At 41.3% G+C, this 66,705-nt stretch overlaps 2 protein-coding genes across 2 annotated transcripts; one reads left to right on the forward strand and one right to left on the reverse strand.

Annotated features, from left to right (window-relative positions):
• The first annotated feature begins 6,104 nt into the window (after window positions 1-6,104).
• Window positions 6,105-14,868, forward strand: TAF9B (TATA-box binding protein associated factor 9b). The gene is given in 8 exon segments (XM_033201816.1): window positions 6,105-6,230; window positions 6,870-6,918; window positions 6,921-6,954; window positions 7,725-7,860; window positions 7,939-8,073; window positions 8,830-8,905; window positions 11,194-11,304; window positions 12,856-14,868. Coding segments are annotated over 8 exon segments (756 nt in total). The 5' UTR covers window positions 6,105-6,179; the 3' UTR covers window positions 13,020-14,868.
• A 3,472-nt stretch (window positions 14,869-18,340) lies between these two features.
• Window positions 18,341-40,389, reverse strand: PGK1 (phosphoglycerate kinase 1). Its single transcript, XM_033201815.1, has 11 exons — window positions 40,024-40,389; window positions 34,148-34,196; window positions 30,494-30,651; window positions 30,233-30,377; window positions 26,990-27,093; window positions 26,237-26,356; window positions 21,671-21,785; window positions 21,246-21,425; window positions 19,559-19,736; window positions 19,182-19,280; window positions 18,341-18,821 (listed from the first exon to the last, which is right to left on the reverse strand). The coding sequence occupies exons 1-11, from the start codon at window positions 40,086-40,088 to the stop codon at window positions 18,781-18,783; spliced, it is 1,254 nt and encodes a 417-aa protein (XP_033057706.1). The 5' UTR covers window positions 40,089-40,389; the 3' UTR covers window positions 18,341-18,780.
• Between the last annotated feature and the right edge of the window lie 26,316 nt (window positions 40,390-66,705).

A 66,705-nucleotide genomic window follows, 5' to 3' on the forward strand; every position in this document is an offset into this window, starting at 1 on the left:
AAATGCTGACGAGGGTGTGGAAAAAAGAGAGTCTCCTACACTGTTGGTGGGATTGTAAATTATTAATACTCAGCCACTATAAAGAAGAGTTTGGAGGTTCCTCAAAAAAACAAAAATATAGCTACCATGTAATCCAGCAATCCAACTGCTGGGTATACCCAAAAGAAAGAAAATCCGTATACCAAAGAGATGTCTGCACTCCCATGTTTACTGTAGCACTCTTCACAATAGCCATCATTTGGAAGCAATCTAAGTGTCCATCAACAGATGAATGGATAAAGAAAATGTGGTACCAAAACAAGGATGCCCTTTCTCACCACTCCTATTCAACATAGTATTGGATTCCTGGCCAAAACAATCAGGCAAAAGAAACAAAGGGCATCGAAATAGGAAGAGAGGACGTAAAACTGTCCCTGTTTGCAGATGACATGATTCTGTGTCTAGAAAATCCATAGTCTCAGTCCAAAAGCTCCTTTAGCTGATAAACAACTTCAGCAAAGTTTCAGGATACAAAAATCAATGGACAAAAATCACTAGCATTTCTATACACCAACAACAGTGAAGAGCCACATTAGGAATACGATGTCATTCACAATTGCCACAAAAAGAATAAAATACCTAGGAATATAGCTAACCAGTGAGTTGAAAGATCTCTACAATCAGAACTCCAAAACACTGCTCAAAGAAATCTGAGATGATACAAACAAATGGAAAAACATTCCATGCTCATGGATAGGAAGAATCAATATTGTTTAAATGGCCATATTGCCCAAAGTAATTTACAGATTCAATGCTATTCCTATCAAACCACCAATGATATTCTTCACAGAACTAGAAAAAAATTTTCTTTTTTTTTTTTTGAGACAGAGTCTTGCTCTGTCACCCAGTCTAGAGTATGATGGCATGATCTCAGCTCACTGCAACCTCCACCTCCCGGGTTTAAGCGATTCTCCTGCCTCAGTCTCCCAAGTAGCCGGGATTACAGGTGCCCACCACTGCACCCAGCTAATTTTTGTATTTTTAGTAGAGACTAAAAATCTCTACTAAAAGAGGGTTTCGCCATGTTGGCCAGACTGGTTTTGAACTCCTGACCTCAGGTGATCCGCCCACCCCGGCCTCCCAAAGTGCTGGGATTACAGGCATGAGCCACCACGCCTGGCCAAAAAAACTATTTTAAAATTCATCTGGGGGAAAAAAAAAAAAAAAAAAAAAGCCCTAATAGCCCAGGCAATCCTAAGCAAAGAGAACAAAGCTGGAGGCATCATGTTACCTGACTTCAAACTATACTACAGGACTACAGTAATCAAAATAGCACGGTGCTGATACAAAAACAGACACATAGACCAATGGAACAAAATAGGGGACCCAGAAATAAGCTCATACACCTACAACCATCTGATCTTCAACAAAGCTGACAAAAACAAGCAATGGGGAAAGGACTCCCTATTCAATAAATGGTGCTGGGATATCTGGCTAGCTATAGACAAAAGATTGAAACTGGACCCCTTTCTTATACCATATACAAAAAATCAATGCAAGATGGATTAAAGACTTAAATGTAAAACTTGAAACTATAAAAATCCTGGAAGACAACCCAGGCAATGCCATTCTGGACATAGGAATAAGCAAAGATTCATAATAAAGATGCCAAAAGCAATTGCAACAAAAGCAAAAATTGGCAGATGGGATCTAATTAAACTTGAGAGCTTACGCACTGCAAAAGAAACTATCAACAGAGTAAACAGACAACCTACAGAATGGGAGAAAATATTTGCAAACTATGCATCTGACAAAGGTCTAGTATCCAGCATCTCTAAGCAACTTAAATGCACAAGAAAAAACAACCCCATCAATAGGTGGGCAAAGGATATAAACTGATACTTTCAAAAGAAGACATACATGTGGCCAACATGTATATGAGAAAAGTTCAATATCACTGATCATTAGATAAATGCAAATCAAAGCCACAATGAGATACCATTTCACACCAGTCAGAATGACTGTTATTAAAAAGTCAAGCCAGGCACAGTGGCTTATTTCTGTAATCCTAGCACTTTGGGAGGCTGAAGTGGGCAGATCGCTTGAGTCCAGGAGTTAGAGACAAGCCTGGGCAATATGGCAGAACCCCACCTCTACAAAAAGTACCAAAATTACCTGGACATGGTGGCACACACCTATAGTCCCATCTACTAAGGAGGCTGAGGTGGGAGGATCGCTTGAGCCCAGGAGGTCAAAGCTGCAATGAGCTGTGAGCGTGCCTCTGTAGTCCATCCAGGGTGACAGAGTGAGACCCAGTCTCAAATAAAAAGAAGTCAAAAAATAACAGGCGTTGGCAAGGTTGCAGAGAAAAGGGAACGCTTATACACTGTTGGAGGTAGTGTAAATTAGTTCAGCCATTCTGGAAAGCAGTGTGGCAATTCCTCAAAGAGCTAAAAAGAGAACTACCATTTTACCCAACAATCCCATAACTGGGTATATACCCAAAGGAATATAAATCATCTACCATAAAGACAAATACAAGCCAGGTGCAGTGGACACCTGTAATGCTAGCACTTTGGGAGGCCAAGGCAGGTGGATCACTTGAGGTCAGAAGTTCGAGACCAGCCTGGCCAACATGATGAAACCCTGTCTCTACTAAAAAAAATACATAAATTAGCTGGAAATCACTTGAACCTGGGAGGCAGAGGTTACAATGAACCGAGATCACATCACTACACTCTAGCCTGGGCAACAGAGCAGGACTCCATCTAAATATATATATACACATACACACACATATGTATATATATGCATGTGAATGTTCATTGCAGCATTATGCACTATAGTAAAGACACGGAGTCAACCTAAATGCCCATCAGTGACAGATTGGATAAATAAAATGTGGTACATATACACCATGGAATACTATGCAGCCATAAAAATGAACAAGATCAGGTCTTCTGGGAACATGGATGGAGCTGAAGGCCATTATCCTTGGCAAACTAACGCAGGAACGGAAAACCAATACCACATGTTCTCACTCATAGTGGGAGGTAAATGATGAGAACTCACAGACACAAAGAGGGGAACAACAGACACTGGGGCCTACCTAAGATTGGAGGGTAAGAGGAGGAAGAGGATTAAGAAAAATAACTATTTGGTGCTAGGGTGACAAAATAATCTGTATGACAAACCCCTGTGACACAAGTTTACCTATATAACAAACTTGTACATATACCCCTGAACATAAAATTAAAAATTTTTTTAATGTGGCACTTATACGCAATGGAGTACTATTCAGCCATAAAAAAGAATGAGATCCTGTTATTTGCAACCACAAGGATGGAACCAACAGTCATTATGGTAAGTGAAATAAGCCAAGGACAGAAATACAAACATCACATGTTTTCACTTATTTGTGGGATCCAAAACTAAAAACAATTGAACTCATGGACACAGAGAGTAGAAAGATGGTTACCACAGGCTGGAAAGGATAGTGGGATAGCAGGTATGTTTATGTGTACAACAAAATAGAAACAATGAATAAAACCTGGCATTTGCTAGCACGACAGGGTGACTATAGTCAAAATAACTTAATTGTAAATTTTAAAATAACAAAGAGTGCAGTTGAATTGCTTGTAACACAAACAATAAATGCTTGAAGAGACAGATACCCTATTTTCCATGATGTGATTATTTCACATTGCATGCATGCATCAAAACATTTCACATACCCCATAAATATATATACTTACTATATACACAGAAAAATTAAAAATATAGATAGCTGTTTGTCTTATTGTATTTACATTCCTTTTAAAAGTCATATTTCTATATATAAAGAATACACAATACAGAGTACAAAATTAAATGTGCAAGAGTTAGATTGTGCAGAGGACAGAAATATAAAGTAAAACATTGTTAGATTTTCTCACACATATTATTTAACTTATCCTACTATTAATTACTACTAATGGCCACGGTTTAGTCCTAGTGTTTTGTTTAAATAGCACTTACGTAACAGAAAATAATACATAAAAACATAATTTCAAGCGAACACTTATTGTTAAGTAATGATACATATGGATAATTATTTATAATATATTATGGGTTTTCTTCATCTACAACATCTAGGTCCTGGGTGGCTCTCTGAAAGTTGGTCACCCTAAGACTGTAGTACCATTCTAGTGGGAGGAAAAATACACAAACAAGATACTACTGTAAATTGCACAGAATAGAAACTGATAAACAATGGTGCCTTCTGTGAAAGTGACATCAGTGGCCGGAACAGGTGAGAGAGGCTTTCTTTTACTAGAGTATTTTAAGGTAGTCTTAAATGTTGTACCCTGCAAATATACCACGTATTTTTATTTTATTTTATTTCTTGTTTTGAGACGGAGTCTCTCTGTCGCCCAGGCTGGAGTGCAGTGGCACCATCTCGACTCACTGCAACCTCCACCTCCTGGGTTCCAGCTATTCTCCTGCCTCAGCCTCCTGAGTAGCTGGGACTATAGGCTTGTGCCGCCACGCCCGGCTAAATTTTGTATTTTTAGTAGAGACAAGATTTCACCAAGTTAGCCAGGCCGATCTCAAACTCCTGACGTTAAGTGATCCGCCGCCTCGGCCTCCCAAAGCGCTGGTATTACAGGCGTGAGCCACCGTGCCTGCCTCCACCTATTTTTAAATGTACCTTGCAAATATTCAAAAGCAAGCGACTGTTGTTAGTTCTGCAGAGGGGCTGGCAACAGTAAGAGTGTGGAAAGGAACTAGCTCAGCGTGGGGGCACGTGCTCTCACTCGAAACAATGTATTGAGAACACACGGTTCTTGGGGGTTCCTGCCCAAACTTCAAGATGGCGGCGAGGTGGACGGCTGATTCTGATGAGTCTGATGAGGTGAGCTGCTCCGCAAAACTGAAGGGCCCACTAAGCCTGGGAAATTAGTATGTACTTGTGTATGTGTTTGTGAGGAGAGCCGCTGGAGGGTTTTAAGGAAAACAGTGATTGGATTTATGACCAAAAGGTCCGTCTAGCTGTGTAAGGAATGTCGGGGGACACTATTTGGGGAGCATATTTCTGTAATCTTGGTGAGTAAGGATGTTGGCTTGGACTCGTTAGCATAGTAGCACTGGATGGAGATGTGGAGACATGGATAGAACTTTGGGAGGTCACCCGGACAAGACTTGTTGCTAGATTGAATGTGGATTGTGAGGGAAAGCACCAACATGGCTGCCTGCTCCGTTTCTGGCCTGGGTGAGTTCCTGTTCCCGAGATAGAGAATCCTAGGGCGTTGGTTTATGTGGAGGGTAAGAATGAGTTATCTGCGACATTTTAAGCCAGAGATAGTTAACTGATGCACTTTTTTTTAAAGTCACTGAGGCTAGATGGTCGGTTCTCATGAGAGTCATTCGGGCAGTTCTGTGGGGAGGGGGCGGGGAAGGGTCCTGTGTTGGCCTCAGCGGGGAGACAGGAAGCTGCTCGGTGCCGAGAGTGGCTAGAGGGTCTCTAACGGGCAGAGTGAAGGCTTTAGTTTTTCATCAGTGTGAAATGGGCAGCCACGGTAGGGCTTTGAGTGTGATAAGGGCTAACGAAAATCCTGTGTGGACAGCAAGCTATTGGGTAGGATTGCCAGATTTAGGTAATAAAAATCTGGGACACCCGGTTAAATATGAACATCAAAACAATTATTTCGTAGCATAAGTATGGCCTGTGCAAATCTGGGATATACTTATACTAAAAATGTATTCGTTGTTGATGTGACATTCAAGTGTAACGAGTCCAACTGTGTTGGACCAAGCAGCCCTAACACTGACTGGGTCTGGAATTTCGGGAAGCCGAAAGGGGCCAAGGTGGTAGCCATGGAGGTGTGAGGAGGGACCCCCGCAAAGGTGAGGTTGGCCCATTTGGTGCCCTTTGCCGGAGAACAACTCTGGGGAGTCGAGCTTCTCGGCTCCTCTACTTCTTTTAGCCCCCAGCAGGCTCCACGGGAAGGATTACCTGCCTCTTCAATCCTGAGTTCCGGCGCCCGAGCGCCTCTCTTCCCCTGGCCAGCGTCTTGCTGAAACTCCCGCCCCCGGCGGCTGGCACGTAACCCCGCCTTCCTCTTCCCTCCTCCCGCTCCCCGCAGGGGTGGAGCCTGAGCGAGGAGCCCGCGAGCTCCTCTGTCTCTCCTCTCTCCTCGGATGACGAGTGGCTGGATAACATGGAGTCGGGCAAGATGGCGCCTCCCAAGAACGCTCCGAGAGATGCCTTGGTAAGTGGGAAGGATGAGCGGCGGAGCGCGAAGCCAGGTGCAACCAGGGACCTGCGAGGCAGGGCCACGCTGAGGGCCTGAGGGTGGGCTCGCACGCTCGTTTCAGTCTGGTCAGGGTCGTCAGGAGGTGAGGGTGATGGGGATGCGCCCTAGCCCCCGGCCCCTATCTCGCCGCTCGGGCCAAGCTCTGCCAGAGGGTCGTGGTCCAGCGGAGCTTGCGGAACCGCTGCCCAGCTATGTGTCCTGGGCTTACGGGCCCCTGCCGCCCCCCCCCCGGTCTCTACCTGTCTGCCAGCCCTGACTCTGCGTCCAGGGTTCTGATGCTAGCTTATCCCGCCGCCACAGCCAAAAATGACAACCAGCTGGAGCTATCCCTGCCTCTGCTGGGGAAGCCAACTTGTCTTCTCTTTGCCCCTCACCCCGCCCCCAACCCCGCCAAAAAATAAAAATAAAAGTTTTCTGCAAAAGCATACTATGCGATTTGGTGTGATCACTGACTCACTTGGGAGGGCAAGGGTGAGTAGGACTTTGGAGCCCAAAGAAGGGGAACCTTGTATCATAAATATAAATACTACCCTCTGTCCAGCCTTGATTTCCAGTACCAAATTCTGCATCTGGCGTTTTTATTTGAATCCACAGGTGATGGCACAGATCCTGAAGGATATGGGAATCACAGAGTATGAACCAAGGGTATAAATCAAATGTTGGAATTTGCTTTCCGTAAGTTAATGAAACACCAAAAACTTGCCTAACTTGTGAACTAGAAAAGTATTTTTTATTGTAAGGACATTTTCTTTTCTTTTCCTTTTCTCTTTTCTTTTCTTTTCTTTTCTTTTTTGAGACAGGGACTCGCTGTTGCCCAGGCTGGAGGGCAGTGGCGGGATCTCGGGTCACTGCAGCCTCCGGCTCCTGGTTCAACGATTCTCATGCCTCAACCTCCTGAGCTGGGACTACAGGCACTTGCCACCATGCCCGGCTAAGTTTTGTATTTTTAGTAGAAAGGGAGTTTGGCCATATTGCCCAGGCAGGCCTCGAACTACTGACTCAAGTGATCCGCCCATCTCGGCCTCCCAAAGTGCTGGGATTACAGGCGTAAGCCACCGCGCCCAGCCTTGTAAGAACATTTTAAACCAAATTATGTTAACGGTATCGTAGAATTCAGCCTACAGAACTAAAAAGGAGTTCATGCTAGGGGACAGTAGTATTCATACTGTGATATCTGTTTAAAACTGATCATATAGACAGGACAATTACCTATTAAAATCAGCATTTAGGCTGGGCACAGTAGCTTACACCTGTAATCTCAGCACTTCGGGAGGCTGAGGCGGGAGGCCAGGAGTTTGAGTTATGCCTGGGCAACATGGTGAGACCCTGTCTCTACAAAAAACCACAAAATTTATAAACTGTCTACAAATTAGTGGAAACTTTTTTTAAGTAGCCATAAATATTAAGCTGTCTTCATATGTTTAAGAAAACATTGTTTTGTTCTTAAAGGTTTGTGACTACAATTCTGGATGATGCAAAAATTTATTCGAGCCATGCTAAGAAACCTAACGTTGATGCAGATGATGTGAGACTGGCAATCCAGTGTCGTGCTGACCAATCTTTTACCTCTCCTCCCCCAAGAGATGTGAGCAAACTTGGATTTGAAGTTATTTTTACTTACAATTTTTTAAACTGTAGTTCTAATAAGGATTTTTTTTTTAAGTTTTTACTGGATATCGCAAGGCAGAAAAATCAAACCCCTTTGCCACTGATTAAGCCATATGCAGGACCTAGACTGCCACCTGATAGATACTGCTTAACAGCTCCAAACTATAGGCTGAAGTCCTTAATTAAAAAGTTAAGAAATTTTAGCCACTTTTCTTTTTTTAAAAGGTGGAATATGATAGGGGACTTTGTGAAAAGCAAATTCCTGTAGCTAGTATAGTAGATTAAAGGTTAAGATAACTTACTCGATTTTTTTTAATTTTAAAAATTTTTTGAGCTAGATGGAACTTTAGTGCTCATCTAACTCAACAGTCATTTTTCACATCAGGAAGCGGGGCCTGAACTCATTTGTGAAGTTGGTAGCAAAGCTAGGACTGATTCCAAGCCTCATAACTCCCAATCTTTCCACTATATCATAGTTTTTTAGTGAGGCCTAATAATAGAGGGAATGATACCATCAGGAATTGGGCCAGCTTTCTGAAATACGACCTAAAGCCCTCCCACCACTGAAAAAGTTCTCCCTATAATAGGCTGCCTTTGTTTTCTGAAGTTCCACTATAAGAGTTTTCTTCTTTTTTGGGTTAAGAAATTGACTAGTTAAGATTACAAATCACAAAGTAGTTAGCTGTTACCCCATTCAAATAAGACTCTATCTTAAACTTTAATACTGCATAAGATTATATATGTATTCATATCTTTTTATATAAAGACATGTATATATGTTTATGCAAACCCCAGATTAAATGTTGGATTTAGAACACTGAGAGAACAAAAACAGGACTTTCTTGCCATGGATTATCCATAATCATTTACATCAGCAATCCTAATTTCATTCCTGGTAAATTTAGGTGTCCTATCTTAACGTTAATTTGCTTTTTAAATCCCCTAGGGACCTAACCAAGGGAGACTAGTTCCACGATTAAGTGTTGGTGCTGTTAGTAGCAAACCTACTACTCCTACTATAGGTAAGTGAGAGGAGACAATGGCATTTCTGGCTGGTAAAGCAGTGCCTCAGCACTTGGTTTTGAACTATAATGCAAATCAAAAAGTGAATCAGAAATTCTTGTGTATGTGTTACTATTAATAATTTTACTCATCCTCTAATAAAACTATAAACATACATGTTACTGTTACTGCTTTCAAAATGAGAAAGCCACAAGGAACGTCTGATCTCAAATGAGTATAAAATTGGATATTGCCCCCATTGTTGGTGGTATAAACTCTGATACCAAAAACAGGAGTTTACTCTTAGCTGTGTACTTTATGCCTTCTATAAGGTGCCACAGACACTTATGGCAGTAGACTACTTATTAGAAATTTAAATTTCCAAATAAATTGATGAGAATACAGTAGAAGATTACGATGTACAAAAATCTTAAGGATCTCAAAGAAAAAAATTGTTTTTAATTCTAACCACCACGCCAGGCCTAAAGATGCAAGTTTTAAACTTTAAAAAAAAATTAAAATGAGTTGGCCAGGTGCGGTGGCTCATGCCTGTAATCCTAGCACTTTGGGAGGCCGAGGTGGGCCTATCACTTGAGGTCAGGAGTTCAAGACCAGCCTGGCCAACATGGTGAAACCCCGTCTCTACTAAAAATACAAAAATTAGCCGGGCATGGTGATGGGTGCCCGTAATCCCAGCTACTCAGGAGGCTGAGGCACGAGAATCACTTGAACCCAAGAGGCGGAGGTTACAGTGAGCCGAGGTCATGCCACTGCACTCCAGCTTGGGCGACAGAGTAAGACTCTTGTCTCAAAAAAAAAAAAAAATAAAATGATTTATATAGACCTTAAGACCTGAGTATTTACTCTGTTCAATTTGGGGAGGCTCCATCTACAGTCTAATGTGTTCAGTTTTAAAGCCTGAACTCCATACCTGCTTAAATGTATTAATAATCCTTAGGCCAAGAAAACACCTACTGTGAATTTTCTTTTTTCTTTATAAAATAAATACTTACATTGCTTCATTACGCTTCACCAAATTCTTTGGACTGATCCTTAATACAGGGAAAACTTACTTAGGGATGGAGATATTTTAGAGGAAGGTCTTACCTTCTGTGTTTGGGAGAGAAAGCAGTAAAACCCGGATTTCTCGTACTTTTGAGCTTTCTTCCCTTAGACTTTCTTCACCTTTTTCTCTAGAAATGATAACTGTAGTGTCCTCAGCAACTCTATCTCTGGTAGGCTGCTGGTTCCAGGGGGAAGGGATGTATTGGATAGCTTGCATCCCCAAACAAAAATTGGAAATGGATACATTTCCATAAATGTATTTTTGAGAGAGCAATGATGTCAGTATATATTAAGTCTTCGAGTCTTGCAAAATACATTTATTAAGCAAACATTTGTTGAGTAGCTATTAGGAGCAAGGTAAAAGAGCCGTGTGCTCACAAGGATGAAAAATGTTAGCCAAGCTTGTAATCTAGTCAGTGAGATAAGATAATAATAATGACTCCTATGACATTAGGGAACTTCAGAGGCAGAATACAAGACATTTAACTGAGAAAATTAAGGAAAGTTTTATAAAACGGGGTAGTATTTGAGTTGTACCTTGGAATATGGGTAGAATTTAGATGATTTGGGGTTTAGACTAGGTTATCTCCAAGATATTTTTCTGCTTAAGGAGTATCTGAACACAGAAAGGGAATAAATTTTCTGGGCCCACCTGGAGACCTCAAGGGGTATATTTGATCTCTGCTTTAGTTTCATGGGCATAGATGACATCTTCTGCTTCTCAGCAAGCGACCAAGATGAAAAGTGCTAACTAAGGTAATAAATAGAAAACCTGGGTCTTTATTCTGGTAGGTTAAACTCTCATCTTTATGTCTTCATGCAGCTAAACCTGAGTGCTTACTATGTACCAGATGCTGTTTGAAGAGTTTTACAGGGATTAGTTTTACTTTTCACAAGAATTATATGAAATAGGTGATATTATCTCCCATTTTACAGAGGAGAAAACTGAGGCACAAAAATTTAAATAACTTGCCCAGGGACACTCAGCTAGTAGGTGAGAGCCTGAATTCAAACTCAGGTAGGCTACAGAGCCTACATTCTTTACCACTATTCTAAACTGAATTTTGTAACATCTAAGCAAGCTTGTAAATTTTTTAAGGTTCTTTTGCTCTTACTTTTAATGACTTTTTCCTCACCTTTTATTAGTTTCCTTTGCTTTGAAGATAGTTTGCGGTAAGCTGAGTGTAGAATATAAATCTGTATAAATCACCTAACAAACATGGTCTGTTTATTGTAACTACAGCAACCCCACAAACAGTGTCTGTCCCAAATAAAGTTGCAACTCCAATGTCAGTGACAAGCCAAAGATTTACGGTGCAGATTCCACCTTCTCAGTCCACACCTGTCAAACCAGGTAATGTGATCGGGGGTAGGGAACAGAATTTGTGAATAATTTGAAATTGTAGAACCATTTGTGTTCCTATAGCAAGAGGTAAATTGTTTTAATATCCCAACAGGAAGGTGGCAGTAATGCTGCAAATCAGGGTTCTTCAGAGGGACCTATGAGCCCTCTAAAATTCTGTGAAATTTTAGAGTCTCCCCTCTTATCCTTGAGGGATTATGTTCCAAGACCCCCAGTTAAATTTACAACCTTTAAAGTTCAATTTATAAACTTTCTAAATTATGAGGTTTAATTTATAAATTAGGCACAGCAAGAAATTAACAATAATAAAAAAAGAACAATTACAACAACATACTGTAAAAAATATATGTGAATGTGATCTCTCTCGAAGTATCTTACTGTACTGTACTCATCTATTTTTGGATCGCAGTTGAACACAAGTAGCTGAAACTGCGGATAAGGGGGGACTACTATATATGTAATGTTTTGGGGAGGAGGAAAAGAGTAGTCAGTGTGTTCATCAGATTTTCAAAGAACACCATGAACTAAACAGGATCCACAAATCTAAGGCATCTTCAAGGAAAAGCAGTTAAGGTAAAAGCTCAAGAAAGCGACAAAACTTAGTGATGAATATGTGTATGCAATCCAGAACATAAATGTAAATTCAAATGAAACTGTATCTTTAGTTCATAGGATACACACACACACACACAGACACACGCGGCTGGAATAAGTAGAATTCTGTCATAGCACAGTTTACTAATAAGTATGTTTAGATTTCACATCTTCTGAAACCTAACTGCACACAATAAGCAACTTATGTAAAATACTGACCTATTAGGGAAGTGATTCCTGACCTTGAACATAGGCCTTTATTTAGTATGTTGCATGATGAGTCCAGTGCAGTTTCCCATGACTAAATTGAAATTCTAGGTTGTTAAAATACACAGAACTTCTTCAACCTTGTACTAGATATGTTTGATTTAATCTTTATCTATACATAGATCAGAACATCCCATTATATGCCATAAATATGCACAATTATTGGCAGGGTGCGATGGCTCACACCTGTAATCCCAGCACTTTGGGAGACTGAGGCAGGAGGATCACTTCAGGCCAGGAGTTTGAGACCAGCCTGGCCAACATGGTGAAACCCTGTCTCTACTGAAAATACAAAAATTAGCCAGGTATGATGGCACATGCCTATAATCCCAGCTACTTGGGAACCTGGGGCATGAGAATCACTTGAACTCAGGAGGCAGAGGTTGCAGTGAGCCAAGATCACGCCAGCTTGGACGACAGAGCGAAATACTGTCTCAAAAAAAAAGTAATAATTTAACAATAAATATACAATTATTATTTGCTAATTAAAAATATTTTTTAAAATTTAATTCAGCTCATTGCAGTGTAAGTACCTGTGTTTCTTCTATGATATAGTTGCACTTCATGCTACTGAAATTGGTATTAGAATTACATTCAGCTTTGTTGTATACTTTTTACCATGTTTTGGATTCTGGGTAATTCATAGCTTGGTTTGGGGGGGGCTTTCTTCTCTGTTTACAGTTCCTGCAACAACTGCAGTTCAAAATGTTCTGATTAATCCTTCAATGATTGGGCCCAAAAATATTCTTATTACCACCAACATGGTTTCGTCACAGAACACGGCCAATGAAGCAAACCCGCTGAAGAGAAAACATGAAAAAGATGATGACAATGATATTATGTAAGGAATATAGTCTAGTCTAGATGCATTTCAAAAGGAAAGTTGGTTTTGAACTCAGTATACTGAACTAGAATATTCTAGATCTTCTCGTTTTAAGACTGAAACGTAGCTGCAGTATTTTTCATCAGTTAAAACTGTTAGATCTCTTTAGTAAACATACAAATGTGTTTATCATTAGGCTTCAATTACAAACAGTTAAGTACTTGTTTCTTAATAGTTTCATTAATGTTGAGTCCTAGTATGGCAGTTCTGTTTTTGAGACACTTTTCTGCCTTCTATCACTGATAGCAGCACCTAAGTTTCAGGTTCTACAGCCTGGTCAGCAGATTTATCTTTAACAGCATAATTTCGGATCTACATTTAAATACTACTTTATTTTATAAGGTAATATAGTTACTGTCACTAGCTTATTTTTTTTGTACCAAATCTCTCAATTTAGGAAACATTTTTTGGAAAGGGTGGATTTAGAGGAGAGATTCTAAATCCATTTTGAATGTATCTGTTTCTTTGCCTTCCTTAACTCCCAAACTCAACTCCTTTTCTGGATCCCATTCATTTGCTGCACTTCCCCCATAGCCTTGTTTCTCTCCATTGCTGTTAAATGTAAAAGGCCATACCTGGAATTTTAAAAATATCATTCCTGGTAATACAGCTCAGTGTCATTTTCCTATTTTTAAAACATGCTCTACATGCCTAATGTTTTGTGATTCACTTTAACCTGATGGTTTGCATTTGCTGGTTTTCACTCTTAATATCAGAGCAGTTGGGTTTTACACCTTAGTTTTTATGCCTGTTAAGCTTTACTGTGCTTGACAGGTAGTTTTGGGTTACATTCAGTTTTAGTCTCGTATTCCAAGTTGATAACTACATGTTTCACATTTCTAAATTTAACAGAGATGCTGTAGCTTAAAACATGTTTTGATAAGTAATTACACTGGACCTAGGCAAAACCACTGAAGAACAAGTGTTCCTTTTTACCACATACATACTATGTTTTGATCACTGCTGCTTGAGCCCCCCTATTGGTATAATTCAGATCATTTTTTAGCTTGTTGACATGAGGATGTCACATATAAGACGGGATCAAACCTGAAAGTAAGACACTGATGGTTCTCCATCCTCTATAAGGCCCACAAGGAAAACAAATTAGTGTGATGTGACTTGCATTGATGTGCACGCTGCATAGGTTTCCCAATAATACTGTAATGTTACTGAACACTTTACCCTGTTTTCCATTTACAGATATTAAAGTCATATTGGGAAAGATGGCAAAGCTTTTGCAAATATAAACACACCTGTTTTGTTTTTCTTAAGTTCAATGTACTTTTGTAGAATTTTGTAAAATAAATGTGTTCGTATCATAATTTCGAATTTATAGCCAAGGATCCTCAAAACAGAAGTTTCATCTTAGGATAATGCTTGATATATCTAAGAAAAAGTCCAGTAACAGAGAAGAAATGTCTCATCAGTTTTAGTGTTTTCGATATTAGGGAAAGGTAATAAAAAAAACAGGTAAAATGTATAAAAACAGACCTGATCAACATCATAGGAGATAAATATTCATTATATAGCATAGGATATTATTACTTGAATGTTCTCAGGGAGGCAGCAAGTCAGGAGGCCTAGGTTCTAGTCCTAGTTCCATCATTTACCAACTGTGTGACCTTACTTCACCTCTTAGCCTTGTTCTCCTCACTAGTAGTAGGAAAGTAACACCTACCCTGCCTACCTCACAGGGCTGTTGTGAGGGTTCAATTGGTATATGTGAAAATTCTTTCAAAATTGTAAAATACTATATGATTATAAGAAATTATTGTATTTGTACCAAGGTTATTAATAAAAATTTGAGCTTATCAGTGCTCTTTCATTTTTTACTTAAAGGATTCAAGGGAGATAACAAAGCCCAGTAATTCTCATGGCCAAAAGCCATTAAGACTTGTTAATTTATATATCAGAAAATCACTTGCTTTTATCTGGAATCAGCATGTGACACATCATAGTGAAGCAAATTGAAAATGAGTAAAAGAATATGCATTTAAATCTGTTGTCCTTCAGCTTCTAGGTGGAATTTTTTAAAAATATGTGCTGATGGTAAATGGGGTGAGGACACTGTTACCTCTAGTTCTTCCCTTTATGGGTAGCAAACAAGTGTCTATAATCTAAGTATGAATATAGGAATATAGCCAGCATGGGGCAGGGGGAGAATGAAAGATATGATGCACACTATGGTCTAAGGGATCCAAAGTGACAGGGAATACTCAAGAGGCAGGAAAGAAAACACTAATCAGAACTACAGAAGAGCAGGTATGCCACCATTTACATTTTAATATATTTATATACAGATATACACACATGGTATGCTCTTTATGCAGTCTCACTCTGTTGCCCAGGCTGGAGTGCAGTGGCCCATCTCAGCTCACTGCAATCTCCACCTCCCGGGTTCACGCCATTCTCCTGCCTCAGCCTCCCGAGTAGCTGGGACTACAGGCGCCCACCATCACGCCCGGCTAATTTTTTGTATTTTTAGTAGAGACGGGGTTTCACCATGTTAGCCAGGCTGGTCTCGATCTGCTGACCTCGTGACCCACCGACCTCGGCCTCCCAAAGTGTTGGGACTACAGGCGTGAGCCACCGCGCCCAGCCTCTTTATGTATATTAAGTAGCCTTAGATTGAAGGAAACTGGTCTTCCAGAGGTTGCTTCTGGGGAGGGAAACTGGTAGGCAGGGGAATGAGGAAGGTGTCTTCATTGTATACTCCTTTTTGATCATGTGTAACCCCTGTGCTAGAGGGAAATTTTGGAAATGAAGAAGAAAACAGGAAAACACTGAGCTAAAGAACCAATTTGTTCACTTACGACATGGGGATTATTTTTTTTTCTGCATATAAACACACACATATACATAGTCTAGGGTTAAAGGTGAATTTACAACTTAAAAGCATATACCTTTGCAATATTTTACCAATAATTCATAATTCCAAATTAGAAAGCACATCCTCATACTGTTTTGTGGGGTTTTTGTTATGAGGCAGTCTCGCTCTGTCACCCAAGCAGGAGTGCAGTAGTGTGATCTCGGCTTACTGCAACCTCCACCTCCCGGGTTCAAGTGATTCTCCTGCCTCAGCCTTCCCAATAGCTGGGACTACAGGCACCCGCCACCACACCCGACTAATTTTTGTATTTTTGGTAGAAACGGGTTTTCACCATGTTAGCCAGACTGGTCCCAAACTCCTGACCTCAAGTGATCTGCCCGCCTCAGCCTCCCAAAGTCCTGGGATTACAGGTATAAGCCACCATGCCCCGCCCCTTATGCTGTTCTAGCTTATATGCACACAAGTTATCTACTATCTTCTTTGGCTAGGTTAAAAATTCCTTCGGAACATAAATGCTATCTTATATTCCCTCTATCACGTCGTCTTTAAGCACATAACAGGAACTCAAATGTATTTGCCTGACAAGTTGTTTACGACTGGAGTTTCCCCCATTCATTCTTTAGGTTAACAACCCAAATAAATGGGGGGTACTTTTTAAGTACTTTCTACTGGAAACAGTCCAGTAGAAAGTACTTAAAAGGTACAGTCGGAGATTGTTGGATAGATAATGTTGGCAACTGTAGAGTCTAGGTGCTGGGTTTATGGGAGTTTATGCTTCTTTCAGTTCCATTTGAAATAATTTTTAAATGTTGGAGGAAAGGTAATCAGTAGGAAAAAGAGTCAAAAAAATTGGACTAGAATTCCTGAGTACCCTTAGAGGTATGCAGAAACATAGTGCAATTTAAAATTAACTACAAATACGGGCACAGTATTAACTAAAATACAAATGAAGTAAGAAAAAACGTGAGCTTTCAAATTTGTTTTGTTCAGAGCAACCACCAAAATTTTCTTTTGCTATTCTATCACGGGTTAAACAAAATAGTCTAGAAGCATCGTGTCAGGGATAGAGTCTAGAAGCATCTATAGTCTAGAAGCATCATGTCAGGGAGGGAGGCACATTGGAAAAGCATCAGCCACTGGAACCAGACAAACCTGGACTTGAATCCCTGCTGTTACTCAGTAGCTCTGTGGTCCTGTCCAAAAGTTTAACTATTTCTTTGTCCCTAAAGGTGAAATACATATCTTGCCAGCACAGAATTTCCCGTCAGACATGGCTTTTTGAAGTCATGTTTACCTCTGCTCTCTCCCAAAACTCCATTAAAAGGACAGGAAAGAGATAGGAAGGTAAAATTATAAAGATGATGAAAGAATCCGAATGGCCATTAGATTCTCAACAGTGACAATGAAACAGTGGCTTCGAGTCTCAAAAAGTGATACTCAAGCTAAAATTCTATATATAGTCAAACTAGGAAGCTAAAATTCTATATATAGCCAAACTAGGAATCAAGCATACGGGTCGAATAAAGACATTTTCAGACTTACAAAGTCTTAGAGATCTTGCCTCCCAGGCACCGTTTCTCAGGAAGCTAGTAGAGTCTTGTGTTCTACAAAAAGTAGACCAAGAAAGAGGGAAAAGGGGGAATCCAGAAAACAGGAGTCTAACAAAGAAATCCCCAAGAAGGTTATATGAAATCCCAGAGCAATAGCTAGCTGTACAGCTTACTTAGAGGGCATCAAGTACCAATTGGAAAAGGAGCACCAAGGACTCCTGCAGGGATAACTCTAACAAGGATTATTAAATATGTTTTAATATATTGAGACACACTTCTGGAAGATTTGGGAATGAATCACTGATGGGTATACACAGAAAAAGAAAATTTTTTTAAACACTGTTAACGCCAAAGACAATAAAAGTTACATAAGTAAATTCAATCGTGCATACTACATAGCTCAGCAGTGAGTATTAGGTATGAAGACTTTTGATCTAATCTATAATTGTGACAAAACTATACTGAGAATGAAGAAGTAGAAATATATGTGAAACAGAGCCTTCCTCCATGGTATGAAAGATAGATTTCTTTAAAAAATAAAAAAAAGAAGTGAACAATATAAGCATATTACTTAGAAACATGGAGGTATGTACCTGAAAAACTCAAGAATTGAAAGTGGTCACCTCTGGGCAGTGGGAATCTTGAATGGGAGGAATGGGCTGGGGCTTTTTTGTTACAAGCCTTGACTTTTTAAATTATGATCATGTGTAACTGATAAACATAAAAGTTAGAATAAAAGCACTAGCACAATGTCTGCCATAAAGTAGGACCTTGATAAAGAAAAGACATTTATCTAATTGTCCCATCTCTCCACTGCTGCTGCCCCACTTCTCGCATTCAGCAATGCGTTCCTCAAGTTTCTATTCTCACCCTTCCTAACGAAGTATGACAGGAAAAAAAAAATCACGGTTTCAGTGGACACTTTTATTGTTTATTTAATGGATCATCAATTTTGTCTCCCTACCTACAAATGGAATTTCATCTTGTTTCCATGCTGAGTAGTGAAACAGTGACAAAGCTAATCATAATAGCCTACATCAAAAGAGAACTAAGCTAACACAGCTCACTTGTTTTAACAGGCAAAATATAAATATATGCACTCTAGAATGCACAATGTTTAGTCACTAAGAAATTCAAATGGGATCTTGAAGAATGTAGGTAAATCCAGGGTGCAGTAAAGATGAGCTGAGATGCTGTGCAACTGTTTAAGGGTTCCTGGCACTGCATCTCTTGGCCACTAGCTGAACCTTGACATGGAAGGTTTTAGCTAATGCCAAGTGCAGTTGCAGAAAATGCTAAGTTGACTTAGGGGCTGTGCACAGGAACTAAAAGGCAGGAAAGTACTAAATATTGCTGAGAGCATCCACCCCAGGAAGGACTTTACCTGTTTTTGAGAGAGCACACATACATAGACAGCATTACTATAGTGCCCAGTAAGCCAGATCTCCCCCCACTTTATCTTCCCAATAACATGCCAGCTCTTTTTAGGATATATGGCCAGGAGTTGGCCAACTTTTACACTTTGGATTCCAGGTCTACTAGACCATAACTCTCAGAACAAGTTTCTATCTGTCCCTCCCCACCTCAGCGGATGCCAGAAGCTTTATCTGAAGTTCCTCTGTACTGCCCAGCTAGTAATGACTGCTAATGAAAACACTACTTACTTCTCCACTCCATTCTACCCACCTCTCACTACACAGTCCCGCCCTTCTCCCAAACAAGTCAAAAAACAGAAGAACCTCACCTTCCAGGAGTTCCAAACTGGCACCACCCCCAGTGCTCACATGGCTGACTTTATCCTCCGTGTTCCATTTGGCACAGCAAGTGGCAGTGTCGCCACCACCTGTTGAATGAAAGCCAGGTAAAAAGGGAAGAGAGAGAAAAGAAAAGAAAAAAAACGGACTGGCACCAAAACTGTAAGGCAGTGTGCTCTCCAATCCAAAAGGTAGCTGATAAACCCCAACTCTATCTTACCAAGAGGCTCTTCTGTAAATTATCTACCTGTTTAGTTCTTAAGATTTACCCAGATAAAGAGACACAGAAGAAGTTCTCCACTCCACCTTCCTCTGATCAGAATTCTGCCAGCTTATACTGGTAGTAGCTTTGTATAGTACCACTTACCTATGATGGTGATGCAGCCCCTAGAAGTGGCTTTCACCACCTCATCCATGAGGGCTTTGGTTCCCCGGGCAAAAGCTTCCCATTCAAATACCCCCACAGGACCATTCCACACAATCTGCTTAGCCCGAGTGACAGCCTCAGCATACTTCTTGCTGCTTTCAGGACCACAGTCCAAGCCCTGACGGGTAGAGGTGAGAGAAGATGAGCTATCAAGAAAAGCTACTTAAACACTACCTCCACCAAGAACAGAACTCAGGACTGCACATCAAAATTTCTTCTAGAACCAAATGGTACCCTTCAGTCTTTAAAATTATAAACCTGTTCATGCCCTTTGTACTCAAAAATTCTGCTGTATGGAAGATCAAGACTAAAAGAAAACCTCAAAAGTTATTTAATAAAGACATTCTTAGCCACACTATTTATGTTAGTGAAGACTAGATCAATGGTTCTCAACCAGGGTCAGTTCTGCCCCTTCACAATAGATAGGCATGTGGCAATGTCTAGAGATAGTGTTGTTGTTGCAACTTGGGAGGGTGCTACTGGCATCTAGTGGCCAAGGATGCTTTCAACAACCTTACAATTCAACAGTCTCCCACAAAAAAACAGATGTCAATAGTGTTGAGAATGACAGTGAACTAGATCAGTAGTACTCAAACTTTGCCACGCATGAGAATCACCAGGAGAGCTTATTCAAACACAGACTGTTGGGCCCCACCCCCAGTTCCTGATTCAGTAGGTCTGGGGTGGGGCCCAAGAACTTGCATTTTTAACAAGTTCCAAAAATGATACTGATACTGCTGGTCTTAGGAACACACTTTGAGAAACACTGAACTAAATAATACATGAATGCCTGACAAAAGAAAAATAAGCAAACTAGCACGGTAAAAACATGATACAATTTTACACAGCAATCAAAATGATATTTGGAGCACCCTAAAATCAACTATATTAGTCTTTAATATACACTTACATTTCTCCCTGATTGTAATCAGTATACTTATTAATTTTTTCATATGAGAAAGTTTTCTTATATAGCTTTCTAGATAGCAACATAATCCAAAACAACCCAAACCCTGAAAGTACATGACACTATCTCCAGCACATAGTAAGTACTTAATACACATTAAACAGATAAAGAAAAAACAGATAAAACTAAAAATGGGCCGGGCACAGTGGCTCACACCTGTAATCCCAGCACTTTGGGAGACTGAAGCGGGTGGATCATGAGGTCAAGAGATCAAGATCATTCTGACCAACATGGTAGAACCCCGTCTCTACGAAAAATACAAAAATTAGCTGGGCATGGTGGTGCACACCTGTAGTCCCAGCTACTGGGGAGAGTGAGGAAGGAGAATTGCTTGAACCTGGGAGGCAGAGGTTGCAGTGAGCTGAGATCGTGCCACTGCACTCCAGCCTGGTGACACAGTGAGACTCCGTCTCCAAAAAAAAAAAAAAAGGTTTTGCAACACATTACTGAAGGCCAGAAATCCAATAGCACTGCTTTTCTCCCACGGATTCTTCCATAATGAGGGACTCACTGCAATATTCAGAGCCCTCTCTGGCAGAGATCTCCTATAGAGATTGATAGAGATTGTTTTAAAATGCTTGTTGATTGGCTGAATCAATGAATGATTGATACCACAAAGTTTCTGTTCACTCACACTACCAACCCACTCAAGTGACTCACCATCCAGCCAGCAGGTATGCCAGAAGCCACAGTGGCTTGGCCAGTCTTGGCATTCTCATCAAACTTGTCAGCAGTGACAAAGTCAACAGGCAACGTAATCTTCACACCATTCTTCTCAGCTTTGGACATTAGGTCTTTGACAATCTTGGCTCCCTCTTCATCAAACAGAGAAGTGCCAATCTACATAGGGGAGCCAAAATGATGGAAGTCAGCATCTATACTAAGAACAAGACTGCCTCACAAAGCAGACAGGAACCAGACACAATACAGTATAAAGGAACAATGCAAAGACAAAAGACTTGCCAAAATAAATAAAAATGGGAGTTTTCAGGGCTCATGTTAAAAGACTGTTCTCTTTTTACATTTATACAACCTGCTATTATCATGGAGAGCTATTTCACATCCACTTGGCACTGGTTTCCTACCTCCATGTTGTTGAGCACCTTAAGGAAGGTAAAAGCCATTCCGCCACCAATAATCATCTCGTTGACTTTGTCCAGCATATTATTGATCAACTGGATCTTGTCTGCAACTTTAGCTCTAGAAGAGAAAGCAAGAATCATCACTTAAAGAACAATGGACTAGAGAAGTGATATTACATAGAACCTGAGTTTCTATTTCAAGGCACAGGAACAAAGAAAGTCTCAAAGTGACAAAAGTACTGCCTAACTTTGCTCTATGTTTCTCCAACCCAAAAACTCAATCCATTTCTAAGAAATCCTTTTAAGGTATGGCTCCAGACATCAGTACATCTTTTTAAAAATTCCTCACCCCACTTACCATCAGTACATTTTTTTTTTAATTCCACCTAGAAGCTGATGGACAACAGATTTAAATCATATTCTTTGTTTAAGTAGGGCTCAGAAGACCTACTCTTATCTAAGGAAACTATGGGTTCCAAATCTATTTTGCACACTCCCCAACACACACACACACACAATTCAGAGCATCAAGGTTGCTAATTGTGTCTAAGCACGATTGCTAACTGTGGGATCCTGGATACACTCAGAATTATCCTAACCTTAGAGCAGGGATCAGACTGTATACTAAATAAATATATACTGAACAAAAATAGATATTCCTGAAGTCATACCCTATGCTCAGTTGCTGGGACATTTTTTTCTCTGTCTTTTCAACACAAAGTCTCACTCTGTTGCCGAGGCTAAAGTGCAGTGGTACAATCATAGCTCACTGTAACCTGGAACTCCTAGGCTCAAGCAATCCTCTTGTCTCAGCCTCTCAAGTAGCTGTGACTACAGGCATACAACACTACCCCTGGATAATTTTTCTTTTTAAATTTTTTTGTAGAGACAAGATCTCACTATGTTGCCCAGGCTAGTCTCAAACTCCTGAGCTCAAGTGATCCTCCTATATTGGCCTTCCAAAGCACTAGGGTTACATGCCTAAGCCACCATGCCCAGCCGGGATATTTTCATTATGGCATTTATTTTTGTTGGATCACCCAATTCAACACATTTACTGGGCACCTACTCTGTGCCAAGCACTATTCTAGGTCTTTGAGAAACATCAGAGGGCAAAGGCAACAGAAAGAACCCTACCCTTTGGGAGTTTATTTTCTAGTAGATGGAAATAAGATAAACACACATTTATCTTTCATCTCCCTATGAGACAAAAAAGATCCAAACTAAAGAGAAACAAAGTAATAGCTTGCCTTCCATAAATATTCCCATATAACTAAATCCCACTTACATGGACAAATCACCTTGCGTCTGTTTCTTTCTTCATTCAATAAACAAGATAATACCTATCCGGTGAGAGACCCTATGCTAGGATTTGTGAAAAGGAGGTATGAAACAACAGTGATGTGGGTGAACGGATGGCAAGAAACTATTTACTATTTATTTCAGTTGTAAAGATTGGTTACCACCAAGAATAAAGATAGATTGTTTTAAATACACACACACACACACACACACACACGGAAGAAAGCAGTTAGAAAGGAGTTCAATTTCTTCTAAAGAATAGCTTACAGCTCGAATGCCTGTTTCTTCAACAAATCAACAAAACGAAAATAATAAATAGGGGATTATTACAAGAGATACCTAACAGCCAAAGGCAATGCATGGACTTCATTTGAATCCTTATTCAAACAAACCAACTGTAAAAAGACACTTCTGAGATGATCAAGAACATCTGAATACAGACTGGGTATTAGATCATAGTAACAAAACTGCTAAATTTGTTAGGTATAATATGGTGATTATTTAAAAGAAATCTGCTTATCAGTTACCAGATGTATACAGGAGTATTACAGGTTGAGGATCCCTATTCCAAAAATCTGAAATCCTCCAAGATCAAAACTGTCTGAGCTCAAAGGAAATATCATTGGAACATTTCAGATTTCATATTTTCAGATTAGGATCCTCAACTAGTAAGTACCGTGCAAATATTCCAAAATCCAAAAATCAATCTGAAATCCAAAACACTTATGGTCCCAAGCATTTCAGATAAGAGATACTCAAACCTACATAAGTGAAAGTATATGATGTCTAAGGCTAACTTAAAAACATTACAGGCATAAGCTCACACCTGTAATCTCAACACTTTGGGAGACCAAGGCAGTCAGATCGCCTGAGCCCAGGAGTTCGAGACCAGCCTGGGCAACATAGTGAGACCCTGTCTCTACAAAAAAAATTCAAAAACTAGCCGGGCATGGTGATGCATGCCTGTAGTCCTAGCTACTCAGGAGGTTGAGGTGGGAGGATCGCTTGAGTCCAGAAGGTCAAAGCTGCAGTGAGCTGTGATCATGTCACTGCACTTCAGCCTGGGCAGCAGAAAAAAAATATATAGATAGATACACACACACACATATATTTATTTCACTTGTATTCACTTTGTCAGGAATATATACATATATATGTGTGTATACATTCCTGACAAAACAGGACATAAAAGAAACAAGATTAGCAAAAATGTCAATTAATTGTTGAAACAGGGTAATGGGTACCTGGGAGTTTACTATACTATTCTCTCAACTTCTGTACATATGAGTGTTTATTACAATAAAGCTTGTTTAATAAAAAATAAAGTTTTCCCAAACACTGTTAATGGCCTAGGAAAACTACACTGCAAGAAAGGTGGCAAAAAAATCTCATATCCACTTCCCCATAACAGCTACTTCAGTCTGAACCTAAAAACCTAACTATAAGGTGGCACTAGGTGGCACTCACTCCCATATTCCAGGTCTACAGAAAGTTGGAGAACAAAGCCCAGGAATATATATCTTTTTCCAAGAACAAGACACGACAACCTTTATCTACCTTAGTTATTTTTAAGACTCTGAAACTGGGCTCATAGAGCCTAGAGAGCAACTGTATTAACCCATTTTCACAATGCTGTAAAGAACTACCTGAGACTTGGCAAGTTATAAAGAAAGGTTTAATTGACTCACAGTTCCCCATGGCTGGAGAGGCCTCAGGAAATTTACAATCATGGCGGAAGGCAAAGGGGAAGCAAGTCATCTTACATGGTGGCAAAAGAGAGGCAAGCGAGGGGGGAACTGCCAAACACTTTTAAACCATAAAATCTAGTGAGAACTCACTATCACAAGAACAGTAATGGGGGGAACCGCCCCCATGATCCAATCACCAGGTCCCTCCCACAATACATGGGGATTATAATTCGAGATGAGATTTGGCTGGAGACACAGAGCCAAACAGTATAAGCAACTATACTACCCGAAATGACACCAACTCCAGAGTCAATTTTCATCAGGAAAGAGTATGTTCACTCCCCTGGAGGAAAAAACTCTGCTCATAGAAGGGTAATGGGCCTCCAGCCATAAAGAGGCTGCTACCTAGATCACCACACCAAGTCACAGGAAGTTGTCTTATCCAAGCAGTGCTGGCTCTCTATCCCTGCTTTATCACCTAAAATTTATCCTCCTCTCAATCCTCAATTCTGAAATTTCTATGTTTAACTAAGCCATTAGAAAATCATTATCTACTTGCTGCCTTACCCTATAGGAGAAAAAATAAAATAGGTATGTAATCTGGAAAATTAGGTCTAAATTATATATTAAACACATATGAAGAGGTTTTCATAGTTATACCCTGCCAGGTTGTATGTATGTAAAAGGCTCACGCACTTCAAAATTGCTAGATGAGCACCTATGGTGGATCTTTCCCATTCTTCCCTGCAGAGCCATCTTCTATCCTTCTCTACCCTGTTGTGTCACAGGAGGCAGACCTGCATGGACTACATCAAGGAGCTTTCTTGCCCTCTGGTTTCCATTTGGGTTTCAGCCAAATTGAGGGTAGGAGGGAGCGCAGCAGCAGGAGACTGAAAGATTAGAATATTTATTGTCCTCGCTCCCCCTCCCTACCAGATCTTGTGTCCTCTGACCAAAGGCTACAGTTCCCATCAGATAGCTCTCTCCTCACCAACTGTCCTCTCTGAATTCTGATAACCATTTCCCTCCCTTTGTCCCTTCAGGCCTAGAGATGGTGATGCCTGTTGCTAGCCCCAAATTACTGTACTGTCCCTTTGCGGTTTCCTGACCCCTACCCACACCTCTGTATTTTATTTATTTATTCATTCATTCATTGATTCATTCACTCATTTTGAAACAGGGTCTTGCTCTGTCACCCAGGCTGGAGTGCAGTGGTGTGATCACAGTGCACTGCAGCCTCTACCTCCCACGCTCAAGTGATCCTCCCACTTCAGCCTCTCTGGTAGCTGGGACCACAGGTGCATACCACCACCGCCCAGCTAATTTTTTTTGTAGACATGGGGTCTCACTTTGTTGCTGGGCCCATCTCAAACTCCTAGGCTCAAGCGATCTTCCTGCCTGGGCCCTCTCAAAGTGCTGGGATTACAGGTGTGAGCCACCATGCCCAGCCTGTAGTTCCTTTATTAAATTCTCCTCAGTTACCCAGTGTGACTAAGCTGTATGACAATAAACCACCCAAGTTATGGCCTACTACCAGGCAAACAATACTTAAAGCATGATCTTAAAGAGTTCTTCATACCCGCCCAGGATGGCCAGGAAAGGTCGCTCTGGGCTCTCCAAGGCCTTGGCAAAGTAGTTCAGCTCCTTCTTCATCAAAAATCCACCAGCCTTCTGTGGCAGATTGACTCCTACCATGGAGCTAGAAAAGATCAAAGACATTCAAATTCTAGTCAATCCCTATCATTCCTCCTAGTCCTAGAGGCCAGCTCCTTATCACTAAAATAGTTCTACTTTTGGACTGCAAGAAATCATGGTTTTCATCCCTACATTGCAACAAAAAACACTTAGGTACAAGTTAGATTTTTAACTAATAATGCAAGGTCAAGGGTAAAGAGTAAAAAGTAATGAACTTAGGTAGAATTTAAGATACCCAGTTAACACTCTTCAGCAAGCCAAAGGGCAAATCACAGATGAGTAATTGGCCGGTTGATGATAGCAGAAGAGGATTCCTCAATTTGCTTCCTACTGACAGCATGAGAGTCTGATCTTATAACGTTCATAAAAGGATAACTCTGTACAAAGTATCTAAGGTGAGAAAGAGCAACCTCTTCCTGAAACTCCACAAAAGGCTCTACAGTCACCAACATTTTTTTACTTTTATTTGCTTTTTGGATGAGAGCTACTCAACAAGAGCCACAGTGGCAGTTCCAATTAGAGAAGCTGAAAGGATTACAGTATAATACAGGACTCTCCAAAAGCAACCCAGAGCTTGGGCTACTCAAGTAAACAGGAATGCTATTCTTAGTGTGGTAGTCAACAAGGTTCTTGGTACCTGTGGGCTCTGTGAGCAGTGCCAAAAGCATCATTGACGTAGACATCCCCTAGCTTGGAAAGTGAAGCTCGGAAAGCTTCTATTTTGGCTGGCTCGGCTTTAACCTAAACAAAAACAGAAAATGTGATAGCTCCAAAGACAACTATAAAAGCATTTCATATACCAAGAGTCCTCTTAAACATCTCTAAAGACCCTGAGTAGGTGGGACAGTGATTTTTTTTACAACCAGCAGTAGGATGTGTTCTTTCTTCCAAATATTCCAGGTACTTTGGTCATTTCTACGTGTTTCTACTCTCCCTTAACTTCCCTCAAATTGCAAACCTAATATTCCTGAACAACGGCTTAACCTCTAATCACATGAAGTTAACAACATCCCACTAGCCTCTCCCCAGCCTTCAGCTCAAGGTTCTGATTATCCTTCCCTCTCCTTGACTTAGTTCCTCCTTTTAAACATTCTCCTTGTGATAGTATCATACTTGACTCAGCTGCTGGCTACCAAGGCCTTTCTGTGAAGTGAAAGGGGCTCTCACACATATTCCTTATAAAAGCAACAAGGGCAAGCTGGGACAGAGAAGGCAGATGGAAACATGACAACAGAAAAGGACTTAAGAAATACTTTACATTGACAAAGAGGTATTTTATGGCCTTCTCTGGAAGCTAGGCATCTGAGAACACAAGAAATATACTTCTACAAAAAGAGAGAGGAAGAAAATGTAGAAGTTAAACATAGAGCTTTGAAATGTCAGCTTGCCATCAAAGGATACCCCAAAGGGGACAGAAAGCAAGATGGGAGGATAAGCAAAACAGAGTCTCTGGCAGGAGATTAAGCAAAGATGCACAGGAAGCAAGCCAGATGAAAGGAGACGTGACACAGAAGAGTACACAGCACAAAGCGGATGTTCATTTTAGTCACTGCCCACTCCTATGCTCCTATGTATCAAGGAGGTGAAGGGGACTGCCATAAAAAATGGGGCTTTTCCCTAAAGACTCAAAGAATTGCTGAGGCACTAATGCTAAAATTGAAGATTGTGGCACTCCCATAACCTCTCTAGAACAGAATAACATCTGCCACTAGTGATTGGAAGATGACACATGTAGTAATTATAACAATGCTCAAATGTAAGGAGACCTGAGTTCTATGTCCAGCTCTGACACTAATTCATTGTGTAACCTTTGGGAAGTTGCTCTTTCTGAAATTTTCCCTTCTGTCAAAAAGGCATAATAACCCCTCCATTTAAGAACTATTTAAGGAGGCCGGGGCAGTAGCTCACACCTATAATCCCAACACTTTGGGAGGCCAACATGGGAGGATCACTTAAGCTCAGGAGTTCGAGATGAGCCTGGGCAACATAGCAAGACCCCGTCTCTACCAGAAAAAAAAAAAAAAGTAAAAGTCAGTTGGGCATGGTGGTATGTGCCTGTAGTCCTCTCGCGAGGATGAGGCAGGAAGATCACTTCAGCCCACAAGTTTGAGGCTGCAACGAGTTAGGATCATGCCACTGCACTCCACCATGGGCAACAGAACAAGACCCTGTCTCTTTAAAAAGATATTTAAGGAAAAACGGGATAAACTGAAAGCTCTTCATGAACAAAGGTGCCATGGAAATAAACAATATCAATCAGAACTCATTTCTCATTTACTGATCTGCAAATAACTAGAAGAAAGAGAAGACCCTTAAAAGATCAATGTGGGCACTTTGGATAAAGAGAAAATGTTTATGTCCTCATGTCCTCACTTTGTTTTTGTGGTTTTTTTTGAGACAGAGTCTTGCTCTGTTGCCCAGGCTGGAATGCAGTGGCGCAAACTCGGCTCACTGCAACCTCCACCTCCTCGGTTCAAGCAATTCTCCTGCCTCAGCCTCCCGAGTAGCTGGGATTACAGGCAATTGCCACCATGCCCAACTTTTTTGTATTTTTAGTAGAAACGGAGCTTCAGCATGTTGGCCAGGCTGGTCTTGAACTCCTGACCTCATGATCCAGCCTCCCAAAGTGCTGGAATTACAGGTGTGAGGCACCGTGCCCAGCCTCACTTTGTTTTTTTAATCCATTTTGAACTTGGGACTGACTCCTGAAATTTCAGGTATTAAAAGCCATTGGATAGTGAATGTCAAGTCAATTAACTAAAACAGTCATAGACTAGCACAGTCAGCTCATCATTTCCTAAATAAAAAGTTTTGCTTCAATTTGCCCATTGCCTCCTGCCACTTCTAAGCCCTAGAGTTCATGCATCATGAATTCCAGTTTAAAAGGACAACAAATTTTAGGTCAGCATTTGACTCCTAATACTGTAGCAAGACCATGCCAAAAGCAGGATAAGGCAAGACCAGCACCTTTGGTGCTAAAAACAGAAACTGCTTGAAAGCAGGCACTCCCAATGACCTTAAGAAATGTGAGAAGCCAAAGGAGACTGAGATACTAGACTCGGAGCATCTTGTTCTCTGAGACACTGAAGACCAGAATAGTGGAAAGTACTAAAAAATGCCTTCAGCTTCCTTTCTAGCCAATGGGCAAATTCAAAATCATCTGCAAAGAGACAGTTTTATCATTGAATATTTGAATTCCAGTTGTCAGTTCACAGTAATCTGTTTGGTGAGTTATCTAGGCTGCTTTTGCACAACATCGGCAGAGATGAGTAGTTCCAACAGAGACTATATGCAGACGGAAGTGACTGCACAACACAAAAAGCCTAAAATATTAACTATCTGGCCATTTACAGAAAAAGTTTGCTGATTGAATGGGCTGAGCTCTAAAGCCCACCAACAGCACCACTGCCTCTAACTTTAATCATATGACTGCCTTTCAGAAACTAAAGTTTTTTTTTTTGAGGCTTAGTTTCTTTATGAAATAAGGTGATACCTGTACCTCTTTATCTTAAAGAGAGATTTAAAGGAACATGCTTTATACGTCTTAAGAAAATGCCTTAAATCCAAGGTGACATCATCATGACCATCATACTCACTTTCGAATACTCTTCCACAACAAAGGTGTTCACATACTTTTCAAACATATTTAAACATCACGTGAACATGAAGGAGGGCTTCTGGGACGCTGGTAATATTCTATCCCTTGACCTAGGTGGTGGTTACACAAGTGTGTTTACTTTGAGATAATCCATCAAGCTGTGTATTGTATACTTCAATAAAAGGTGTCTAAGGAAAACTAAATGAGCTTTCTCTATTCTTCAACCAGTCTCTTACAGACTCAGGCCCTCATCCCCAATAATGTCAAAATCACAGGTCCTACCTTGTTCCCAGAAGCATCTTTTCCCTTCCCTTCTTCCTCCACATGAAAGCGGAGGTTCTCCAGCAGTATGACAGACTCAGCAGCTGGGTTGGCACAGGCTTTCTCCACTTCTGGGCCTACACAGTCCTTCAAGAACAGAATATCCCTGAGGAGAGGAAGAGATGAAGACACTTGAGCAGTCTGAAAGTTAAGAACCAGTAACAACGTGCTTGACAACCTCCCCCACCACAAAGTCTACCACCACCAGAGCCTGGCACTTACTTGCCCAGCAGAGACTTGAGTTCTACAGCAACTGGCTCTAAGGAGTACTTGTCAGGCATAGGGACACCATCAGGCCGGCCTAGGTGGCTCATAAGGACTACCGACTTGGCTCCATTGTCCAAGCAGAATTTGATGCTTGGGACAGCAGCCTTAATCCTGCAACCAAAAAGAGACAACAAACAGAAGGAAGTTAGTCCTAGAAATTACTGGGAACTACTTTATTGATAATCTCATAAAGCATAAAGTTCCTTTTCTTCTCCAAGTTCCTTCAAATCTACTTATCAGTAATTCAATGGTGGTCCTTAGGGGAAGAAGTTAAATACAATGCCAACCCTCCACCTAGGATTGTACAATCTCATTATGTATCTGCCCCTTTCACAGAAAAGAGTTAACACAGCAGGCCTGAGGCTGCTATCTACAGAAGGACCTGTTTGCAAGACTGGATCCTGGCTGGTATCTGGAACTTGGCTTTCAAAGTTAACTGACAACTGACAAGACCAACAAGGGCTATTCACTCTTCCTAGACTATCTATACAAACATGGTGATTTATGCTGAACACCTGCCCCACTCTAGAAGTCTAGAATTTTTTTTTTTTTTTTTTTGAGACAGGGTCTCACTGTCACCCAGCAGGCTGGAGTGGAGAGGCACAATCTCGGCTCACTGCAGCTTCAACCTCCCCGGGGGCTCAGGTGATCTTCCCACCTCAGCCTCCCAAGTCGCTGGAACTACAGGAATGCACCACCATGCCCAGCTAGTTTTTGTATTTTTTGTAGGGGTTTTGCCATGTTGTCCAGGCTGGTCTTGAACTCCTGGGCTCAAGTTATCTGCCAGCCTCAGCCTCCCAAACTGCTGGGAATACAGGCATGAGCCACCACACCCAGCCAAAGTTTGGAATTTTGGTAGTTGCTAGGCAGAGGATACCTACATGACCAGTTCCAACAAAAATCTTGGGATCTGAGTCTCTAGCAGGATTCTCCAGGCAGAAATATTGCAGACAATTACTGCATTTTTCACAGCTGAAGAAAAACACTTGATGTGTCCCCTCACGGGAAACTGGAAGCCCATGGATTTCTCTAGACTGCCCCATGGTCTTTTCCTCTTCCTAATCTTGTCATGCATTCTTTCACTGTAATAAACTTTAGCCATGAGAACAACTCTGAATCCTAGTAAATCATCATGAGATATGTGGGTGGTCTTGGGCACCCCTGAACACACTCTTCTTATGTGACTATGGAAAATACATAAAATTCTCAAATCTTGAAACCATCAAAGGAAATTTGGGGAAAAATCAAAAACATGTAGTAACTTTTCTGCACCTATTATATTAACAGATACTAAGTCACTTTTTTATGTAGGAAAAAATAATTGCACTGTACAGAGCTTGGTTTCCATAATGTATCACATTTATTACATTACAAATTAATCAAAAAATTAACTCCCTTTAGACATTTAAAAGTTTTGTTACAAACCTGCTACTAACTTGCCATTTTGCCAGTTTATAAGAAATTAAAATTGATAAAGAAAAGCATTTATTTATTCACCAAATAGTCAATGCTTCTTTTGTGCCAGGCATCATTCCAGGTTCTGAGAATGAAACGGAAAACTTCTTAAAAAGTCTATGTTCTCATGGAAGTGAAATTCTAATGGAGAGAGACAATAAACATGTACGTATGTGTGTGTACATGTAATACATCAGATGGTGAGATACAGAAAAAAACACACCATTGTTCCTCATTTTTGTCTCCCTACTTTTGAGGACAAAAATAATTGGAGAACAACGGTAAAGGAGATTTTTAGACAGGATGGCCAGGAACAGTCTGATAATATGACATCTGAGCAAAGAATGGAATGATTAAAAAAGTTATATTTCTAAAATATCTTATGCTATTAATATTTAACAGATATAAGGGATGTGCTTGGCAAAATGACAGGCTCTATTCTGGGACCAATACCTGAAAATGTTCTGGGTCTAGACCTGCACCATCCAATACGACAGTCATTTAGTCTGTGTGTCTGTTGAGTACTAGATATATAACTAGATCAAATTGAGATGTGCTGTAAGTATAAAAACACATGCCAGATCTTGAAGACTTAGTACCAAAAAAGTTAAATGTCCCTTTCATTTAATTAATACAATTTGACTCACATTATATTTCTATTAGATGCCACTGGTCTACATCATTGGAAAGCACCTTGCCAATACAACCCTTCATTTAAAATTTAAAATAGGCCGAGCACAGTAGCTCACGCCTGTAATCCCAGCACTTTGAGAGGCCAAGGTGGGCAAGGTCCAGGAGTTCAAGGCCAGCGTGGGCAACATGGCAAAACCCTGTCTCTACAAAAAAAAAAAAAAAAATACAAAAAAGTAGCCAGGTGTGGTGGCCCACGCCTGTGGTCCCAGCTCCCTGGGAGGCTGAGATGGGAGGATCACTTGAGCCCAGGAGGCAGAGACTGTAGTGAGCCAAGATCGTGCCATTGCACTCCAGCCTGGGCAACAGAACAAGGCCCTGTCTCAAAAAAAAAAAAAAAATTAAATAAAAACCTTCTTGATGGTATCAATATCTCATGTAACCCATATATATATATTCTACAAAAATTAAAAATTAAAAAGTAAAGACAAAAATAAATAAAGACCTTTTACAATCTAGTCAAAAGCAAGAGCAGTACTCTCACTTAAAATTTCTGTTTCTGAATCTAGGATCCAAGACATTGGAGCAGCTAAACTAACTGAAAATGCACTTCTGAAGTCTTTCCTGTTTGTTTTTTAGAAGCAAAAACAAATGAAAATTCTCAAAAATTGACTTTATCTAAGCCATCTGGAATGAGGGCTTGTAAAACTACACATAACCTTAATAACTACTGGTACTTTTAATATCCTTCTCTTACATAGTTCTTCATTTTGCAAGAGAAGCCAAGTAACTTTAAACTTTTATATTCTTTTTATTTTTGTGTGTTTTATAGAGATGGTGTCTCACTATGTTGGCCAGGCTGTTCTCGAACTACTGGCCTCAAGCAATCCTCCTGCCTCGGCCTTCCAAAGTGCTGGGATTACAGGTGTGAGCCACCGCACCCAGCCAACTTTTATATTCTTTAAAAATGAATACCTCTGCCAGGTGTGGTGGCTCACACCTGTGGTCCCAGCACTTTAGGAAGCCAAGACAGGAGGATCACTTGATTCCAGGAGTTTCAGAACAGCCTAGGCAACACAGTGAGACCCCATCTCTACAAAAACATATTGTTTTAATGTAACCAGGCGTAGTGGCATGCATCTGTTGTCCCAGCTAGTCGGGAAGCTGAGGCCAGAGGATTGCTTGAGCCCAGAAGGTTAAGGCTGCAGTGAACCGTGATCACACCACTACACTCCAGTCTGGGTGACAGAGTGAGACCCTATCTGGGGTCTCAAAAAAAAAAAATGAACTCCAAATTCTTCTAACTTTCAAAAAACAAGGGGAAGGGAATCACTTTCTTAAAGATTTTGCTTACATTTGTATATTCTCATAAATAAGAAAGCAGATCAGATAGTGGGTTGATAGAAAGCCAAAATCGTATGTCTCAAGTTGCTACAGTTCCATAACACAATATGAAAGGAAAAACATTTCATCCTATGTACCCACACATTTAAACCCAGCTCAAGGCTTAGCAGGGACCTTACCTCTGGTTGTTGTTATCTGGTTGTTCTTCATAGGAACATTGAAGTCGACTCTAAAAAAGAAAGATTCAAGACCATGATCAACTTATTGTTCCATCAAAGATTAGGAGATGCACTTTTAATGAACCAGTTAAATAAGTCGGAAATTCAAATCTCATCTTAAAAATAATCAGTGGCATTAAAAGTTAAAATAGTGGTTAGTCATGGGGAGGATGGAGGGAGTGGTGACTGGGATAGGACACCAGAGGCTTTGGGGTTCTGGTAATGTTCTATCTCTTAACCTCAGTGATCATACAAACGTGCTCATTCTGTGGTAATTCTTTGAAATTGTGATTTGTGCCCTTTTAGGTATGTACTCATACTTTAAAAAGAATTTAAAAAAAATAAAACCTAACTTAAATCACAGGAACTAGCCCTGAAGATCTGGGAAGCTAAAGCCAGTTCCATCTAAAAAGATACCTGTCTGGGTCTGGCACAATAGTATCTGGGTAGCAGCTGGAGGGGTGAGGAATAATAAGGAATGCATCTTGATCCTAATTCCCTTGATACTATTTCTGGTCCTCGTGAAACTAACATGACTGGAGAAAAAAATTAACTGGAAAAATAAAACACACTAAGAGAAAATCATTCTTTTTTTTTTTTTTTTTTTTTTTTGAGACGGAGTCTCGCTCTGTCGCCTGGGCTGGAGTGCAGTGGCCGGATCTCAGCTCACTGCAAGCTCCGTCTCCCGGGTTTACGCCATTCTCCTGCCTCAGCCTCCGGAGTAGCTGGGACTACAGGCGCCCACCACCTCGCCGGCTAGTTTTTTAGTATTTTTTAGTAGAGACGGGGTTCACCGTGTTAGCCAGGATGGTCTCGATCTCCTGACCTCGTGATCCACTCGTCTCGGCCTCCCAAAGTGCTGGGATTACAGGCTTGAGCCACCGCGCCCGGCCTGAGAAAATCATTCTTTTTGGAGAAAGTCTGGGGCCTTAAGACTAGGGGTCCTTCAAGCAATACACACTAACATAAGACAGCCTCTTTCAAAAAGCCTGAGAAGAGAGGGTGGGACATGTGCCCCAGCCCACCTGACAAACAGGCAAATTAGAAGGGAAGTAACCAAGATGACACAAGATAATAATGCACTGCAGTCTCTCTTACCCAACAGATTACTGTGTTACCATTCTTAAGAACCAATTATTCTGAACTCCTTGGAACCTCAGCCTACTTCAATGTGAATGAAAACAATAATGTATAGTAGCTATTTTTAAGGTCTGTGCCTACCATGATCATTTTTAAGTGATTTTTTTCTCATGGGGATGACAGTATCTACCTCGTAGTTATTGAGAGAATTAAGTCAGCCAGCAATTTGTAAAGTGCTTAGAAGTGTACCTGACACACAGTAAGTGCCATAAAAGTGTTAGTAGTTGTTATATGTTTCTCCAACATGTAATTCTGTGATTTGACAAGTACATCAACCACTACTAAAACAACTAGCATCACTTGCAAAGGGACTACAGTGAAGTATGACCTAATCAAGAAGACTGCTGCTATCCTTGATTATAAGCCTCCATCTTTTTCATCTGCCTTTTTAAATACCCCTTCCTCTCTAAGGCTAAGGCAATTACAAACTACTACAGACATACTGAGAAGACCACCAATTTCCTATATCCACTAGGCCTGAACTCCAATCCACCTCACTGAAGAACAGCCTTTCCAAAGGTAGGTTGAAGAAAAATAATTCTATATTAAAACATGTTTTAAAGTCTTCAAAATTAAAGGCAGTAAGCCTCTGATGAAAGAAATACACTCTACTTTGCTTCAGGCCACTTGATTCTCTGTCTTCTTTAAATATCCTGAACAAGGTGCCTGCCAGCCTTAAAGTACATTCCAAAGAAGAGAGAGTATCCCATTACCATGGGTCATTTTGCCCCATGCAACCTCCCAGAAGGCCTATGCTCAAAAGGACTAATGGCAAAAGGATGGGCACAAGCCACTTCTTGTAGTGCTACTCTCTACCCCCAACCCTTACAGAGAGAAATATCTTTGGGCAGAGACACCTAAGAATCTGTCTCATCTATCCTAGCTGCCATGGTGTCAGCTTACTAATGAATTAGACTTGGTTTATACTCTCTCCTCAATGCCCTCTGGATTACCTCCCCTCATCTCCTACACTCAAACAGCTCTGCTTTTACTTCTCCTCTGAGGACTCCAACACAGGAACTGCTCTTGCCTACAGATTCTACTTGTTCCATTTTACATAAAATATGCACAATTTCCTTTTTTTTTTTTCGTTTCCTTATAACACTCCTGAGCTTTACTTCAGGCACAAAGTCAGTTATTACTACATATCCATCAGAACGAAGAATAACTAAAATAAAAAATAATAGCACCACCAAGTGCTGGTAATGATGCAGAGAAACTCATTATTCACATACTGCTGGTAGAAATGTAAAATGCTGCAGCCACCTTGGAAAACAGTCTGGGGATGATACCTCAAAAGGATGTGGCCCAGCAATTCCACTCCTAGGTGTTTACCCATGAAAAATGACAGCATATGTCCATACCAAGACTTGTATACAAATGTTCACAGCAGCTTTATTTGTAATAGCCCCAAATCAGAAACAACCCTAATACCTTTCAATGATAGTTAAAGAAACTATGATACATCCATACCATGGAATACTACTCAAGAATACACAGGAATGAACTTTTGATACATGTGACAATGTGGATAAATTTTGAGGACATTATGCTAAGTGAAAAAAGTTAATCCCAAAAGGTTATACACCACGTGATTCTAACTGTATAGTATTTTTGAAGTGACAAAATTTTAGAAACAGTGGACAGATCAGTAGTTACCAGGAGTTAGGAAACGGGGTGGTTATTATTATAAAGGGGTAGCAAGAAGGAGATCTTGGTGGTGATTGAATGAATAGTTCTGTATCTTGATTGTGGTGGTGGTTACACAAATCTATGCATGTAAAAATGGCATAGAACCACACACACTTTATACCAATGCAATTTCCTACTTTTGATATCGTACTATAATTAGGTAAGATGCATTCATTGGGGGAAAATGGGTGAACACAAGACCTCTCTAACTTTGTAACCTCCCATGAATCTTTAATTATTTCAAAATAAAACATTAAAAAATATACTGGTTTAGCTGGAATAAGAATATCAAGTCTCTATCCCCTGAAATCTCAGGTCCCAGGTCCAGTTCCACTAAAAACTCTCAAAGGAACCATGTCCATCAATGCTTCACTGCCCCACATGGAAAACTGGGATATTGTGAGTGTCTTAGAGACTTTTTCTCTGCTCTCAATTTTTTCCTGTTTCTCTTCCCACTACATCAAAGCAGTTTCTTTACAAGTTACAACAGGTTGGAGAAAACCAGTGAGGTTTAAAAAAACAGGCAGGAGCAAGCAAAAAGGAAGTGCAAGCAAAGGATGACTGGCAACCTATGAGAGAAAGAAAGGAAATTACCACAAAAATAAGCAGAAGTGTATTCAAAGAGGCTGTAAAGTCAACTGGGGAGTCCTAAAAAACTAAGATGGAACCTGGTAATTAACAAGTCAGAGGTTTCTGGCTACCCCATTTTCCCTCAACAAATCAATTTCCCTTGGCAATCCAAACCGGTGGACCAGAAGAGTCAGCAAATACCAGAGTTCACTTCTGCAGGACAAAGACGACAAATGAGGCAGCCACTACTCAGGAAGCCCCACTCCGGAAACACTGCCAGCAACCACCACTTTGAAACAAAAAAGAATTGAGCTGACACCACATGGCTGCCTAGGCACCTCCAAAAAAGTAGGCCTACAACGAAACTCTCTGTTCACAAGAAATTCATTAATAATCAGGGAACGATATCCTCAGCCTAAATAAGAAGGTATCCAGATTACAGGAGAAAGGTCTATTACAGGCGAAAGGTCTATTTCAACGTATCCTTGGTTATTGTCTCGAATATCTAGCTGATATTGTCTCGAATATCTAGCTGATCTAGAGGATCTAGCTGATAGCCAAGGAGACCCAAATTCTACTCCCAGCTCTGCCACCAACTTGGTAGTTCAGTAACCCTGAACAGGTCATTTTCCATCGGCAAAACATGACTAGCCAATCATTTCAAGGCTTTGGATTGGTGTGTGCTAAATGAAACTTTATTAGGTCCAGAGGGAGAAAAGTTAAGCAGCTCCTACAATCCCACCCCTAGCTAGCTTCTTCAAGCCAGTTTCCCTACAGAGAGAGGAAATAAAGCCCAAGACTGCAATTATAGGAAGGTTATCCGCATGATGTCCCACTCCTTGTCTTTTAGTTGGTCCATGCATCTGGAAGAATCAGCCTCGAACACAGGGAGATGCAAGGAACTAATTAAAACCTAAAAGCTAGTTGCATGCCAATGTACACCTGTCCTGTTTTTTACAGGGTCTATCCCCTTTTATTAGGATTATATGAGGGCCAGAAAGGGCACTCTTCTAGTACTAACATGGCTGTGATTCCTACTTTGTCCAGATTACAAAGGCCTATGCCAAAATGTGGAAACCAGGTATTTTTCATGGACGTAAATTATTGGGTTATTCTATCTCCATAGCAGGGCAGAGGTTACCTGCAAAGTAATACTGACCAAAGTGAAACTAGAGAGAAGGGGACAGCTACACGTACTTTTAGAGTACCCATACACTCCCTAACTCAAACGTGTCCTCGTATGTTTAAAGTTAGAGTAAAGGGAGATCTCCTACTGACTTATCTGTCTGTTAATATCCAACACAAGCCCTCATTTGAACCAGCCCAAATTGGAAAAGGGGCTAGATTACACCAGCCACATGCCTACCCATCAATCAACCACTTCCCAAAAAGGTCAAGGTTGCAAAATGCTATGAACAGAAACCTTTATGACCCCTCAAAAACACCACTCTTGGATCCTGTTAAGGTATATGAACAGTCAAGTCCATCAGTTACATACCGACTCATCCTCCTGCACCTTGCTCCTGGCATGCACAAATACACCGCACGTGACAAAAAGGATAAAGGCAAAAGCTCCACACTAGACCAACAATTCTGGCAGATAAGAGTGAAGCCGTGTTGGCAAGTGACCAGAGATCCACATGCGCAGAGTAAGAGACCCAAAGTGCACAAGGAACCTTCTCCCACTTTTAAAATTCTGATTTTCTAGCCACACGTGGGGATGAGGTTGGAGGCCAGCAAGTATGAGCAGCCACACCCTGCTCTACCATTACCTAGTATGTCACAATCTGATGCAAATCCTGTGCCCAAGAGTCCAACGATACCACGCTGCAGGGCAGCAGAGGCCTGTTACATAAGCTCTGCAGGGCCTCCTCCGGTGCGCCCCGCCCTACCCTCCCACCCCAATTCTTTAGTGGTAGGGGACTGGGGGGTCTACTCCTGAACAGTTAAATCAACATCCTCTTGGAAAGATACCCTTTTGTGCAGGGACCTGTGAGATGTGGGCCGTTTCTCATTTGTCTGCGACGATCTAGGAGCGTGGGGGAAGGGAAATGAACAAGATGACCTTTCAAGGTCCCTTCCTTGAAGCCTAGAGATTTGCAGGATAAGCATTAAGTCTCATCTAGCCGACTGGGAGGTGGAGGCAACGGAACTGCATTTCACCAATAGGAAAAAGGACAAAATGGGTCCCAGCAGCAATCTCAGCCCTTCCTTAGTCGGACCCATCCCCGAAGGGGGTTTCGGCTGCTTTCTGGGCTGCAGAAAATGCGGCTAGAAACCACCAAACCCGTGAGCAGCCTCCCCTCCAAGCCTAGGACCCGTGGGGCCCAGCCAAAAGCTAAAAGCGACGTAGAGCAGACGAGAGAACAAGTCGGCTCAGGCCAAAGAGGTTTGCGACAGAGCACAGAGGCCATGCAGGCAAACGTGCAGAATTACCTCATAACGACCCGCTTCCCTTTAACATCCAGCTTGTCCAGCGTCAGCTTGTTAGAAAGTGACATTTTGGAAATACAGCTGGGAAGAGAGGTCGGTGATTCGGACAACCCGGGAGTCTGCTGCAGACGTGCGCTCGGGAAACGAGACGAATGCCGAACACCACGCGGGCAGGAACAGGGGCTGCACTGCCGCCCCACACCCCGCCTTCCGCACCGCCCCTTCCCGGCCGCTGCTCCCGGCGCGCCGTGCTGAGCAGCCGCTATTGGCCACGGCCCATCGCGGTCGGCGCGCTGCCATTGCTCCCTGGCGCTGTCCGTCTGCGAAGGTACTCGTGAGACGTGCGGCTTCCGTTTGTCACGTCCGGCACGCCGCGAACCGCAAGGAACCTTCCCGACTTAGGGGCGGAGCGGGAAGCATCGCGGGGGGGTGGGGGGGCCACAAGTGAAGCGGCGAAGATCCGGGTGACGCTACGAACGGACGTGAAGAATGCGCGAGACATAAGGTCGGCGCCGCTGCGTTTCCCGGAAGCGCGCCCGAGCAGCCGCAGACCAGCGTAAGCCCAGGACTGCCTGGAAAAGGCTCCACCCCCTATCCTGTGGAATTCGCAGCTGCCCTACAGGATCAATGCAAATTCCACCTCCTTTTAGAAAATCCTGGTTTCCCAGCTCCCTTCATGGAATTCTGCTACTTAAGTCTTACTTAATAAGAGACCTCTCATAAGTTGGAAAAGGCCCAGGTCCACTCTGGCCCCCACCTTTTTAAAAATAAAAATGCAGTGTAATTTTTTTGGTTATGGCATGATGGATGCTAATGGCAAGCACATATGGCATTTTTCGTGTATTAACCAAAGCTCACAAAACGCAGAAGTGACTACTTTCATCCTCATTAGGCAAATGAAGTAGCTGATGCACACAGAAGTTCAGTGGGCCAGGCGCCATGGCTCACGCCTTTAATCCCTGCGCTTTGGGAGGCCAAGGCTGGCGGATTGCTCGAGCCAGGTGATTCGAGACCAGCCTGAGCAACATAGCGAAACCCCATCTCTACTAAAATACAAAAAAAAAAAAAAAAAACCCATCCTGCGCAACATGGCAAAACCACATCTCTACTAAAATACAAAAATTTAGCTAGATGTGGTGGCGGGCACCTGTAGTCTTGTTACCCGTGGGGGTGTCCAAATTCTTGGCGTCTTGAACTAAGAACTGGACAAAATGCACAAAGCAAGGAAAGAATTAAGCAATAAAAGCAGAGATGTATTGAAAACGAAAGTGTAACCACCCAATGGGTTCACTTTGTCCGCTGCCTAGACAGAGCTAATTTATCAAGACAGGGAAATTGCAATGGCGAAAGAGTAATTCACGCAGAGCCATTGTGCGGAAGACCAGAGTTTTATTATCACTCAAATCAGTCTCCCTGAGCATTCCGGAATCAGAGTTTTTAAGGATAATTTGGCGGGTATGGGTTGAGAAAGTGGGGAGTGCTAATTGGTCGGGATGAAGATGAAATAACAGGAGGTCGAAGTGAATTCTTGCAGAAATGAGTTCTTCCTGGGTGGGATCGTGAAGCTAGTTGAGCCAGATTATCAGTCTGGGTAGTGTCCTCTGCTGCATGAGAATGCAGGGGCTGCAAAACATCTCAAGCACTGATCTTAGGTTTTGCAATGGTGATGTTATTCCCAGGAGCAATTTGGGGAGATTCAGACTTTTGCAGCTGGAGGCTGCATGGTCCCTAAACCGTAATTTCTAATCTGGTCCCCGCCAAGAAGGGGAAAGGGCTATTATCAATTTTTTCTCAGAGTTTACACTATAAATTCTTTCCCAAGGCTAGTTTGGCCTATACCCAGGAATGAACAAAGACATTTTAGAAGTTAGAAGGAAGATAAGGTAGGTTAGGTCTGATCTCTTTCACTGTCATAATTTCCTCAGTTATGATTTTTGCAAAGGCGGTTTCAAAAGTATACTCTACAGGGCAAGAACAGGCCTGAGCAAGCAGCTCAAGAGCTTGATTACAGAAGTTTCTGGGATTTAAATACCCTCTAGAGGTTTCCCATTACACCCCATGCAAATGAAGAAGTGGTCCATGATCAGTCTGATTGGTTGCAGAAAGCGACCAATCATAAGCTGAAGTGAAGTTACACAGTTACACTCCTATACAAATGAAAACTTGGCCTGCCACCAGCCTGGTTGGTTGCAGGAGGGGACCAATCAGAGGTACTTTCAATTTCTCATTCAACTGACTTTTATTCACGGTGCTGGGAAAATATGTATACTGACTGAGGAGATATTCCAGTTAACCAAGTGTAATGATGATATGTCACTCAGATTCCCTTCAGAACTGAGGCACTCATTATTGGCTGCTGGGAGTATTAGTTACTGACAGCTCACAGCTAAGTCTCTCCCCAGAAACTGCCCTCTGTTGAAGGAAGTTGCCTTGCCTAAGGTTATACCCACTTCCCTGGGGCATCCATCAGTGATTGCTCAATACAGTTCCAAAGGCCTGGCTTCTTTGCTTCATTTCGGGACATCTCTTAAAGGACCAGCTCTGCTTCAGAACTGTCTGTGGGGTTGGCTGAAGCCTCTATTGAAACTTCTCCCTCTCTATCCAAGTCTGATTTCCTTACCCCTTTACAGGTGTTGTTCCCAGAAGCAACCCCCAGTAATCCACGTGCACACAAATCTCAATCTCGGAGCCAGTTCGGGGAACACTGGGAACAATTCTAAGATGGTGCCCATGATCTCTGCCCTGTAGTGTTCACATCTTTCTATAATTTCCTCCCCTCGAATGTGAGCTGGACCTATGACTGGCTTCTAACCAATAGAATGTGGCAAAAGTGATGAGATGTAACTCCATGATTAGGTATGATGTGGATATGAGAGTCCATCTTTCTAGTTTGGTCTAGAGAGACTCCCTTGTGGGCTTTTTTTTTTTTTTTTTTTGAGACGGAGTCTCACTCTGTTGCCCAGGCTGGAGTGCAGGGACACAATATCGGCTCACTGCAACCTCTGCCTCCCGGATTCAAGCGGTTCTCATACCTCAGCCTCCTGAGTAGCTGGGATTACAGGTGCATGCCAACACACCTGGCTAATTTTGTATTTTTAGTAGAGACGGAGTTTCACCATGTTGGCCAGGCTGGTCTCGAACTCCTGACCTCAAGTGATCCACCTGACTCGGCCTCCCAAAGTGCTGGGATTACAGGTGTGAGCCACCACATCCAGCCCAATGTTATTTCTTAAACCAATGAGAATTCTTGACAAAACAACTTTGCAATTACCCCCTCTCCGATTCATCCTTTTTTCTTAAAAAATTTGAACCTCCGCATTGTTCTCCAGAGTACTGTTCAAGGCAACCTGGAAGTGTGTCCCAGGCTGCAGTTCTCAACCATGGCCGAAATGACCTCTCCATATTTTGCCTACACTTCTTCCTTTTAGGTAGACATGATCTATAGAGAAAAATCAATTGAAAATACCTGTAAGGGGACGGAGCAAGATGGCCGAATAGGAAGAGCTCCAGTCTCCAACTCCCAGCGCGAGCGACACAGAAGACCGGTGATTTCTGCATTTTCAACTGAGGTACTGGGGTCATCTCACTAGGGAGTGCCAGACAATCGGTGCTGGTCAGCTGCTGCAGCCTGACCAGCGAGAGCTGAAGCAGGGCGAGGCATCGCCTCACCTGGAAGTGCAAGGGGGAAGGGAATCCGTTTTCCTAGCCAGGGAACTGAGACACACAACACCTGGAAAATCGGGTAACTCCCACCCCAATACTGCGCTTTAAGCAAACAGGCACACCAGGAGACTATATCCCACACCTGGCCGGGAGGGTCCCACGCCCACGGAGCCTCCCTCACTGCTAACACAGCAGTCTGTGGCGATCTATCCCCAAGGCAGAAGCGAGGCTGGGGGAGGGGCGCCCGCTATTGCTGAGGCTTAAATAGGGAAACAAAGCCGCTGGGAAACTCAAACTGGGTGGAGCTCACAGCAGCTCAAGGAAGCCTGCCTGTCTCAGTAGACTCCACCTCTGGGGACAGCACACAGCTGAAGACCAATAGGGGAAGCAGCGGGGGCCGGTGCAGACGCGAACGACTCTGTCTGACAGCTCTGGGGAGAGCCGTGCATCTCCCAACGCGGAGGTTGAGGTCTGAGAACGGACAGACTGCCTGCTCAGGTGGTCCCTGACCCCTGAGTAATTAGCTGGGAACATCCACCACTAGGGGCAGTCTGACACCCCACATCTCACAGGTGGAGTCACCCCTGAGAGGAAGCTTCCAAAGGAACAATCAGACAGGTACACTCGCTGTTCAGCAATATTCTATCGTCGGCAACCTCTGCTGCTGATACACAGGCAAACAGGGTCTGGAGTGGACCTCAAGCAATCTCCAACGGAACAACAGACAGTCCTTCTGACTGTCAGAAGGAAACTATCAAACAGAAAACACCTATACCAAACCCCATCAGTACGTCACCATCATCAAAGACCAGAGACAGATAAAACCACAAACATGGGAAGAAGCAGGGCAGAAAAGCTGGAAATTCAAAAAATAAGAGCGCATCTCCCCCTGCAAAGGAGCGCAGCCCATCGCCAGCAACGGATCAAAGCTGGTCAGAGAATGACTTTGACGAGATGAGAGAAGAAGGCTTCAGTCCATCAAACTTCTCAGAGCTAAAGGAGGAATTACGTACCCAGCGCAAAGAAACTAAAATCTTGAAAAAAGAGTGGAAGAATTGACAGCTAGACTAATTAATGCAGAGAAGATCATAAACGAAATGACAGAGATGAAAACCATGACACGAAAATACGTGACAAATGCACAAGCTTCAGTAAATGACTCGATCAACTGGAAAAAGAGTATCAGCGATTGAGGATCAATGAATGAAATGAAGCGAGAAGAGAAACCAAAAGAAAAAAGAAGAAACGAAATGAACAAAGCCTGCAAGAAGTATGGGATTATGTAAAAAGACCAAATCTACGTCTGAATGGGGTGCCTGAAAGTGAGGGGAAAATGGAACCAAGTTGGAAAACATTCTTCAGGATATCATCCAGGAGAACTTCCCCAACCTAGTAGGCAGGCCAACATTCAAATTCAGGAAATACAGAGAACGCCACAAAGATACTCCTCCAGAAGAGCAACTCCAAGACACATAATTGCCAGATTCACCAAAGTTGAAATGAAGGAAAAAATCTTAAGGGCAGCCAGAGAGAAAGATCGGGTTACCCACAAAGGGAAGCCCATCAGACTAACAGCAGATCTCTCGGCAGAAACTCTACAAGCCAGAAGAGAGTGGGGGCCAATATTCAATGTTCTTAAAGAAAAGAATTTTCAACCCAGAATTTCATATCCAGCCAACTAAGTTTCATCAGTGAAGGAGAAATAAATCCTTTACAGATAAGCAAATGCTTAGAGATTTTGTCACCACCAGGCCTGCCTTACAAAGACCCTGAAGGAAGCCCTAAACATGGAAAGGAACAACCGGTACCAGCCATTGCAAAACATGCCAAATGTAAAGACCATTGAGGCTAGGAAGAAACTGCATCAACTAACGAGCAAAATAACCAGTTAATATCATAATGACAGGATCAAGTTCACACATAACAATATTAACCTTAAATGTAAATGGACTAAATGCTCCAATTAAAAGACACAGACTGGCAAACTGGATAAGAGTCAAGACCCATCATCTGCTGTATTCAGGAGACCCATCTCACATGCAGAGACATACATAGGCTCAAAATAGGGATGGAGGAAGATCTACCAAGCAAATGGAGAACAAAAAAAGCAGGAGTTGCAATCCTAGTCTCTGATAAAACAGACTTTAAACCATCAAAGATCAAAAGAGACAAATAAGGCCATTACATAATGGTAAAGGGATCAATTCAACAGGAAGAGCTAACTCTCCTAAATATATATGCCCCAATACAGGAGCACCCAGATTCATAAAGCAAGTCCTTAGAGACTTACAAAGAGACTTAGACTCCCATACAATAATAATGGGAGACTTCAACACTCCACTGTCAACATTAGACAGATCAACGAGACAGGAAGTTAACAAGGATATCCAGGAATGAACTCATCTCTGCACCAAGCGGACCTAATAACATCTATAGAACTCTCCTGGCCGGGCGCGGTGGCTCAGCCTGTATCCAGACTTTGGGAGGCCGAGACGGGCGATCACGGGTCAGGAGATCGAGACCATCCTGGCTAACATGGTGAAACCCCTCTCTTAAAAATACCAAAAAACTACCGCGAGGTGGCAGGCGCCTGTAGTCCCAGCTAGGAGCTGAGGCAGGAGAATGGTGTAAACCCGGGAGGCGGAGCTGCAGTGAGCCGAGATTGCGCCACTGCACTCCAGTCTGGTGACAGAGCGAGACTCCGCCTCAGAAAAAAAAAGAACTCTCCCACCAAATCACAGAATATACATTCTTCTCAGCACCACATCGCACTTTTTCCAAAATTGACCACATAATCGGAAGTAAAGCACTCCTCAGCAATGGCAAAGACAGAAATTATAACAAACTGTCTCTCAGACCACAGTGCAATCAAACTAGAACTCAGGACTAAGAACTCAATCCAACCGCTCAACTACATGGAAACTGAACAACCTGCTCCTGAATGACTACTGGCTACATAACGAAATGAAAGCAGAAATAAGATGTTCTTTCAACCAATGAGAACAAAGATACAACATACCAGAATCTCTGGGACACATTTAAGCAGTGTGTAGAGGGAATTTATAGCACTAAATGCCCTAAGAGAAAGCAGGAAAGATCTAAAATTGACACTCTAACATCACAATTAAAAGAACTAGAGAGGCAAGAGCAAACACATTCAAAAGCTAGCAGAAGGCAAGAAATAACTAAGATCAGAGCAGAACTGAAGGAGATAGAGACACAAAAAACCCTCCAAAAATCATGAATCCGGAGTTGGTTTTTTGAAAAGATCACAAAATTGACAGACCGCTAGCAAGACTAATAAAGAAGAAAAGAGAGAGGAATCAATAGACGCAATAAAAAATAAAGGGGATATCACCACTGACCCCACAGAAATACAAACAACCATCAGAGAATACTATAACACCTCTACACAATCACTAGAAAATCTAGAAGAAATGGATAATTTCCCTGACACTTACACTCTCCCAAGACTAAACCAGGAAGAAGTTGAATCCCTGAATAGACCAATAGCAGGCTCGAAATTGAGGCAACATTAGTAGCCTACCCACCAAAAAAGTCCAGGACCAGATGGATTCACAGCTGAATTCTACCAGAGGTACAAGGAGGAGCTGGTACCATTCCTTCTGAAACTATTCCAATCAATAGAAAAAGAGGGAATCCTCCCTAACTCTTTTATGAGGCCAACATCATCCTGATACCAAAGCCTGGCAGAGACACACAAAAAAAGAGATTTTAGACCAATATCCCTGATGAACATCGATGCAAAAATTCTCATAAAATACTGGCAAACCGGATTCAGCAGCACATCAAAAGCTTATCCACCATGATCAGTGGGCTTCATCCCTGGGATGCAAGGCTGGTTCAACATTCGCAAATCAATAAACGTAATCCAGCATATAAACAGAACCAAAGACAAGAACCACATGATTATCTCAATAGATGCAGAAAAGGCTTTTGACAAAATTCAACAGCCCTTCATGCTAAAAACGCTCAATAAATTCGGTATTGATGGAACGTACCTCAAATAAAATAAGAGCTATTTATGACAAACCCACAGCTAATATCATACTGAATGGGCAAAACTGGAAAATTCCCTTTGAAAACTGGCACAAGACAGGGATGCCCTCTCTCACCACTCCTATTCAACATAGTGTTGGAAGTTCTGGCTAGGGCAATCAGGCAAGAGAAAGAAATCAGGGTATCCAGTTAGGAAAAGAAGAAGTCAAATTGTCCCTGTTTGCAGATGACATGATTGTATATTTAGAAAACCCCATCGTCTCAGCCCAAAATCTCCTTAAGCTGATAAGCAACTTCAGCAAAGTCTCAGGATACAAAATTATGTGCAAAAATCACAAGCATTCTTATACACCAGTACAGACAAGCAGAGAGCCAAATCGGAATGAACTTCCATTCACAATTGCTTCAAAGAGAATAAAATACCTAGGAATCCAGCTTACAAGGGATGTAAGGACCTCTTCAAGGAGAACTACAAACCACTGCTCAGTGAAATCAAAGAGGACACAAACAAATGGAAGAACATACCATGCTCATGGATAGGAAAATCAATATCGTGAAAATGGCCATACTGCCCAAGTTATTTATAGATTCAATGCCATCCCCATCAAGCTACCAATGACTTTCTTCACAGAATTGGAAAAAACTGCTTTAAAGTTCATATGGAACCAAAAAAAGCCCGCATTGCCAAGACAATCCTAAGTCAAAAGGACAAAGCTGGAGGCGTCACGCTACCTGACTTCAAACTATACTACAAGGCTACAGTAACCAAAACAGCATGGTACTGGTACCAAAACAGAGATATAGACCAATGGAACAGAACAGAGCCTCAGAAATACCACACATCTACAGCCATCTGATCTTTGACAAACCTGAGAGAAACAAGAAATGGGGAAAGGATTCCCTATTTAATAAATGGTGCTGGGAAAATTGGCTAGCCATAAGTAGAAAGCTGAAACTGGATCCTTTCCTTACCCCTTATACGAAAATTATTCAAGATGGATTAGAGACTTAAATGTTAGACCTAATACCATAAAAACCCTAGAAGAAAATCTAGGTAGTACCATTCAGGACATAGGCATGGGCAAGGACTTCATGTCTAAAACACCAAAAGCAATGGCAGCAAAAGCAAAATTGACAATGGGATCTAATTAAACTAAAGAGCTTTTGCACAGCAAAAGAAACTACCATCAGAGTGAACAGGCAACCTACAGAATGGGAGAAAATTTTTGCAACCTACTCATCTGACAAAGGGCTAATATCCAGAATCTACAAAGAACTCAAACAAATATACAAGAAAAAAAAACAAACACCCCATCAAAAGTGGGGAAAGGATATGAACAGACATTTCTCAAAAGAAGACTTCATACAGCCAACAGACATGAAAAATGCTCATCATCACTCGCCATCAGAGAAATGCAAATCAAAACCACAATGAGATACCATCTCACACCAGTTAGAATGGCAATCATTAAGAAGTCAGGAAACAACAGGTGTTGGAGAGGATGTGGAGAAATAGGAACACTTTTACACTGTTGGTGGGATTGTAAACTAGTTCAACCATTATGGAAAACAGTATGGCATTCCTCAAGGATCTAGAACTAGATGTACCATATGACCCAGCCATCCCACTACTGGGTATATACCCAAAGGATTATAAATTACTCTACTACAAAGACACATGCACACGTATGTTTATTGCGGCACTATTCACAATAGCAAAGACTTGGAATCAACCCAAATGTCCATCTGTGACAGACTGGATTAAGAAAATGTGGCACATATACACCATGGAATACTATGCAGCCATCAAAAAGGATGAGTTTGCGTCCTTTGTAGGGACATGGATGCAGCTGGAAACCATCATTCTTAGCAAACTATCACAAGAAGAGAAAACCAAACACCGCATGTTCTCACTCATAGGTGGGAACTGAACAATGAGATCACTTGGACTCGGGAAGGGAACATCACACACTGGGGCCTATCATGGGGAGGGGGGAGAGGGAGGGATTGCATTGGGAGTTATACATGATATAATGATGAATTGATGTGCTGACGATTGATGGGTAAGCACACCAACATGGCATAAGTATACATATGTAACAAACGCACGTTATGCACATGTACCCTAGAACTTAAAGTATAATAACAAAAAAAGAAGAAAATACTGTGATGTTAAATTTGTTAACCATAAAATGCAACTGTGAGACAGATTGCAGGCAATTTTATGAAAAAACTTAAAACAATAAGACCATATTGAAAAAAATACATTTTTCAAAAAATTACCAGTAACATGGTATTAGAGACAGATATAGCTAAGCAACTGATCAAAATACGTGTATGCCCCAAAAAAAATCTGTGTGTGGTTATTTTTTGGTGGGGGGGGGGTGTTGTTTGCTAGTTTTAAAGACATACCTCGCTCTGCTCCTATTGAGGACCGCGCTGGGGTGGTGAAGAATGAACAGACACAAGAGCAAAGAGAACATGGCGGCCGCGCGCAGAGCCTCCGCCTCACTTTATTTATACTCCATAAACCTCACGTCAGCAGAAGTAACACAATGCAAAACAAACTTTCTCTACCCAGATGTAACCTTCTGCTTAGTTCCTTGTCTCTAGGCTCTTCCTTATTTGTCTGCCTTCTTGGCGTCTACTGGAGTTCATTAAAAGTTCAACTGGAGATACTGTCCTTGAGCCCTATCTATTCTTAGCATATTGTTTTCAATGGCCCCTGCAGTCTCCCAGGCTGGAGTGCAGTCCAGCAATCAGCTCACTGCAATCAGGCTCAACCTCCGGGGTTCAAGGGATCCTCCTGCCTCAGTCTCCCAAGTAGCTAGGACTACAGGCGTGAGCCACCACGCCCAGCCTACCTAAACTCTTTATCCCAGTTTAGGTGGTAAATCATATGGTCTCTCTAAGGCTATAGAATCTTTCCTTTGTGGCTTTTTCCTATCCGTTAGTTATCTATTACCCAGATCCCCTTTTATATACAAGTGCAGCCTTCTGTAAATATAAAAGAGCCACTTACTTGAGCCACTTAAATTGTCTATTCTTTATCACATTCAAGGGAGATAGCAAAGGAAGGGAGATAGGAAGTTCAGAGGTATAAACAGGCTCGGGCTTTTGTTCCCTGAGAGGCTTCTTTTTGCCAATTAATTCATTAACAAGCCCCAAGGGTTGCCTCAGAAATAGATTGATAACTCTGGGGACATGTGAGTAAGCAGTGAGAAAGAACAACAACAAAAAAATGTACACATACAGCAACATATGCAGAAAAAGAGAAAGAGTGTGCAAGAGCTCTAACAAATAGAAATACAATTCTAAGCAAAGAGAATCCCAAAAATGTGAAGGTAGAGGTAGAGCCTATATGAATCCTAGACTCCTCTGTACCAATCCTCTATTGTGAATTCCGGAGGAAAGTTAATGCCATTATTTACGTTACAATGCCCCAATACTTCTACATTGGGGTCCTTACCATCAGGTCACCATTGTGACAGAGACCATTTTCCCTATCTTTACTAATAGAACTCCTAAATTTTAATCAAACACATGGCTATCCAGCAAGAGCTACATTTCTCCATCTTCCTTGTGGCTTGGAGTGGCCATATGACCAAGTTCTGGACAACTGATGTAAGCCCCGTTTCCACATAGTGACCCTAAAAAGGAAAGTTCATGCTGTCTTTTGGCCCTTTTCTGCCTTCTGCTGACTAGGAGATGGCAGAAGCTGGGGCAGCTACCTTGGCTTCAGTGATGATAGTGCTTTCTCACCAGCCCTGGACCACTCACCTCTATACTGTTAACATGACAGAGAAATCAACTTCTATCTTGTTTAAACTACTTGTGTACAATCTTTGTTACAGTACCAGTCCCCTCCCTAATAAAACTATGGTGAGCTAACCTTGCAAAATGAAAAACGCACACATTGAATCACTGGAACATGAGTAGAAAGACCAATGGGACAGAATAGAAAGTCTATAAATAGAACCAAATGAATATAGAAAATTAGTACCGAGTCAAATCAGTGGGGTAATAATGGACTTTTATTTTAAATCAATAGTCTTGAGACAACAGCATAGCTATATAGAAAAGGTAAAGTTTTGCCGGGCGCAGTGGCTCATGTCTGTAATCCTAGCACTTTGGGAGGCTAAGGCAGGCGGATCACGAGGTCAGGAGATCGAGACCATCTTGGCTAACATGGTGAAGCCCCGTCTCCACAAAAATACAAAAAATTAGCCGGGCGTGGTGTCAGGTGCCTGTAGTCCCAGCTACTCGGGAGGCAGAGGCAGGAGAATGGTGTGAACCCAGGAGGCGGAGCTTGCAGTGAGCCGAGATCGTGCCACTGCACTCCAGCCTGGGTGACAGAGCGAGACTCCGTCTCAAAAAAAAAAAAAAAAATTTGATCTCTTCTTCACACATATGGCTGGTAAACTCTTAAGTGACACAAAGATCTAATATTTACCCTTTGAGCCAGCAGTTTCATTTCTGTGAATCTAGTGTAAGGATAGATCTGGACTTTATGTATTTTATGTATGTACATTTTCTCGTTGTTTGTCATAGCAAGAGACAGGAAAATCCCAAGTGTCTGTCAATAAAGGACTAGTTAAATAACCATGGTACATCAATACAATTGAATACTGTACTATATGAAGCTTAAGAATGAGAGTTGATTCCAAATCAAAGCTGCAGTAAGCTATGATGGCACCACTACACTCTGGGTGGCAGAGAGAAACCCTGTCTCCTGTCTCTATTAAAAAAAAATACATATATATATATATATATGGCTTGTGGTTGCCTAAAAATACACCGCAGGACACGGTGGCTCACGACTATATCCTACCCTTTGGGAGGCCAAAGCCGGATAATCGCTGGAGGCAAGGAGTTAGAGACCATCCTGGGCCACTACCAAGACCCCTGTCTCTACAAAAAAGAAAAGAAGAAGAAGAAGAAAGAAGAAGGAGGAGAAGGAGGAGGAGGAGGAGGAAGAGGAAGGAAGAAGAAGAAGAAGGAACACTGAAAGGATATATAAGAAACGAATAATGTTGTTATTTATTGGAGTAGAAAGTGTAAGTTAGATTGGGACAGGAGTAGGTATGGGGGTTGTAAATGTAAATCTTATTACTTTAATTTTTGATCCATGTTAATGTATTATTCAAAATAAATAAATAACTTTTTAAAAAATCGGGGTTAGAGAAACAAGATCATCCATAAGCTACATTAGGAAAGCCCAAGGTTTTCTGAAGCTAAAGCTGTCAGTAGTCGCTGCTACTTAAACAACTCACTGAATACCCGTGTGCCCCAGTGAACCTACGGAAAAGGAAATCAAGAAAACTGGCAAGTCGTTGGGCTGTAAACTGGCTAGAGAATCCAGATACCATGAAACGACAGTAGAAATTCACACAGAATTGATGGGTTTAGCATTCTCTATGGTGGTAGATGAGACTTCTTTCTGTCCCTTTTCTGTCCCTTTTCTTGTCATCAAGTATGGTTTCACGTGCAGTCACTTTAGACCACATAGTAAAATGGCAGAGACCATTAACAATGAGATCACGAAACGCAATGAGCTTTTGTTGAATCACTTAGCCTCTGGGATATATGCAAAGACAGCTAGATGTGTAGGGAGAATTGATGATGATCTTCAAATGGCTTCCAATAGGCTAAGTAGCTCCCTTGCTCAGATTTTCTGCCTTGAACTACCAAGGATACAAATGTTACCCTTTAAGGCAATGATTGAGTAACAGGTTGGAATTCTCAGGCTAAATAGTGAGTTGGGGAGTTATCATATTAGCAATTCCACCCAGTAACACCTTATTATGCACTGGCCAGTTAACTAGAGTTCTGAAATGTGAACAATAAGTTATAGATTTTCATGCTGAAATAAAGGCTAAAAGGAATAGTGCAATGAATAGTATCAGAAGAGGGCAGGCTTGGGAGAGTAACAATAATGGGGGTTTTGGGGAAGGGGATGAAACATGAGAGTCTGGGAAATGACAAGGTACAGACCTGGTCATGGAGGAACCATTACAAAAACTGCCTAGTTCCATGTAGTTTGCCACACAGATGTCCAAGCCCCACCTAGGTTTAGTGTTTTGTTTGTTTATTCATCTGTTCTGTTTGTTTTTGTTTTGAGACAGTGTTTTGCTCTTGTTGCCCAGGCTGGAGTGCAATGGCGCGATCTTGGCTCACTGCAACCTCCACCTCCCGGGTTCAAATGATTCTCCTGCTTCAGCCTTCCCAAGGAGCTGGGATTACAGGCACCCACCTCCATGCCCAGCTAATTTTTGTATTTTTGGTAGAGACGGGGTTTCACCATGTTGGCCAAGCTGGTCTCGGACTCCTGAGCTCATGATCTGCCTGCCTCGGCCTCCCAAAGTGCCGGGATTACAGGTGTGAGCCACTGCGCCCGGCCCCACCTAGGTTTGTTAAATCATATGTCCTGTGAAATTCCAAATGGAACAACAATGTAATGCACTTAAAGGGAAAGTTATAAAACTTCTCAAGTACCCCAGGTGAATCTAATGCACAGTAAGCCTCGCAAACTGCAACTTCTCTGGTCTACTGGCCATACAGTTATTTTCTCACTTCAAATAATTTATTTTTTCAGTCAGTAGTTTTGAAGGGATCAACCCTGGGACATGTGTAATTCCCCAATGAGAGTGGGGTAGCCAAATAGCTCATGATCGAAGACTGGAATTAACACACACGAAAACAGAGAGGGCAAAATAAACATTTTAAGAACAGTTTAAAGTAAGGCAACTTTGCACAGACACTGGCCTAATCATAAGATGAAGGAATTGAAACTGCCTTTGCAAAAATTATATCAGTGAGTAATAGAGCAGCTTAGCTTCAACTATGTTTTAATTTTTTTTTCTTTTCTTCTTTCCCCCGTCTCAAGACATAGCTTTGAGACAAACTACAGAAGTATTTTCTTTTTTCTTAAAATACAGCCTGGGGATGTGCTTTAAAACTCCACTTCCTCCCCTTTCCCACGTTATGCTCCCATGCCTTATGCATATTTATTTACCTGGATGCTTGTTAAGTTCACACTGGCTCACTTATCTGGTCATATATTTCCTTACAAGCTTCAAGGACCAAATCCTGACAGGAAACAGGCACCTCCAGTATTCTCTCCCCAGCAGGAGATTACTTCAAGACCGGAGTTCCCTCTGGGCTAGAGATTGACTGCAAGATTGAATGTAATTGATTTGTAACCTGTCAGGTCCACAATGGTGCCAGCTACTTCACCAGATGGAACAATAATTCAAGATAAGCCTTCAGAGCAAGTCACACCATCTGGCACCTCCTAGCCCCCTTCCTGTCTTGCATTCCAAGCCCCTCTTCTTAAACCCTTGCCATCTCTCCAGAAATTGGAAATTGGCAATTTTTGGAAAGGATTCCAGCCCCTTTCCCCCTTGCTGGCAATGGATAATAAAATTCACTCTCTTTTTATCATACCCAGCTCTTGTTATTTTAACTTCTTACTGCAACCATCAAGCAGCCAGACCCTCTTTTGGTTATAAGACATACTCAACAAATTCCAGTAGAATCTACTATTGTGGTTACAAACTGAAGGATAATGTTCACATATGCATACTACTAAAATAATTAGTGGTCATACACTGAACCATCCACCACATCACATTTCTCTCACTATTAGCCATATTATCATTAAACATAAAGGACAATAATTAAATATATGTAATTTAAGTACTTTTACAATGGAGGTGAGCAATGTCAGATAATTCAAGCTATCAAATAATTCAAAACGAATATCAGTTTGGCTGTGGAATATATTTTAAAATGTGCTCTGCTTTAACAAAACCAAATATATATCAAAGCTCAGATGATAACAGGTAAGTGTTTACTCGAATTACAAAAGATTTTTTGCGTTGTAGCAAGTGTGCTTACAGTATGATTCTGTTTATAATAATTCCTCTTGTTGCCATCTCTTTAAATCTGTTAAATTTGTTTTAATTATTTGGGGAGTTGAGGGGCAAGTAATGACTGAAAGGGACACAAGGAGGCTTCTGGGTGCTAACAATGTTCTGTTTGCTGATTGGCTGCCCATTACATGGGTGTTTTCAGTTTCTGGAATTTCATCATCTTACAATATGTTTGCTTTTATGTATGTATACATCAATCGAAAGGTTAAAAATAAAAGATGGAGGCCTAGTGTGGTGGTGCACTCCTGTAGTCCAGCGACTCAGGAATCTGAAGCAGAAGGATTGCTTGAGCCCAGGAGTTTGAGGCTGCAGTGAGCTATGATCACACTACTGTACTCCAGCATGGACAAAAGAGTGAGACTTTGTCTCTAAAATAAAATAAAGGATGGACAGAAGTATAGCAGGAAAACAGAAAGAACACACAACAAAACATAAACAATGCTAGGGCATTATATCTAAATAGATGCTATCTCATTTTCTTTTTTTCCTTTGTTTTTGTTTTTGTTTTTGTTTTTTTCTTTTGTTTGGAGAGACGAGGTCTCGCCATGTTGCCCATTCTGGAGTACAGTGGCATCATGATAGTTCACAACATCCTTGAACCCCTGGACTCAAGCCATCCTCCAGGCTCAAGCCATTTTCCTGCCTCAGCGTCCCGAGTAGCAAGGGCTATAGGCACACAACCACCATAGTCAGCTAATTTTTTAATTTTATAAAGACGGAGTCTCGCACTGTTGCCCAGGCTGATCTTGAACTCCTGGCTGCAAGCAACTCTCTCTCTTCGGCTTCCCAAAGTGCTGGGATTACAGGCATGAGCCACCACACCCAGCCAATACTGTCTCATTTTCCTGTAAGTTTGATGAAAACCAAACAATCCTGTCCCACTCACCAATCTAGAGATAACTGTGAACTACATATGGAAGAAAATTTGGATACGGATGTGAATGACTGAACAAATGTGAATTAAATTTTTGACAGTATTTCTTTTTCTTTCTTTCTTTCTTTCTTTTTCTTTTTCTTTTTTTTTTTTTTGAGACAGAGTTTTGCTCTGTCGCCCAGGCTGGAGTGCAGTGCAGTGACATGATCTTGGCTCACTCCAACCTTTACCTCCTGGATTCAAGTGATTCTCCTGCCTCCGCCTCCCAAGTAGCTGACATTACTGGCATGCACCATCATGTCCGGCTAATATTTGTATTTTTAATAGAGACAAGAGTTTCACCATGTTGGCCAGACTGGTCTCAAACTCGTGACCTCAGGTGATCCACCCGCCTCTGCCTCGCAAAGTACTGCAATTACAGGTGTGAGTCACCATACCCGGCCAACATTACTTTCAAAAGCAATAAGACAAAGCTTTTTGGCTATATATATCCTCTCAGATTTTCTAGAAGAAAATTATATTGTTTGCAAACAGTGACGGTTTTGTCTCTTCCTTTACAATATTTATACATTTTTCTTTGTCTTTCACATTGACTGGAACCTCCAGGAAAATGCTGATGAGAAGCAGTGTTGTTGAACATCTTGCTTTTCTTTTTGACTTTGTAGACACTTTCACCATCTACATAAAAGTTTTTCAACTTTGTTTTACAATGTCCCACAGCAAAAAACAAACAGAAAACATTTTAGTTTTGCAACCCAGTATACACACAGACACACACACACACACACAGACACATTTTCAAGAAATAATGCTTATCCTTTCTACCTGCAACACACTCTAATATTTTGTGTTCTAGTACATGTTTTCATGCTGAGTGCATTAAAGACATTTAGAGGCTATTGGGGAAGTATGCATATGGCTAGGTTTTAGATGATATTAAGGGATTGCTGTTAATTTAGGTATGATAATGGTATTGTGATTATGTGAGGAATGTCCTTATATTTTAGAGATGCATACTGCTATGGTCTGAACGTCCCTTCCAAAACTCATGTTGAAACTTAATCCCCAATGTGGCAGTATTAAGAAGTGAGGCCTTTAAGAGGTGATTGGATCATGTAGGCTCTATCCTCGAGAATGGATTAATCCATTCATGAATTAATAAATTAATGGGTAATGAGGTATCATGGAAGGGAACTGGTGGCTTTGTAAGAGAAAGAAGAGAGACCTGAGCTAGCATGCTATCACAGTAAGCCCCCTTGCCATGTGCTGCCCTGTGCCATCTTGGAACTCTTCAGGGAGTTCCTACCTGCAAGAAGGCCCTCACCAGATGTAGCTTCTCACTCTTGGACTTCTTTGCCTCCATGACTGTAAAATATAAATTCCTTTTCTTGATAAGTCGAGGCAGAGCAAGATGGGGGAATAGAAAGCTCTACAGGCCATCCCCCCACTCTGCAAAAACACAAAATTAACAACTATCTACACAGAAAATAACACCTTCATAAGAACCGAAAATTAGATAAACACTCCTAGTACCTTGTTTTAACTTCGTATTACTGAAAGACGCACTGAAGAGATAGGAAAAACAGTTCTGGATCTATAACGCCACCCCTCCCCAACCCTGGTAGCAAAAGCATGGTGTGGAGAGCATCTCTGGGGTGTGGGGGAGGCAGAGCACAGCAATTGTGAGGCACTGGACTCAGTGCCATCCTGTTAGAGTAGAAAGGAAACCTGAATCAAGCTTAGATAACACCCACCCACAGAGTGAGCATTTAAACCAACCCTAGCCAGGAGGGAATCGCCAATCCCAGGGATGCTTCTTGAGTGCTTTCAAACCTTGCCACCGAGGGCTACAGCACTCCGTGTCTCCAAGTAAACTTGAGAGACAATCTAGGCCATAAGGACTGCAACTCTTAGGCAGCCCTAGTCTTGAACTAGGCTTAAAGGCAGTGGACTGAGGGGGCACGATGTGTCATACTGAGACACCAGCTGGGGCAGCCAAGGGAGTGCTGGCATCACCTCTCCCCTAACCCCAGGCTGCACAGCTTGAGACTCCAAAAGAGACCTCTTAATTCCACTTAAGGAGAGGAGAAGGAAAAGTAGGGAGGACTTTGTCTTACATCTAGGAAACCAGCTCAGTCACAGCAGGATAGGGCACTGGTCTGAGTTGTGAGGCCTCTGTTCCAGATCCTAGCTCCCAGATGACATTTCTAGAAGGGAACCCACTGCTTTAAAGGGAAGGACCCAGTTCTGGCAGCATTTATCACTTGCTAACTGAAGAGCCCTTCGGCCCTGAATAAACAGTAGCAATACCCAGGTACTACATCAAGGGCCTTCAGTGAGCCTCTGAGATTTGCTGAATTCACATGAGACTCAGCACATTACTAGCTGTGGTGGCTACCAGGAAAAACTCCTTCTGCTTGAGAAAAGCAGAAAGAAAAGTAAAGGGGCTTAGGTACCAGAACAGCCACAGGGGGGTAGTAGAGCACCAAGCAGGCATTTGAGGTCTCTGATTCCAGGACTTAACTCTTCGATGACATTTCTGGACATGCCCTGGCCCAGAGGGAAAACCACTGCCCTGAAGGGTAAGTCCCAAGTCAGGCAGCATTCACCACAAGCTGACTTAAAGAGACCCTGGGGCTTAGGGAACATCGGCTACAGCCTGACAGTAGTCCTCATGGCCTAGGGTGGCAGTGGCCACTGGGTGGGGCTCATCATCCTTTGCAAAGCAGAGGAAAGAGTGGAAAGGACTGCATCTTGTGGTTTGAGTGCCAGCTCAGCTGCAATACAGTAAAACTACAGGTAGACATCTAAGATATTTGACTGTAGTCCCTGGCCCCTAGACAACACTTCCAGACCCACCTGGGACCTGAGGAACCTTGCGGCCCTGAAGGAAAGAATACAGGCCTCACTGGCTTTGCCACCTGCTGATCGTAGAGGCCCAGGGCCTCGAGTGAATATAAGCAGTAGCGAGGGAGTGGTCACAGCAGACCTTGGGGGAGATGCAGTGCTGTGTTGGCCTCAGGTCTGACCCAAAGCAGTCAAAGTAGTGATGGCCACAGGAGTGCTTGTGTCACTCCATCCCCAGCTTTAGGTGGCTCAGAACAGAGAGAGAGACTCAGTATGTTTGGGAGATAGTAAGGGAAGAGAACAAGGGTCTCTGCCTGGCAATCCAGAGAATTCTCTCAGATCTTATCCTAGACCATCAAGGCAGTACCTCTATGAGTTTGAAGAAACCACAGCGTTACTGAGCTTGGAGTGCTCCCTAAAGTAGATATAACTTAGATCACAACACTAAAGTTCTTTCAAATATCTGAAAAGCCTCCCCAAGAAGGACAGTTACAAATAACCCCAGACAGTGAAGACTACAATAAATACCTAACTCCTTAATGCCCAGACACCAAAGAATATCTGCTAGCACCAACAACATCCAGGAAAGCACAGCCTCACCAAATGAACTAAACAAGGCACCAAGAACCAATCCTGGAGGAACAGATATGCTACCTTTCAGACAGAGAATTCAAAATATCTGTGTTGAGGAAACTCAAAAAAATTCAAGATAACACAGAGAAGGAATGCAGAATTGTATCAGAGATATTAACAAAGACATTAAAATAATTAAAAAGAATCAAGCAGAATTTCTGGAGTTGAAAAATGCAATTGGCATACTGAAGAATGCATCAGAATCCATTAATAGCAGAACTGATCAAACAGAAGAAAGAATTAGTGAGCTTGAAGATAGGCTATTTGAAAATACACAGTCAGGAGACAAAAGAAAAACTAATAAAAAACCTTAAAGCATGCCTATAGGGTATAGAAAATAGCCTCAAAAGGGCAAATCTAAGAGTTATTGGCCTTAAAGCAGAGGTAGAGAAAGGATAAGGGTAGAAAGTTTATTCAAAGGGATAATAACAGAGAACTTCACAAACCTAAAGAAAGATATCAATATCCAAAAACAAGAAGGTTGTAGAATACCAAGCAGATTTAACTCAAAGAAAACTTCCTCAAAGCATTTACTAATCAAACTCCCAAAGATGAAGGGTAAAGAAAAAAAATTTTTAAAGCAGCAAGAAAACAAGAAACAATTAAAATTAAATGGACCTTCAATACATCTGGCAGCAGACTTGTCAGTGGAAACCTTAAGGCCAAGAGAGAGTGGCATGACATATTTAAAGTGCTGAAGGAAAAAAAATGTTTACCCTAGAATAGTATATTTGGTGAAAATATCCTTCAAGCATGAATGAGAAATAGACTTTCCCAGAAAAACAAAAGCTGAGGGATTTCATTAATATCAGACCTGTCCTATAAGAAATGCTAAAGGGAGTAGTTCAGTCAGAAGAAAAAGGACATTAATGAGACATAAGTAATCATCTGAAGGTACAAAACTCACTGGTAATAGTAAGTACACAGAAAAACACAGAACATTATAACACTGTAACTGTTGTGTGTAACTACTCTTATCTTAAGTAGAAAGACTAAACAATGAACCAATCCAAAAATAATAACTACAATGATTTTTCAAGACTCAGACAGTACAATAAAATATATGTAGAAACAATAAAATGTTACGAAAGTGGAGATATAAAATTAAGGCATACAGTATTAGTGGGTTTTTTTTTTTTTGCTTGTTTATGCAAACAGTGTTGTCATCAGCTTAAAATAATGGGTTATAGTATCTCCAGCGTCATAGCAACCTCAAACCATAAAACACACAATAAAATGTAAGAAAGTAAATCATATCACTAGAGAAAATTATCTTCCCTAATGAATTCAAGAAGGAGAAAAAGACGGAAGAGAAGACCACAAAATAACCAGAAAACAAATAACAAAATGGCAGGAGTAAGTCCTTACTTATCGATAATGACATTGACTGTAAATGGACTAAAGTATCCAATCAAAAGACATAAAATGGAGGCTGGATGAAGTGGCTCATGCCTGTAATCCCAGCACTTTGGGAGGCTGAGGAGGGCAGATCACTTGAGGTCAGGAGTTTGAGACCAGCCTGGCCAACATGTTGAAACCTTATCTCTACTAAAAATACAAAAATTAGCTGGGTGTGGTGGCAGGCACCTGTAATCCCAGCTACTCGGGGTGCTGAGATGGAAAGATCGCTTGAACCCAAGAGGTGGGGAGGTTGTAGTGAGCTGAGTCACTCCAGCCTGGGTGATAGAGCAAGACTCCACCTCCAAAAATATAAAAAAGAAAAGAAAAGAAAATGACTGGCCGGGCGCGGTGGCACAAGCCTGTAATCCCAGCATTTTGGGAGGCCGAGACGGGCGGATCACAAGGTCAGGAGATCGAGACCATCCTGGCTAACACGGTGAAACCCCGTCTCTACTAAAAAAAATACAAAAAACTAGCCGGGTGAGGTGGCGGGCACCTGTAGTCCCAGCTACTCGGGAGGCTGAGGCAGGAGAATGGTGTAAACCAGGAGGCGGAGCTTGCAGTGAGCTGAGATCCAGCCACTGCACTCCAGCCTGGGCGACAGAGCAAGACTCCGTCTCAAAAAAAAAAAAAAAAAAGAAAAGAAAATGACTGAAGGGATGAGAAAACAAAAGCCATTGATCTGTTGGCTACAAGAAACATACTTCACCTATAAAAACACACGTAGACTGAGAATAAAAGGACAGGAAAAAAACATTCCATACCAATGGAAACCAAAACAGAGCAGGAGTAGCTATACTTACAGCAGACAAAACAGATTTCAAGACAAAAACTATAAGAAGAGACAAAGAGGGTCACTATATAATGATAAAGGGGTCAATTCAGCAAGAGGATATAACAGTTTTAAATATGTCTGCACCAAACACTAGAGCGCCCAGATACGTAAAGCAAATATTATTAGAGATAAAGAGAGAGATAGGCTCCAATACAATACTAGCTGGATACTTCAAAAGCCTACCTTTAGCATTAGACATATCTTCTGGACAGAAAATCAACAAAAAAATCAGACTTAATCTACATCATAGATCAAACGGATCTAATAGACTTTACAGAACATTTAATCCCCAAGAGCTGCAGAATACACATTCTTTCCTCCCCACATGGATCATTCTCAAGGAGAGGCTATATGTTATGTCACAAAACAAGCCTTAAAACATTCACAATATTGAAATACCATCAAGCATCTTATCTGACCAAACTGGAATAAAACTAGAAATTAGTAAGAGGAATTTTGGAAACTATACAAATACATGGAAATTAAACAATATGCTCCTGAATGACCAGCGGGCAATGAAAAAATGCAGAAAGAAATTGAGGCCGGGTGCAGTGGCTCACACCTGTAATTCCATTACTTTGGGAGGCCGAGGCAGGCAGATCATGAGGTCAGGAGATTGAGACCATCCTGACTAACACAGTGAAACCCCATCTCTACTAAAAATACAAAAAATTAGCTGGGCACAGTGGCACACAGCTGTAGTCCCAGCTACTCAGGAGGCTGAGGCAGGAGAATTGCTTGAACCCAGGAGGTGGAGGTTGCAATGAGCCAAGATCGTGCCACTGCACTCCAACCTAAGCAACAGAGCAAGACTCCATCTAAAAAAAAAAAAAAAAGAAAGAAAGAAAGAAAAAGAATTGAAAAAATATCTTGAAATGAATAATAGTGGAAACACAACATACCAAAGCCTATGGGATACAGCAAAAGCAGTACTAACAGGGAAGTTTATAGCTATAAGTGCCTACATCAAAAAAGAGGAAAAACTTCAAATGAACAATCTTAACGATGCGTCATAAAGAACTAGAAAAGTAAAAGCAAATCAAACCCAAAATTAGTAGAAGAAAAGAAATAATAAAGATCAGAGCAGAAATAAATCAAATTAAAATGAAAAAGATAATACAAAAGGGCAAGGAAACAAAAAGTTGGTTTTCCAGAAAGTTAAACAAAATTAACAAACCTTCAGCCACACTAAGAAAAAAAGAGAGATGGTTCAAATAAATAAAATAAGAAGTGAAAAAGTATACATTATAACCAATACTGCAGAAATTCAAAGGATCATTAGTGGCTACTGTGAGCAACTATATACCAATAAATTAGAAAATCTAGAATAAAAGACGAATCCCTAGATACTAGACCCTAGAAATCCAAAACCTGAAGAGAACAATAACAAGTAATAAGATTGAAGCCATAATAAAAAGTCTCCCAGCTGGGCATGGTGGCTTATGCCTATAATCCTAGCACTTTGGGAGGTTGAGGCAGGCAGATCACTTGAGATCAGGAGTTCAAAACCAGGCTGGCCAACATGATGAAACCCCATCTCTACTAAAAACACACAAAAAATAGCTGGGCATGGTAGGGAGTGCCTGTAATCCCAGCTACTCAGGAGGCTGAGGCAGGAGAATTGCTTGAACCTGGGAGGCAGAGGTTGTAGTGAGCCAAGACCACACCACTGCCCTCTAGCCTGGGCAAAAGAGCAAAATTCTGTCACAAAAAAAAAAAAAAAAAAAAAAAAAAAAAAAGCCTGGGAACTGAATTCTACCAAACATTTAAAGAAGAATTAATACCAATCATCCACAAACTATTCCTTTTTTTTTTTTAGGATTATTTTGTTTATTATTTTTTCTTTTTTATTATACTTTAAGTTCTAGGGTACATGTGCACAACGTGCAGGTTTGTTACATATGTATACATGTGCTGTGTTGGTGTGCTGCACCCATTAACTCGTCATTTACATTAGGTATATCTCCTAATGCTATCCCTCCCCACTTCCCCCACCCCACAACAGGCCCCAGTGTGTGATATTCCCCTTCCTGTATCCATGTGTTCTCATTGTTCAGTTCCCATCTATGAGTGAGAACATAAGGTGTTTGGTTTTCTGTTCTTGTGTTAGTTTGCTAAGAATGATGGTTTCCAGCTTCATCCATGTCCCTACAAAGGACACAAACTCATCCTTTTTTATGGCTGCATAGTATTCCATGGTGTATATGTGCCACATTTTCTTTATCCAGTCTGTCACTGATGGACATTTGGTTTGGTTCCAAGTCTTTGCTATTGTGAATAGTGCCGCAATAAACATACGTGTGCTTTGTCTTTATAGTAGCATGATTTATAATCCTTTGGGTATATACCCAGTAATGGGATTGCTGGGTCAAATGGTATTTGTAGTTCTAGATCCTGGAGGAATCGCCACACTGTTTTCCACAATGGTTGAACTAGTTTACAGTTCCACCAACAGTGTAAAAGTGTTCCTATTTCTCCACATCCTCTCCAGCACTTGTTGTTTCCTGACTTTTTAATGATCACCATTCTAACTGGTGTGAGATGGTATCTCATTGTGGTTTTGATTTGCATTTCTCTGATGGCGAGTGATGATGAGCATTTTTTCATATGCCTGTTGGCTGCATAAATGTCTTCTTTTGAGAAGCGTCTGTTCATATACTTTGCCCACTTTTTGACGGGGTTGTTTTTTTCTTATAAATTTGATTGAGTTCTTTATAGGTTCTGGATATTAGCCCTTTGTCAGATAAGTAGATTGCAAAAATTTTCTCCCATTCTGTAGGTTGCCTGTTCACTCTGATGGTAGTTTCTTATGCTGTGCAGAAGCTCTTTAGTTTGATTAGATCCCATTTGTCAATTTTGGCTTTTGTTGCCATTGCTTTTGGTGTTTTAGACATGAAGTCCTTGCCCATGCCTATGTCCTGAATAGTATTGCCTAGGTTTTATTCTAGGGTTTTTATGGTTTTAGGTCTAACATTTAAATCTCAAATCCATCTTGAATTAATTTTTGTATAAGGTATAAGGAAGGGATCTAGTTTCAGCTTTCTACTTATGGCTAGGCAGTTTTCCCAGCACCATTTATTAAATAGGGAATCGTTTCCCTATTTCTTGTTTTTGTCAGGTTTGTCAAACCACAAACTATTGTTAAAAATAGAGGAGAAAGGAATATTTCCAAACTCATTCCACACATTCAGTATTACCCTAATCCCAAAACCAGACAAAGACACATCAAAAAAAAGAAAACTATAGGCCAGCATCTCTGATGAATATTAATGTATAAATCCTCAACAAAATACTAGCAAATCAAATTCAACAATACATTAAGATGATTCATCATTACCAAGTGGGATTTATGCCTAGGATGCAAGGATAATTCAACATTCACAAGTCAATCAATGTGATACATCATATCAACAGAATGAAGGATAAAAACCATATCAGATCATTCAATTGATGCTGAAAAAGAAGTTGATAAAATTCAACAACACTTCATGATAAAAACTCTCAAAAACTGGGTATAGAAGGTACATACCTCAACGTAATAAAAGCCATATACAACAAACCCACAGCTAGTATCATACTGAATGCAGAGAAACTGAAAGCCTTTCCTCTAAGACTGGGAACATGGCAAGGATGCCTACTATCACCACTGTTATTCAACATAGTACTAGAAGTTCTTGCTAGAGCAATCAGACAAGAGAAAGATATAAAGAGCCTCCACACTGAAAATGAAGAAGTCAAATTATCCTTGTTTGCAAATGATATCATCTTATATTTGGAAAAACCTAAAGACTTCACAGGAAAACTATTAGAACTGATAAACAATTAGTAAAGTCACAGGAAATAAAATAAACATACACAAATCAGTAGCATTTCTATATGCCAACTGTGAACAATGTGAAAAAGAAATTTTAAAAGAGTAATCCCATTTACAATAGCCACATGTAACATTAAATACCTAGGATTAACCAAAGAAGTGAAAGATCTCTGTAATGAGAACTATAAACCACTGATGAGAGAAATGGAAGAGAATGCCAAAAAAGGGAAACTTATCCATGTTCATGGATTGGAAGAATCACTGTTGTTAAAATGTCCATACTACCCAAAACAATCTATAGGTTCAATGCAATCCCTATCAAAATATCAGTGACATTCTTCACAAAAATAGAAAATCCTATCCTAAAATGTATATGGAAACTCAAAAGACCCAGAATAGCCAAAGCTATACTAAGCAAAAAGAACAAAACTGGAGGGATCACATTACCTGACTCAAATTATATTACAGAGTTATAGTAACCACACATATCAGTTCTAACTAAATTGGAGATAATTATTGAGTACTTAAGACTCAACAAGCGTTGTGCAAAATGCTTTACATGTTGTGTTAGTTTGCTCAAGCTGCCATAACAACTGGATGGTTTAGACAACAGAAATTTATTTTCTCACAGTTCTGGAAGCTAGAATTCCAAGATCAAGGTGTT

The sequence above is a fragment of the Trachypithecus francoisi genome, unplaced genomic scaffold, assembly GCF_009764315.1.
Source record: "Trachypithecus francoisi isolate TF-2019V2 unplaced genomic scaffold, Tfra_2.0 Lachesis_group6, whole genome shotgun sequence".
Classification (NCBI taxonomy): Eukaryota; Metazoa; Chordata; class Mammalia; order Primates; family Cercopithecidae; genus Trachypithecus; species Trachypithecus francoisi.

What these genes read in the sequence shown, in the direction of transcription:
- PGK1 (XM_033201815.1), bottom strand. Translation starts at nt 40,088, where the DNA reads ATGTCACTTTCTAACAAGCTGACGCTGGACAAGCTGGATGTTAAAGGG. An exon ending in CTCAAGTCTCTGCTGGGCAA is followed by an intron (nt 30,378 to 30,493) that starts GTAAGTGCCAGG and finishes TCCTCTCCTCAG; the next exon opens with GGATATTCTGTTCTTGAAGG. An exon ending in CAGTTTGGAACTCCTGGAAG is followed by an intron (nt 18,822 to 19,181) that starts GTGAGGTTCTTC and finishes TCTCAAAAACAG; the next exon opens with GTAAAGTCCTTCCTGGGGTG.